The sequence below is a fragment of the Sinohyriopsis cumingii genome, chromosome 1 (genome assembly GCF_028554795.1).
Source record: "Sinohyriopsis cumingii isolate HCF-2022 chromosome 1, ASM2855479v2, whole genome shotgun sequence".
NCBI lineage: Eukaryota > Metazoa > Mollusca > Bivalvia > Unionida > Unionidae > Sinohyriopsis > Sinohyriopsis cumingii.
In genome coordinates, this window is record NC_142961.1 from 157,323,077 (window position 1) to 157,395,165 (window position 72,089).

At 37.9% G+C, this 72,089-nt stretch overlaps 1 protein-coding gene across 1 annotated transcript; it reads left to right on the forward strand.

Moving 5' to 3' along the window:
* Positions 1–7,591: 7,591 nt before the first annotated feature.
* Positions 7,592–52,754, forward strand: LOC149808213 (uncharacterized). The gene is made up of 10 exons (XM_089950165.1): positions 7,592–7,786; positions 30,284–30,481; positions 34,643–34,831; positions 35,288–35,384; positions 35,663–35,757; positions 48,117–48,135; positions 48,497–48,597; positions 49,022–49,067; positions 50,724–50,803; positions 52,596–52,754. The coding sequence occupies exons 2-10, from the start codon at positions 30,376–30,378 to the stop codon at positions 52,631–52,633; spliced, it is 771 nt and encodes a 256-aa protein (XP_089806291.1). The 5' UTR covers positions 7,592–7,786; positions 30,284–30,375; the 3' UTR covers positions 52,634–52,754.
* The last annotated feature ends 19,335 nt before the right edge of the window (positions 52,755–72,089 follow it).

A 72,089-nucleotide genomic window follows, 5' to 3' on the forward strand; every position in this document is an offset into this window, starting at 1 on the left:
ATGTTTGTGCTTTCATAAACAGTAACAAGACAAAAGTGAAGACAACATTCCTTATAAAAAATTTAACAGATAATTTATTTCCCTAGAAAAAAAGGTAAAAATGAAAGAAAAAAAATTACGGTTTTAAGAATCAAATCCAAAAATAATCCAAGAATTTAAAATTAGAAGTCCTAGTAATAAAACGGTCTAACGAATTTGACTTGAAAGGCGATGACGTATACTGTAGTTGGTATAGTAATAATAATAATGGTAGTCTCTCGAGTCGAGGAAGGCAAGTTGTGCAATTTTATTCAACGGTGGATGCGCATGTGGCTCCTGAGTCCAAATTCCGATGCACACAGGCGATTGCAGGTGGGGCATGGGACACCGGTGGTTGGTGGTATTTGTGATACAGTTCTGTGACGTCTCTCCTGAGTCGCAGCAAGACGCTGACGGCGGTCATCCTCAAAGGTGGAGCAGGCTTTTCTGGTCAGCGCTCGCCAATTTCTTCTGTCTAAGGCAGCGAGCTCGAGCTGGCGGGGTTGGAGGTCTGTCCATTTGATGTTCATCTTGAGGTTGTCTTTGTACCTCTTATGAGGGCGGCCTTGGTTTCGGTTTCCCTGGGCTAGCTCGCCATAGAACAACTGCTTTGGGATTCTGCTTTGATCCATGCGGATGACATGGCCAGTCCAACGAAGCTGGGCCAGGATTAATTTGGCTTCGTTGCTTGTTGTGTTCACTCTGTCAAGGACTTCCTGGTTGGTGATTCGGTCCTGCCACTTGATCCGCATAATGGATCTCAGGGAGCGCTGGTGGAATTGTTACAGCTGACTGATATGTCTTCGGTAGAGTGTCCACGTTTCACAGCCATACAAGAGAGACGTGAGGACAACTGCATTGTACACTTTCCTCTTTGTTGACAGGCGTATGTCCTTGTGCTGCAAAACCTTGGTTCGAAGTCGTCCGAGTGCTTGACTGGCTTTTTGGATCCTCACAGTGATTTCTTTGTCCAGGGAGCCGTCACTAGATATTGTGCTGCCAAGGTATTTGAAACTGTCCACATTCATCAGCTGCGTGGAGCCAATGGTGATACAGGGTTGTGAGGGGACAGTGGTTGGGGCGGGCTGGAAGAGGACTTCTGTCTTTCCTAGGCTGATTGTGAGTCCAAATAAGTTGTAGGCGTCAGAGAATCAGTCCATGATTGCCTGTACGTGAGTCTCTTCATGGGCCATGAGGGCACAGTCATCTGCAAAGAGTGCTTCAGTGATGAGTCTTTCTAGCGTCTTTGTTTTAGAAGCTAGGCGACGCAGATCAAACACTGATCCATCCAGGCGATACCTAATGTAGATTCCAATGTCAAGGGCACGGATAGCATGGAACAGTACCTGTGCGAAGAAGAGGCTGAAGAGTATCGGAGCAAGTACGCAGCCCTGTTTGACACCATTAGATATTGGGAATTTCTCAGAGGGTTCACCGTCTGAGAGAATCTCTTCAGTAATGTCAACGTGGAGGAGCCGAATGAGGTTGATAAACTTCTGAGGACAACCAAGTTTCTTGAGTACTACCTACAGTGCGTCTCTGTTGACTGTATCAAAAGCCTTTGTCAGGTCCACGAAGACAGCATACAGATTCATGTTCTGCTCAAGGCACTTCTCTTGGATTTGTCTCACTGCAAAGATCATGTGAACGGTGCTGCAGTCTGGGCGAAAACCACACTGAGACTCGGGGAGGTTATCTTCTGACACTGCCGCAATAAGCCTGTTGAGGATGATGGGAGCAAGTATTTTGCCAGCTATGCACAGCAGGGAGATGCCTCTGTAGTTACTGCAGTCCACACGTGTGCCTTTATTTTTATAGACGGTCATGATTGATGCGTCCCTGAGGTCGTTTGTCATCTCTTCTTCCTTCCAGATGCTGATTAGCACATCGTGGAATGCCTCCAGAGTCTGTTCACTGAGAGCCTTGTACACCTCCGCTGGGATACCATCCTTTCCAGGTGCCCTGCCACAGTTAATTTGTTTAATGGCCCTCCTCAACTCCTCCATCATTGGTGGAATATCCAGTTTGTCGTGCGTTGGCTGCTGGGGTATTTGGTCAAGAACAGATTGGCTGACCGATGAGGGCATGTTTAGGAGCTGACTAAAGTGTTCTTTCCATCTTTCCTTAATGCCATTCTTGTCCTTTATTAGTGTAATGCCATCTGCAGCGAGCAAGGGCGCAAAGCTGGACTTTGCGTGGCTGAAGATTGACCTGATAGCGTTATAGAACTCTTTGGGGTTGTTAGTGTCAGCATAGCTTTGCACTTCATCAGCTTTCTTTTCCCACCAATGGTCATGCATCTTGCGGATTTCCCTCTGAGCCTCAGCTTGATAAAATTTGAAGCGGTCTTTTTTGTTGATGGAGTTTGTGTCATTCTGCCAGTCCATGAATGCTTTGTTCTTTCTGGCAAGCAGATCTTCAGTGGCATCGTTGTTCTCGTCGAACCAGTCTTGATGGATTCGCTTCTTTGGGCCCAGGGTCGCCATAGCTGTTTCTCTTATCGTGTCCCTGAGCTTGTTCCATTTTTCGGAGGCATTTCCACATATCGGTCCGTTTGTTTACAGCTTGTCATCTAGTCTCTTCTGGAAATTGAGCTTGGTGGAAGGCTGCTGGAGTTTGACAATGTTGAAGGCTGTGCGCACAAGTTTAGGACGTCTTAGGTGATGAGGGGCAATGTGCAGCTGTATGGTAGTTCGGACAAGTCTGTGGTCTGTCTAGCATTCTGCTCCTGGCATGGCCTTGGTGATGAGGACATCCTTGGCATCATGCTGGCGGACTATTACATAGTCATTTAAGAGCCATTGGTGAGATCTGGGGTGCATCCAGGTGTTCTTGTGTTTGTTCGCCATTCTGAACATTGAGTTTGTGATTAGGAGGTTAAATTCTGCGCATTTGCTGAGTAGGAACGGTCCGTTGTTGTTCATTCATTGAGTGTTTTGAACGGTAACATCTGTCACTATTAACAGTGGAAAGCCAAAAGCACACTTATGCACTTGGACTTATGGCACTTATTTTATTAAACTCTTGAATAAAATTTGGTTATAACTGTTGATGTGATGTACCTGTATATGTGGCACAAACTATTATTTTCTGAAAGATCTTTTAAAAGACAAAAGCACAATTCACTTGTTTTAAACTTTAATGATAACAGAAAACTTTGCATTAGTTATAACTCCTGTTTAAAATGACCATGAGGCAAAGATATTTATCTAACTCATGGAAATTTAAGATATTGCATACAGTTCAATGTTATCTGACTCTCCAGATATGAATGAAAGGCAGAATTGTGTTTCCAGAGTTGTTTATGTCTGCCTGAGTGGCTTATATTTAGTTACATTGCCATTTAAAAAATAAAGATAATTGTGACAATGAAAATTGTTTTATTTATTTATTGTTTATTTGTTTTTTTTATTTATTTATTGTTCTATAACAGTATATATTTGCATGCAACTTTTTTGGTTAAAAAACACCAGAAGGAACTATTGGCCCCCGGGCATCTTCACTTTATCAAATCTGGCCCTCTTTGCAAAATGTTTGGACACCCCTGACGTAAAATATATGCCCGGATAAGGATGAAACCTCCGGTAAAACCAGAATTTTGAAATAATTGATACACGTTTAAAGTAACGTACTCATAGTACAGCCTCGATTTCATTCTATAAATACCACACTAAGAATGAATAAAAAAGACGTTGTTTACTTCAACTCTTACTGACTCTGACTCAAGGTCAGGAACTAGATCAGCATTTGATCCAAAGTTCTAATATTTTGTTTTCCAAAACTGAACTGAATTTATGGATAACATCAAATTCAGTAAATAAAATTACATTACAATATCATTAATGGAATAAACAAACAATTAAATTGAATCAAATATAAATTAAATCAAATATACATAACAATGATATAACATACCTACTGTCAATCTTTCTAAATTTACATGCTTGTCATTGTGCTTAAATGAACTATTTCTCGAATGTAATACATTTTCTTCTACTCATACCCTGATTTGGGAGGTAGGACCCAAATTTTACAGTAAGGGCAGTTATTTATTTTTCATTTGTAAAACGACTTGGCATGATCGTGTGTGATTGGCATTGAATTACTGCTTGCATAATACAGTATTTAATACGCACTACCATATTTAGTATTATCACAGTCATCATAATTAGATACAGCGTAAGAAGAATTAGAGTAAGGTGAACTAGTGGGTTTAGGTTTATTGCCATGATTACCGCTATTACGAAATTTCACGACTTGTCTTAATTTATCTGTCTTTATTCAATACTTGACTACTTTTCTTTACATAGGAAAGTACGGAAGTACTTCTAAATAGCATAGAAAACCGATATACCTATTGATCAGTATGTTTGTATATCTACTCATATTGATTTAGTTTCTCGCGATTTTAGTGAGATAGTAGTTGTAACTAAATTGTATCGACTAGACTGATCTAGATTGTTAATTTGTATCCTTCTTTCTATACTTGTACTTTTTTAAAAGCACAAAAAGCACCGAAGCTAAATAACGTTACATGATTGTATGTCTAATTAAGGTTTTGTTTGAAATTTTTTGATATAACACTCTTTGTCATCGGAATCCAAACCAATGAGTGTGACATCTAAAATTTTCAAACACTTCAATTACACATACAACTATGAAAAGTGTGATATGTTGCCTTTTCTTTTGTGTTGATTGCTTCTCTTCTTTGTCTGTGTTTCGTAAGTGCAAAAGTTCTAAGAAATCGTCGGAACAACGAAATAATATATCAAGAGAACGGTTTTAATTGGACAGTGGTCCACAACCCCATGGATCCAAGCAAGGGTTTTAACGGGTTCATATACACTACAAACTATCAGCCACGATTTAAACCATTACTCAGTCTCCCCTATCTACCCCGTCTGTAAAGGTTTGCAGAGCAATGACAGTGAACTCATGATTGTTTTCGACTGCAATGCTCTCAGCATCAAGGATTCGTTTGACTTGAGCACCGACAAATTCCAGAAAACTGACTGTTTCATTAGAATCCTCAAGAGAACAACTCCCCATAATTTAGATACATATATTCTCAGTATGATGCTCCTGCTCCACACTCGCCAAAAATAAATTTTAGATATGTGTACATTGATTTTCTCTAGGAACGACCCCAGCCTCTTTCTCCTCTCTACACAGTCCTCATAATGGTTGGTAATGGGTTAGTAGTTTTTATGCATCTTATATTAGATCAATATTACCCGACTTTGTGAATACATTCGGGCGGTATTCTGGTGGAAACTAGAAGAAACGTGTGTAGCACCATAGTACTCCACAAACAAGTTCTATCATACATACAAATCTATTACAAATACTAAAATATGGGATGCACCAATAAAATATCAGGGGTGACTACAAGTAAAGCAACCATATCGCAAATCTTTCAATACTGATCTACCTCTTCATATCATGAATTAGATTAGTTCGTTCCATTTATATCGTTTCTGTAAATATATACAGTCAGACATCTTGTACATTCTGTAAAGTATTACGTTTTTTGTGTGTCTTGTGTTCTTGTTTCGTTTTTGTGATCGCCTTTGCCGCTACGATCTCTTGAGCAATAAATCGACAGAAACGGCACATTCTTGGGCTGGATTAACTCGTTTGTCAGTTTTTGCATCAGCACATATAACCTTATTGCACATGAACTTTATATTTTATATTCAGATCATCGGTCTAGGCAACTCGTCCTGCAAAAGAAGTCTGCGCTAGTTACCTGTCATCACTAAGGCTTTGTAACGTCTATATGACCGCATGTTAAATATTTGTGCTTCTCTGAAAGGAATTATCTCTTCGACGTTAAATTCTCTATATCAATTACTATTTCACAATTTCAGAAATTCTTTCAACGTATTGAGAATGGACATTTTTTCATTCTTATACGTACGTGAAATTTGTTTTGCAATGTGGTGAAGACATGAGGGGTGGGTCTTTTTTACATTCAGTTGTATGCATGATTGTGATTTTCAATGCCGAACAACTATGGCAAATAACCTGTACCATATCACTGTTGTCTTTTATTTTTTCTAATGCAATCATCCCGATTAACCCCGTCCGGTAAATGATTTAGAGCGCGTGAGGTGGCGTACCATTCATAAACCAGAAGCAAACTTTAGTTAGCGATCAATGCTATTGGCTTGCGAAAATTCGTAAGGGAACAACGAAGTTCTCCTTAGGCACACATATTAGTTTATACTGCATATTGATAACATACGCAATTAGCTTTGTGGTTTAGACTACAATATTTGCAATACGCCATCATTACTTTCGCCGTAACGTTTCTCTCTAGAATGTTCAAATAAATAATTGTACGTTATCCAACTGTGTTAAGTTTTAAAATCCCACATCAGGTGTCAGCAGTTTGTGTCACAATTATACCCTTGATACTGATTAACCTTCAATCAAGTGATGTTTACCACAATATTCTCTTTGCCCTCAAATTAGATCAATGCGTATACACACTGAGAAAATGTCCATGGCTTTAGTCATTATTCGAACACTCGGTCGGGAAGATAAAGAGATAATCATTAACTGCAGCACATTATATCCCGAAATATGTAGTGGATGCTGATGGTCTCTCGCAATCTGGACAATTTGATCTGATCGCTCTGCTTCTATGAACAAATTATATAGACTAGTTTCAAGTGAAAAGTGACATTGTTCTCCTTTTTATGTTTCATTTATAAAATATGATCAATAAAAGCATTTTTCCTCAAAAAGTGGTGGATATATTTTTTTGTGATGATCATGTCGTAAACGTTTACGATACTGACACAGACAGGTTTTAATACATTCAAGTCAATCCAAACACATTGACATTGTCTACCTGTTTTTCTTAACTCTTTTGTGTTCCAAACTATTGTATCGTTAACTTATAGGAACATAGCAAATTGACATTTATACATGGAGCAGTAAACTCTATTTGCAGTGATCCAGTGTTCTAACTATTCTATTGGAAAAGGGAGCATTACAGTTGTACAATATGGGGATTCAAACCAAACCTTTACGTACGGAACAAAACTCAACGTCACATGTCATGAAGGATACAGGATGTCAGATGACGGAGTGGTTACTAATGAGACTGAAAGTGATTTAGAGTGCAATGCCACCGGAAATTGGTCAAGAAACCTTACATGTTCAAGTAATCTTTATACTTATTTAAAATTCAAAGATTCAAGTAAACATTCTAAACGTTTATTGCACTATTCACTAATACTCAGCAAGTGAAAATAAAATATAGTAATTTTCTATTTTTCATGCCAAAAATCGGTATTGATGATGATGATAAAAATGATGTTGATGGTAATGATGATGATCTCAAATATGTTGATGAATTTTTAAACTTTTGATATATAATATCAGACGTCGAATCATGCCTCGAAGTATTCCATATTTGTTTATGAAAAATAAGAATTATATCTGATGTATACATATTTCTAAAACCGTTGTTGTGTGTAGAGGACATATCTAAGTCATTTAGACTAATTATCCCTACAGAGAAAATGGTGACTTAATTAACCTTCTTTGCCAATAACAGTTGTAGTTTGCGGGTGGCCTCCAAATATCCCGAACAACAGTAAACAGACTCTAACACCCGGAATCGCTGGTGACACCACATACAACGCCACACTGACTGTGGAATGTAATGAAGGTTACAGCTACAGCTTACAGGAAACAGAATCTATTCGGTGTTCTGACGATGGAGTTTGGGCTGGACAACTTGGAAACTGTAATGGTAATTATGCATTTGCAAGTGGATATATTTGACTGGTATATGTTTTATGTATGACTGATTTTTGCATAATACGCAATGATGTAAATTAAACTAGTGAGTAAAATAAGACCCAAAAAAGGCACAACAGATGGGACGTTTTCTTGATGTTCATTGTATAGGCGGTTGCTCACGCAATGGTAAATTAGGGAATCATTTACAAGAGGGTCAACGATAGGTCAGATCAAGGTTACACTGACTTTTTCAAATCGTGTTTAGAGTCTTATCTTTAGCCACTTCTTAAACAAGTATCGCTGTTTATTTCTATACAATGCACTAGTAAACGCATTATTATTTGCTTTAAATATGTCCTACCATGCAAACTGATAGTATTGGCGGGATTGTACATCAAAATAACGGTAATATGAAAGAATCATTATACAAGACGAAATGCATTAGGTTTGTACTCTACACCGCTACAGAAATTAATTGTGCTATTTGACGACCCAGAATTTAACATTTGGCAATGAGGAGTGGTTAAATATGAAACAGAACATTGAAGCAAAAATTGGCGTCAATTTGCCGGCACTAACTATCCCGTGTCAATTATCGGATCTAAACCTAAGATATAACTTGATCAGTTTTTATTATAGTAACAACAAGTTAACCATAACGCTGGAGAAACTCGCTATCATGATGATGGATGAAGGGTGGTTTGGGTGGATGAGGTAGGAGGATCCTTCAAAGTAATGGGATCGGTTTGTACAAAGAACTATACCGCAGCCTTAAAATTTTCAATAGGGATTTTCCTTGTTTGTTGCGGTATCCAGTTGAAGCTGTTATATATCAGATCAACAGCTGGCAATGTGTTTCTCATCTTGTTTCGACTCTCTGATCTTACACTAAGTAACAAAAAGAAGCAAGTTTTCTTAAAATTCTCTAAAGTATAAAATAAAACTTTAAGAGGAGCTTACAGTATGATGAATTAAATCCAAGAGTCCTTAAACATTCTAAGTAAGTCCAAAAGAATCGAGTTTTCCTAAAGAATTGCAGGTCCTGTAAGGTGTTGAACTCCTTTGAATAAATTTAGCCCAAGAATAATATTTTAGTCCATATTCAAAGAGCACTTTTAATTCCAAAGAATAATCCGAACAAATGATTTCCTCTCAAATTATATCTAAACACGACATTAAACATTTCTGCAAACTGATTTTAAAAGTTGAAGAGAGGAAATAAGAATGAACTGATTGGTCAACTCTCTCCCCTTATATGCACACTGTGGCAGCATTACGACTCATAAATCGCAATACTTTCTACGTGACAATGGTCAAAATACCCAAAGTCGCTACAGAGCCCACCTGACTGTACCAGCTAATCGGAACTTAACCCAAACTTGTCAACAGGTTTATTATTACAATCAGTGTTAAACTCTATTAGTATATATTAATAGCTTATATGCAATTTACAGAGACGCGCCAAAAGTGAAAACACAATATATACATAACAATTTTAAAGAACCAAGCCATCACTAATTTGAAGACAAATTCAACGAACCGATAGCCTATAGCCCAAAAATATGCCATTTCTGTCGATTTATTGCTCAGGAGATCGTAGCGGCAAAGGCGATCACACAAACGAAACAAAAACACAAGACACATAAAAAACGTAATACTTTACAGAATGTACAAGATGTCTGACTATATATTTACAGAAACGATATAAATGGAACGAACTAATCTAATTCATGATATGAAGAGGTAGATCAGTATTGAAAGATTTGCGATATGGTTGTTTTACTTGTAGGCACCCCTGATATTTTATTGGTGCATCCCATATTTTAGTCTTCTTAATTGATTTGTATAGTATGATAGGACTTGTTGGTGGAGTACTATGGTGCGACACATGTTAGTAATATAAGGGTGAGATTAGCGACAATGGGAATTAGCATTAAAAACACCCCCTGGGTAAGATTAGCGACAATGGAAATTTAACATTAACCACCCTGGGTAAGATTAGCGACAATGGAAATTTAACATGGGCAAAAAACCCTGGGTAAGATTAGCGACAATGGAATTTAACATTGGAGAAAGGAAAAAAAAGGAAATATTGATTTTAGCGACAAAGGCATTCGAACAATGGAAAACACATATCGATTCTAGGGACAAAGGCAATTGAACATGGGGAATAGAGTTTGGGTCTGTCTAGGGACAAGGGGAATTGAACATGGGAATAGAGTTTGGGTTTGTCTAGGGACAAAGGGGAATTGAACATGTTAGAAAAAAAAACTACTTTAGGGACAAGGGGAATTGAACATGGGATTTTTTTTAAAACAAAAGTTTTATAAAGGGTTAGGCAATGGAAAGTCATTCTCTTTTTTCGAGAAATATGGGTGGCCCTGAAAAGGGCCTTTGGGTTTTTTCTTCTTCTTCTTCTAACTCCTTAACTTCTTCCACCATCCTCTTATTTCTTCCATCATTCCTTTCTTCTTCTTCTTTTCTGTTTCCGGCATCCAGTCCGGGTGACCCATGGCTCGGAACTTCTCTTGGATTTTCATCCAGTTTGAGTTTAGTTTCTCTAGTTCTTCCTTTTTCTTTCTATTTTCTTCTTCTTTTCTTTCCTTTGACCACTTTTCTTTGATCTTCTTGACCTCTTCGGTCAGCACATTTCTCATTACTTCTTCGGCTTTCTTAAGCTTGTCTAAGCCCCACTTCACAAAAGACCAACCTGTCCATTCTAGAATGTCTTCTAAATAACACCTTACACTCGTCACATAAACTATGGCTTCTTTCAACTTACCCACTTTAACATACGGTGGGTTAATTAAACCTCTGATTCTCTTCTCCTCATCCTCTATCATTTCTTTTACAATATTGATGGCTAAGTGGAGGCTGGTTACTTGTCTTGAGACGAAGTCTTTTGTCACTGCATGCCTCCATACCCAAACCCATAATCTACTATTCACACCCACGTACTTGAGTGCTTACAAACACAAACACACAAACACATACCCTCACACTAAAAAAAGAGTGAGTGTTTATATTCACACTACTCTACCTACACACATTGGCAAATTGATGGTTATTTCTTTTCTAGAGTATTGGGTAGCCCTTAAAAGGGCTGTTTGTTTTTGAACTCCAGATGCACCTATCTAATGATGGCACCTTCCTGGCCTGGCGCCACACACGCATCTTCTTCCCCAGTCTCCTTTCACCTTTCTTCTTGGGAGCGCAGAGGGAGGATGATTCGCTTCAGCACCCCAATCCTCTGTCTCTGGAATATTGTACGACATCCTCTCTCCTATTTTCTTTTCCTCCTCTTCCCTCTGTCTTCTCTCCTCCTCTTCCTTCTTTATTCTTTCCTCTTCTACTATAGCCTCCGCGGCCAGTTCATTTAACAGGCGCCTGACATATTCCAGATGTATCTGGAGTTCAAGAAGTTTGCTTATTCTGCTATTCATTCTGGTGTTGATCAATCAACAAGGGTAGCTAGACTGCCCAGCGAGTTTCAATTTATAGTGAAAGCGCGGACGTGAAGGAAAACATCCCCCTAAAAAACATAAAATTGATCTTACCAAGATCATGACCAAAACAACGCGCGGACCTAAAAGAAACACTCACTTTTTTATACTACCCATTCCTATTCTAAAAAAATTTTTTCATTAATCACTTCAATAGACTATCCACATACGCAAAGCAATCCAATCAAACCCCCCAAATCTACTCTCCCCACACCTCAAACACCAAAAAAACATCATCTTAATCTACTATCCACACCAACCTACTTCATCCGTTACAAACACAAACACACAAACATAAACACACAAACACATACACTCTTACTGTTAAAAAAGAGTTAGTGTTTATATTCACACTACTCTACCTACACACACTGGCAAATTGATGGTTATTTCTTTTCTAGAGTATTGGGTAGCCCTGAAAAGGGCTGTTTTTTTTGTCTTTTTTTGTTTGCTAGGGCAATCTTTTAGTTTCTAAGAATGCGATGTCCTCTGAGGATAGACTTTCTGGCAATAGGTCTGCTTCTTCGGAAAGAGAAGAAGAACTCTTTGGTGTCGATACGACAATCGACAAAGCCTCTGTCAGGTTCAGGTTGCTGTTGCTGCTGCTGTTGCTGTTGTTGTTGCTGTTGCTGCTGCTGTCTCTGAAGTCTGTACTTCTCTGTCCATTCTTCTTTCTCCCTGTTCACTTCTTCTCTGAAGAGCTCTTCTATCAGGTCTTCAGTAACTTTTAACATTCTCACATTCTCTATCTCTTCTGGCTTCGGTATCAGACTGTGTCTGACCCTATGCAAATTCACGTAGGCTTCGTTTAGCTTAGCTAGTTTGGAGCACATCTTCGTAGGAGGATGAGTCGACAATGGATGGTTAGACTGGAAACAACCTGGTTCTTAAAGTCAAAGCGCGGACGTGAAGGAAAACATCCCTCTACGGTTTTCGAGCCGCAACGTTCAATGAGTGTAATGAGAGGGATAGTAAGAAGTCAAAGAGCATAAATCAACATTGTTATAGCCAAACAAACCACAAATGCATTTTTTTCAAAACACAACATTTTTTATTCAAAATCACTTAACATTAACCAACAACTCTAACATTTTTTAACAATAATCCAACAATATAACATCAAACATTTTTTTCAATTTACACTCTACTTTAAACAGGGTTGGCAAAGTTGTGAATGCAATTGTGATTTCCACTGTTGCAAGTCATTGAGTCATGGATGGACACTACGTTTCCTAGCTGAAGACAACAAAATAAGCATACTTGTCACAAAATCAATGATTTACTTTCTCATCGTTTCTAGAAAAATCACGATCAAAATAAGTCACTAAATGTTCTTTTGCTGATAATATGTGATCAATTTCGATCTCGACTTTCTCTCTAAATTTGTCAAAGAGGGCTTTGATGTAATGGATGTCTCGAGTCGTTAATGGAGGACAGAAATGTTCACGCAAGTCTTTATACCACCAACGTAACACGTCTTTTTTAAACAGACTCCAAGCTTCGTCCAGATATTCGTTGAATTTTTCTTCTTGACTGATGTTTTGACATTCATAGTAATCATGCTTCATCCATATCGTAATTGTGTCTGCCAGGTATGTAGCACAGTAGGAGACCAATTGCTGTTCTTGTTCTGGACATCTCGACTTGATCACGATGTCCTTTTCGTCTTTGTGTTGGGATTCTCCTTCCACGGTCTCCTCACATTCCATCTGCAAAGCTTCTCCACTAGGTAAAGAGGGAGAACAGTCTTTCATGGCTTCTAATAATCTAGAATGACTTCTCTCAAACTGTTGATTTCTATCGTATTATCGAATTCTGCATACAGGATGACGTTCACTGTCTTGTCCAGTGGTTCTGCAAACTGAAGTTCCACACGAATCTGGCCGGATTTTATAGGGTGAAAATGTCCCTCGTCGCTGCCTTGGTCTGGAGTGAAATCGAAAGCCCACAAAGCATAGCCTCCTGCGTAATCTTCGTACGTAATGCCGTGACTGGTGTTGGTTCCTAACTGGCCGGTGGCTTCGTACAAGGACAAGTACGATCTCAAGTAATTCATCTTCGTGTCACTAAAGTCAGGTTCGAAAGGTCGGGTACACAAGGTCTTGCCATCGCGACTGACTTCGATTTTCTTCACCTTAAAGTGTTGAAAGTTGAAAGGATTTTTTTTGAAGGCTCCGTTGAAGGCTTCATTCTCGACCATACCAAGGATTAAACGCTTGGGTAACTGTCCTTGGAACAGATGATCTTCGATCATGGAATGATGGCTAGCGGGAATGGTGAACGTTTTCACTTCCACCCTTCGTATGGGATACATGGCGGTCGTTCTGCTCAACGTTTGACTGATGTCGTTTCCCACTTTGGGTAACGCTTCCACGCGTCGTACGTAGAGTTTGGCCTCCTCGATTTTGCTTTTAGGATTGCCAGCATCAGTATCAGCCAACAAATGGTAAGCGGCACTGCTACGATTCAGTCTCAAGCGAACATTGACCCCGTTCAGCAAATATTTCTCTTGCAACCACATGTCCAAATGCAAACGATCCATCAGTTCTATACTCTTTCCATCTAGGATTTTGCTTCGTCTTTCCACAAAGTCGTCATTGTCTTTTTTTAATGTGTCAAACTCCTTCGCTTCGTCAGGTTCCCATAGCACACAAGCATTGAGATGAGTATTCTTGGCGTCTATTCCGTACGTCAAGAGATTTTCCAGGTAGGCACGGTAAGGGTAAGTATCCATGCTGCTGCTGACCAGTTTGTTGTTCAAGTACAAGTCCACTGAGCTGAACAAGGTATGCATGAAATTGTTGACGGGAGCTATATTCTCAGTGTCTTCTACTGCACCATTATCCTTATCTAGAACTTTGACTTTCAAGTACAAGTAACTGCTATTCAGATCGATGTAATCTTCGGATTGTCCCTTGATTTCAAACTCGATGGGAGCGGAATCTGCCAATGAGGAGACGGGATGAAATTCCACCCATTGGGATTCTTGCATGGTCATCATCGTGGGGGGGCATTACAAACAGGTCCAGTTCCGTTTTGGAACAGGCGCAAGATTCTCGGTGCATCATTTTTTCTCTGTGTCTCAATAATCGAAAACGTCTAAGTCTCGAACGGTTCTTCTTTTCTTGGCCTTTCTCGCTCTAGACGTGTGAAGTCTGGTGAAAGGGTGTTTTCTTCGTCGTCTCTTTCTGCCTTGTCCTTGCTGAATGCCTGACTCGGTAGCGTGCAGGGCATTTATAGGTGTGTCTCGTTGGCCCAAAAGGTCTTTACCCGTTTGCAGCAAGACATTTTTGCCTGCCCTCATGAAAGGTTATTTAGGGTTTTGTTTGTCGATGATGACATTTTGGAGAAATTCTTTGCCTTGCGTCAGTGCCGCATCTTTCAAGGCGTGCAATCCGCGTGTCACCATCGGTTTCAACACCGAGGCCACTGAACGAAAGGCGGATTTTAACATATCTCCTAAACCGTGTCCTCGCTGTCGAGCAACCCCTCGGTACACTGGATACATGACTGACGAATCGTGAGAGAACCGTTTTCGAAAATGGAGTTTCACCGTGACTTTTCCTTTGGTGAATGGAATATTTTGTCCCAGATCTCCTTTTATAGCAATGTTGACCGTGTCCAAATACGACTTGCTGACAGGCAAATAATGAGGATGGACAAATTCGCGGTGGACGTCGTAAGTGTTTCCACCTTCCTCGTCAGTGGCCGTGGCAGAATTATCTTTGAAAGGAATGACACGCAGTAACGGCACGGAGGTGTGTCCCACCACGTTGTACTCTACCACATCGGAGTACACGAACATCAAATTCAGTCCTTGGTTCAGTTCTACCGGGTAACGAAAATACCTTGCAAAATGCCCGTTGTTGTCAATGTCTGCGATGTGAATCTTTTTGGTCTGCTTATCCGTGACCATATTGAGGTCTTCACCCAAAATGTCATACAATCCAGGTCAAAATTTAATACGTATACTTCTATCCTCACTTTCAAATTTGATGAGTAGACGGTGAGACTGTTTGTGGTACTCCATGGTGACACGTTTATTTAGTTTGGTCAGAACTTTGTCAAAGGCTGCATAGAATTTGTCAGCGATGGCCTCCACCAGATGTTGTCCACTAAAATAATAGCGTGAGTTAATTTTAAAGTAATAAACTTAAAAAGGAGGAGAAGTGTCACTGTTGAGTATTGGGGTCTTGGGAAGTGATTTATGTTGAGAAGTGGTCGTCATGGTTTGCTGCACTGTTGGGTCCAGAATTTCGACGTCAAAAGTTTTTTGAGTTTCAGTGATGTTTTTGATTTGTGTTGGGTGAATCATTTCTACCAAAGCCACTTCCCAATGGGCTTCGTGATCTAACTGGATGGCCTGAGGTAATTTGGCGGTGTAACAGCACAACGTGTTGTGAGGAAACACCTCCATGGAACTGTCACTGGGTAAGGTTAAGTAAAATTGGTTTTGGTGACTCATAATTCCAGAGTTCTGTGGCTGTCCAAGGGGTTACTGGACGTCAGAGGCGTGTTTCCGCTCAAAATGGGGTTCTGGTTGTGGTTGGAGTGGTGACTGGCACTGGTACTGGACACAAGGTTACTGTGGTTCCCGTTCGAAGAGAATTTCAGGGAGGGATTGGGAAGCAGGTAACCGATGCAACTGCTCATTAAAATGGTCCACAATTGTTTGTCTCCTTCTTGCAAACTCAAATTGGCAATGGCTGCCCCGATGACACAATACACCACGAAGATTTGGCAGAAAAAGACGATTTGCGTTTTAGGCACACGTTCTCCACACCACACCCACAAGGGTTGTTTTTGTAAATCTTGCACAGAAGAACTAGGGGAAGGAGTGGTCGACGTAGCTGCGTCTGTGTGAAAGGGCATGATGGTCACTTCTTTTTATAGTCGATGACTTGAGAAGCGTCGATCCAAGAATCAAAACTGGGTGGATATCCTTTCCAATGTACTTTGACTTCTTTGACACGTCGTTTGCCCACTTTACGGGTTCTGCGTTCGAGAATGCTTTCGATGTCGTACACGTCTTCTTTTTTGGTGACACGTTGTAACTTGGGGAAATAAAACGTTCCTTTGAGCACTTCTCCGTTCATGTCTTCCAATTTATAGACGGCAGGATGACGGCCATGCACTCGTCCAGTGACACGAAACAATTTGGTGGTCCAGTTAGGTAAGTAACCTTTGTCGAAAGTGCGTTTGGTTTTGCCAATGCGCACCCAATATCCTACGGCCAACTCTCCACTTTTCTTGGGGACAGCCCTCGTCGGGGACGTACCAAACAGGCGCTCAAACACCAACACTTCGTTCTCGGGAGTCACGTCTTGCGGGGCACGTCCTATGCTTCGATGGTAAGATTGGTTGTACGCTTGCACCAGGTGCGGTAAGATGTCGATGTACTTCAGAGTGTGGTGATGCGTAAAATATTTCCACATGCGTTCTTTCAAAGTGCGTTGAAAACGTTCCACGATGCTGGCTTTGGTTTCTGGATTCTCGGTGGTAAAAAAATGAATGTCACGTTTCTTTAATTCTTTTTGGAAAGCTTGGTTCAGAAATTCGGTGCCTTTGTCCGTTTGCCATCGAAGAGGGTGACGGCCACTTTGTTTGAACACTCGTTGCAGGGCTCGCACTAACTCGCTGCTCGATTTGGAAGTCAAGGGCACGACCCAGGCAAATTTGGAAAAGACGTCGATGACACAAAACAAATATTTGTAGCCACGATTGTAGCTGGCCAAATGAGAGACATCGGCTAAATCGGCTTGCCATTGATGATCGATGCCTTCCACTCGGGTGCGACTTCTGGCAAACTTGCGTCGAATGGGTTTGTGTAAAGTGTAGGTAGCTTGTTCTTGTAACCATCGTTGCACTTGAAGTAAACGGAGACTTTTCAGTCGCGTTTTGGCAGCACGATACAATTTTTGAACTCCTGCGTAACCTGCAGGATGTAAGGGATCGTAGTAAATGCTGGCTAAGACTTTTTCCATTTTTTGTGTTGGTTGGTGTGTTAATAAGACACCCACTCTTGGAGGATGCTGCTCTTTTTCTCTTGGGGTATGTTCTTGGATTGCAATGCTTTGCGTGTGCGACCGGCAATAGGTGTTGAAGAGGAGGATGTCTGAGCGGGGGATATCGGTTCTTGTTTCACTTCTGTCTTCACTTTCTTTTTCTCTTGTGATGAAGAAGGGGTGGCCATCATCTTTTTAATCCATCCAATTCTAGAGGTAGGTGGTGTTGTTAACTTGCGTACTTTTTCTAGTGGAGTTTGAAACCCTTCTTCTTCTTCTTCTCCTTTTTCTGTCTTGGTCACTGGTAGTGGTGGTACTGGTACTGGTGATGGTGCTGGACTTTTCATCAAGGTCTTAAAATCTTTCAGAGTGGGTAGAGCTGTTTCGTCTAAAGCTTTCTGGTGAAAGAGTTGCAGTCGTTGCAAGAGTTGACCGTACTTTTGCGATTTTTCTGTTTCGGACAAATCTTGGCGATCCATCAAGGACTGCAATTCGTGTTGTAACTGGGACATCTCGCTCAAATGGGGATTGGGAGGTAAATGCGGGGTGCGTTGTTCTTGCCACTGATGGTATTCCATCCATCGTTTGTAAGGCACTAAAGCTAGTTTTCGTCCTTCCATGGGGTTGTCAGGGGTCGATTCTGAAATCTTGGGACTTCCGAGGGCCTTTTTATCTTGCTCCCACCAGTCCTCCCAACATGGTTCCCAAGACTCCTTTCAGTAAGGGGCCTAACAAGAGAGGTAAAATGCCTCCACGTTGGACCAACATCTTCTTTTTTTGACGAATGGGAAATTTCTTTTGAACCATTTGGCGAAGAACGTGACGATGTTTGCTTAAGCATTGTTTCTGGTGTTTGGACAAAGGGATCGTGCCTTTCAAGACGTTCAAACAACATTCGCACACGGTATCGATGACCTCTTTGGGGGCTGATTGAATGAGTTTTTCTCGTAGAGGTGGAGAAGCTTTGGACAGGACAGATAGCATGTCCCCATGTTTGACTAAACGTGGTGGTAGTCCTTTTCTTTTCTTTCCTTGGGGTTTTCTGGAGGGTGACATCTTTGAGTCTTCAGGAGCACCAAAAAACACTGATACCCTACTTGGTCACACCTTTTTTATACTGGAACGCGTCGCCACTGATTGTCTTTACGTCGTATCAATTTGAGGACAGGCATGACACGTCGTGCAGGGGTACGTAACGAACTAAATCGAGCCAGTTCTTGCTTGGACAAATCCAGTAAACTTTGTAACATGCCCGATCTTTCTTGAACTTTGATTTTGGGAGAAGGTACTTTGTGAGCAGCAGCCACTGCCACTAAATTGGAGGGTCCTGCCACTGGGGAAGTAATTTTTGGGTTCATCAACGGAGAAGTTCTTGGTGTGATCAACGTCTCCAAGTAGTCTTCAGTTCTTGGTGTCATCAACGGAAAAGTGGATGAACGTGAGGCTGCCGGAGATGCGGTCACCGCCGTGGGAGGTCGTAATTTGCGAGTGTAAAGTTGCGTCCTGGCCGAAGTGCCTCTCTTGCGACTAGTTTTCTTCTGTGGACTTTTCTTTTTCTGGGGACTTTTTCTCTGTTTCTTTTTCTTGGGGCTTGTTTTCTTTTTCTGGGGTGGTGTCTGGTCAGAGGAGGGTCCTGCCACTGGAGAAGTTCTTCTTGGGGACCTGGTCTTTTTCTTCTTCTTGGGGCTTCATTGGACTTTTTTCTTGGGGAGAAGTTTGGGGGCATTAGGATCCCATCTTAAGAGAGAGCGAATGATGACCCCTCCTAGAGTACCGCTCCCTCCAGGTTTCAAAATGATTTGTTTTTTGGTTTGAGTGTCGATGCGGGGATCGGCCAGTTGGACCAAAGCGACTTTGTTTCGATCGAAAAAGCGTTTGGTTTGATGAGGAATCTGAATGATTCCTTTGAGTAATTGACGTGCCGTCACCGTGAACCATCGTAAGACTTCTTTGAGACTAGCTTCTAAGACACGAGCTCGTATTTGTGGATTTTTTTCTCGACTGATGCCATACAAGGCACGAATCAATTTGACGGGAAGATGCGAATGAAAGGACGTCATGTTGACGCTGTGTGAGACAGACGAAAAGGGTCTGAGGTTTTTATAGATTTTTTTTGTGGAGTGAAATTAAGTCGAGGACGGAGACGTGTACAGGACAGGCCCTCCGTCTTGGCACCAGTGGTGAAACAAGTGGGTACGAAATCGCAAATCCTCGGGGGTCGTAGGTTTCAAATCGATGAGTAAATAGGCGTGTGGAGTTTGAGTGTCATCGTCGTACGCCTGAGTCAGCCAAGGCGTTCCTAACTGTTTGGCTAAGATTTGCACTTGCGATTTATCTCGAGGGCTTTTAAACAAGACCACGTAATGCGCATTGAGACTGATGGTGCGATGGGCTTTACTTTGTTGAAACAAATTTTGGGTGATGTAAACGACACTGGCATTACGGTGATGCCCTTTGCGCGTGAACCACAGTTTAATTTCTTCTTCGTCTTCTCCTAACATGTCGTCAAAAATGACCAAATGGTTTGACGGGAGTCAGAGACGATGCCGTCGTCTTCTTTAGGAATGCCTTCCACAAACACGATGGAATCGCCTTGACTTTCTCGCAAGAGGCTGTACGCCGATTGCCACTCTTTGTAACACCACACGATCCGTTGAGGTGGCCGATCGATCAAATGATGTTTATGTTCGATCAAACGTTTGACGAATTCGGTTTTGCCTGAACCGCCAGGTCCAGCAATGAACATGTTAAAGGGATGGCGAAGATACAAAGCCTCCCAACTGGCACGATCTAAGTGTTCGTCGATGACTTTGAAAGTGGAGGAAGAGGGAGCAGAGACAGCAGAGGTAGCCATAGTGTGAGAAATGTCACTTGTGACACGAAAACAAACAAGACAAGAGTTTATATACTTTTCTTCAGAACACGTTTATTGAATGTTTCAAACATGAATACGAAAGACAAAAATACATGAAAGCCAAAGCCTTAAGTATAAGGAGAAAAATCACATGATAACCATTAACGTGGAATAAATACAAGAGTCTGTACAACATGTTTTGGGTAATGTTCTAACCAGTTCTATAGTAGGGGGTAAGGTCACACAAGTGTCCTCCCGAAAGGGTCTTTCAGGCCTGTCCAGGACAGTCCCGTCCTGGGTGACGGGTTCTTCTGTCACCGTCACTAACACAGGTTGAAAAGTCACAAGGCTCACAATCGCATACCACTTCATAAGTCCCACACTTGAATTGTGCCTGTCTAAACTTGTTTTGTGTTTCTCTGAAAGTATTCATCTTGTTCGCTTGGTCTTGGTAGTCACAATGAACTATCGATCTTGCCTAGGGTTCCTTTTTATATACAGACCAATACCGACGTGTCCATACGGTAAGGTGAAATGATTGGGAAGTCGCACTCGCTTCTGGTACACGATTTGATAGACTTTTTCCAAGGGTCGACTGACGATGTGGTGAGTGGGTAAACGTACAATTTTGTTCGGATGATAGGTGGTCACTTTAAAGTTTGCATCCTCTCCCGATTGCAAGGCTTCTTTCAATACCCCAAAGTTCACCACAGGACTGGTACGATAATTCAGAGTCAATCCTTTCACTTTACACGTCGTGTGCAATTCTCCTTGTGGGTCCCGGTATTCGTAGCCGTAATTTTTAGGACCACCACTGACGAAACTTAGAATCTTGTCGTCGGGATGTTCATCTGTCCAGGCTCCTAAACGGTCTCCTTCGATGTCAGGGTGCTGTTGACTCGGGTGATGGATGTAAATGCAACTGTCCGTGTCAAAGTACAGGACACGTTCCCCTAACAGTTCTAAAGCTTCGTACAATTTTAAGCGAGCATGAGCTGTCACGTAAGCCGCAATGATGACATTTCCAAAGGGGTCGTCTTGTACAAAGTCCAGATCTTCTTCGTAATTGACCAAGATCAAATCCTCGCGAACGACGTCCACGTGTTTAATGTATTTGGTTTTGTCGTGAATCATCTGAAAGTTGCGGGAAGCTTCTGTCAAATATTCCGTCTTGGGTAAACACGGTCGTTGTGCCATTTTACCCCACAAGCAATTTAACATCACTTTGGCAAACGACCGCCTGCCTTCGTTTTTCTCGATGTGGTCTAAAGAGATGCCTTCTTGTTCATAGTATTTCTCTTTGAATGTCTTTTCGTCTTCGGAAGTGAGACACCAGGAAGGATAGCCGCTGGCTTCTTGCTTCAGTTTCAAAAAGGCATCCACGTAGTCGGCGAAAATGCCTTTCTGCGTGGGGTCACCCTTGTGGTATTGTTGTGTCTTGGGAAAGTGGCAAATTTCGTACACTTCTAACAGTTGGTATCCCATGTCCAGAGCTTTGAACAATTCTACGCTGATCCAGGTTCTCGTCAAGGCACGTTCTTTCTGAGTGTGCTGACAAGGTTGGTCTTGGTTGCACGTTTTGGCACAAGTACGGCACAATGGAAACATCAGTTTGCCTTGAAAATGGTGAGGTAAGACGGGATGGTATAGGTTCGTGGGAGGCAAAACTTTACACTTGATCAAGCCTTCGTATTGTCGAATGTTTTTCAGGTCGATGTGTTCCGTGAACAATTGTGGGTGCCCTGCAGGAAAGGGACACTATTTGCACACGTAAGGATACAGCGAACACACGTCCAAGTATTTGATTTCTTCTCCTTTCTCTTCGTCGGCTTGGTACAGCAAACAGGTGGCATTGGTCCTTCCTCCGTACAAACTATCCCTCGGGTTTAGGGGGTCCATCAGCTTGTAACTTTCCACGGCACGTTTAAACTCGGGATCGGTTTTCATACGGTGATCGTACTCGTGTTCCCACATTTCCACCACTTGGTATCCTTGCTGTTCTAACTTTAGGCGTCGCTGACAAGTGTCCTGGTACAAGTCTTCCATGGTTCGTTGTAAAAACTGATTTTTAGTGCTACGATCAGGGTAACAGACGGGACATCCGTGAAATAAGCAACCGTTACACTCGTACACGATCTTGGGGTTTTCTAAGTCCCAGCCATCGACCGGATACGTTCCGATGGTCTTTTCGTCTCCTCCGTTGCGGGCATGCTGAATCCATTTGTCTTCCTTGTCGCACAAGTAATGTAACCAACGTAGGGCTTTGACCGAGTATTGACGTTTGACATAGTGAGTCGTTTCAGGACTGATGACAGCCACGGTGTTTTCAGGCATGAATCGTTGTCGATACACTAAGGAACACGCTTTGGCAATGGTGCAAGCTTCTTTCAAAGGATCGACCCCTCCGTGTTCCATGAACAGTTCTCGAAATTTTCCACAGCAACGCCGTAAAATGTCCACGTCAGAACGACAATACTTTAGCATTTCTTCCTGAAAGTCGAAAGGGTCCGAGGCGTGAGTCTGGTACTAAGCGTAGAAAGCTTCTCGTTGTTCGGTACGCATGTTGTCGGGGTCGTAATAGTGAGCCTCAGGCAAATGGGGTAGAACGGCGTGTTGATTGGCTTCCGTATTGAAAAAGTGAGGAAAATAACCTTTAGCCATTTCTGTCATTCCAAACGTTTTAGGCATTCGACTCAAAGGCATGGCCAAGTAACTCATCGAATCTTTAAACTGCACTTGTCCCACTTGCATGAAAATGATTTTGACTCCGTTCAAAGTGACTTTAGGACGTTCGGTGCCATGTTCCGTATAGTACCTCAAAAGAAACTGTCCATCGTATCCGGAGAAATTGTGAGCCATCACCGTGGCATGACGATGACAATCTCCGTAACGTTCGATGCCCTCTTTGCTCCACGTCTTGTCGATGGGATCTAAGACCCATTGGGGAAAATCGGCTAACGTGTTCGGTCCTCGAAAGATTTTTTCACGCCGTCCGGGAATCTTGCTTCAGTGAGGGCAATGACTGAAGATAGGTTCTTGAATGCACTTCTCGCACGCTCGATGAGCCACGCAGAAATTAGGAATGTGAATGCCAGTCTCTTGCATGCATTCGAAATCGAAAAAGATGAAATTGCCTTTCTTCTTGTGACCGTCCTCTTTCTCTGGTGGGGGTTGGTATTTTTGCACGTAGCGTTGGTGTTCGAAGTCCACGATGTGGTGACAAATGTGACATTTTTTCTTTCCTGAACATACGTGTGCCTTGGTATTATTGGTACGTGGGCCTTTTCGACACGTAGGGCACAATTTCAGCAGTTGACAAGCACATTTCTGCTGTGAACCTTGCGTCTTGAGATGTTGTTGGTAACAGGCAGGGCTGACAAACGTGCGCAGACAAGCAGGACATTGTACTCTTTCTTGCCCTTCGCACAGACAGGGTGGAGAGGCCAAACATCCTGGGCATTTCCATCCGCAATGTTTGTGTTGCTCTCGATTGTTATAGCCATAGTCACATTTCTCACAGTAATAACTGTATCCCAGGAATCCAGTGATAGTGGTAATGGTATCGAAATGGTCATCGTGATAATAGACATGAATGTATTTTCCGTCCTTAAAGTCTTTCCCTCGAAACAACAGAGGTCCGCGCATTTCTTGAGGGTACACTTTCAAGGTGTAGAGTGGAGCTAGGACATCTTGCAATTTCTGCATCTCAGGAATGCCACAGGGTGTGTCTTTGGACAGTCCGGCTTGTTGTAACAGGAGTTCTGCTTCGTTTCGTTGTTTGGCTCGGTCGGATCGTCGAATAGTTTTCCAGGCTCTTTTCCATTCTAACGTGTCGTTCTTGTTGGCATAGGTTCGTCCCACCACGATGGCTCGGGCTAAACACATCTGGTCTTGAGAATTGTGAATTTGGACGAGACTCTTTTTGGTGTTGCGAAGGTCGTTCACCAATAACACCTTATTGCGTTGTCCGGTCCCTTGAGGAGGAGAGACGTGGGCCATTTTCAGTGTGGCTTTACCATCGGTGATGTCAAACTGGTCATTAGATTGTTGTACGTGTTGAATCTTGTCCATGATTTTGGAAGGGGTTAGTTCTGCGGGTCTGCTAAACTCGATCCAAACAGGGGATTTCAAGCTGTCGTGTTCTATGGATAGTGTCAAGCGATCGTCTTCTTTGGGTTGACATTGTCGCTTGAGTGCGGTGAGCAAAGAATCCCACATCTCGATGATAAACCCTTCTGCTTTCTCCAATGGTACGTCGGACTTGAAATCTTTAAACTTCACTGTGTAGGTGTACGCCGTGGTTCTAAATTTTCTAGAGGATCGCTTTTCCGTCTCTCGAATGGAATAGTACTTTTCAGGGTTGACTAAGAGTGGTGAACTTTGTTGAGAGGGTTCGGATTCTGGTTCACTCATGTCCTCTTCAAAATCACTGGCATGAATTTCTGCCAGGACTTCAGCTCTGGTACGAGGCGATAGATCACGTTTCTGCCTCTTACTTTCTTCTTCTTCGTTCTTCTCGAATGAATAGGATCGTTTCATCTTGAGTGCAAAACGTCAAATGACTCAAGTAACACCATAGACTAATTTATAGTCATGACAAACCAGCGTATATAAAAAGGGTGTGTGTCTTGTCCTTTCACTATTCATTTCTCTCTCAAACCGAGCACAACGATGGAAGAGACTACCCAGATGGAACGTTTCATCAGAGCTTTGCGAGGGGTCATTAGAAAATTCTCTTCAGACCAGCCGACGGACTACTCTCCTTCCTTTCGAGATAAAAGTCAAGATACTTGCTATATCTGTCAGAAGAAAGGGCATTAGTCTTCAGAGTGTCCAGACCGTCAAAAAAGAACAAAAACAGGGGCTAGAAAAGACAAAAGTCAAGATACCTGTTATTATTGTCAAGAAAAAGGACATTGGTCTCCAGATGGCCCAAAAAAGAAACAAGAGGAGTCGGAAGAAAAGAGGGATTCTTCAGAAGAAGAGAGAGATTCTTCAGAGGAAGAAAGCAGCCAGGTGAAGAAAAGAAGAAGGGAAGAAATTGAGGAGGAAGAGGAGGAAAAGACTGTGACGGTGAAGAAATTAAAAAAAAGAGAGAGTAAAAAAAGAAACAGAAGAAGTGAATGTAATTTATAAAGTGTTCTGTTGTGAATTGTGAATTGGATTGTAACTATGGAGAAAAGAATACATTAATTATATAAGGTAAGTGTCTTTGAGCTTTGATTTTAAAATAAGAAGCTACACTCACGCACTCATACACAGACATGTACTATAAGGGTAAAAAAAAATTTTGTGTTGATTTTTGAGTTATTGGCAAATTGAAAGGCTATCTCTTTTCGAGAGAAGTGGGTGGCCCTGAAAAGGGCCTTTTTTGGTGTAGGGGTGAGTTTTAGCAATCAACTTTAACTGTCTTAAGCCTTTGCCACAGCCGAGGCCTACTTCTGATGATGATGATTGGGTTGAAATCACTAAGGGTGGTACGATAGGCTTAGTCACAGGGTTGGCGTGTTTAGCTCGGGAAGGTCGTATTCTCTTCGGTCGTGATAAAGAAGTCTGATACATTTGTTTCAGACTTCTTAACTCCGCTAAAATGTCCAACAGTACCGTAGCCGTTTGATTTTCACCCTCTTGTTTCTTTGCTGCTACTTCTTCTTCTTCTTGTTTTTTTCTTACCTCTTCTTGTTGCTGTTGCTGTTGCTGTAGGAGAAAAGCTTGTTCCGCTTCCTTTTGCCGTTGCATAAATTTCTCCAATTCTTCTTTCTGTCTCTGTCTAAAATTCTCCACTTGCGGTAATGAAGAATGAGACGAAGGTTCCGGAACAAATTCTTGCGAGGTAAGAAAATCCACAAAATCCCAATGTACCTCTTCTGAAAGTAAGTCCGGGTTCCCTTGGGCTGCCTCCACTGCTGGTGCACCCCAATGGATCGTTTTCTGAGTTTCCGTCATGTTGAATCACTGTCGCATAGATTGACATCACACAGGCGCTAGCGAATCTATATAGACCACATGACGTCACAGACTGCTCTCTTCGGATTGGATGCGGTCTGACTGAATTTTGTAACGCGTGTTCGGATTGGTGAATGAACTCAATCCGTTTCAATCCTTCCTCTACCTATAAATAAGCGCAGTTCACTGCATTGATTCACCTGTTCTCGTCGTCTCACGATGTGGACCACAGTTGAATCATCCAGCCTTGTGTCTTCAATGATGTTTAGGACGGACATGCGCATATATGTCCGGTCCAAGTGGACTGTTGTTGATAGGACAGATACTAGTCTATGGATGAGAAGAGTTTACATAGAAAGACAAGGATGCCTCAAGAGGGTACTTGTGTATGGACCTGCAGTTAGAAGGAGTTTAAGAAGAAGAAGATGTGACAGATGCCGTCTATGTTAATATTAATATTAATATAAATCCAAAGGCCCTTTTCAGGGCCACCCACATTTCTCGAAAAGAGATAGCCTTTCGATTGCCTACCCCTTTATAAAAAATTTAAAAAAAAAAAAAATCCCATGTTCAATTCCCCTTGTCCCTAAAGTAGTTTTTTTTCTAACATGTTCAATTCCCCTTTGTCCCTAGACAAACCCAAACTCTATTCCCATGTTCAGTTCCCCTTGTCCCTAGACAGACCCAAACTCTATTCCCCATGTTCAATTGCCTTTGTCCCTAGAATCGATATTATTTTTCCATTGTTCGAATGCCTTTGTCGCTAAAATCAATATTTCCTTTTTTTTCCTTTCTCCAATGTTAAATTCCATTGTCGCTAATCTTACCCAGGGTTTTTTGCCCATGTTAAATTTCCATTGTCGCTAATCTTACCCAGGGTGGTTAATGTTAAATTTCCATTGTCGCTAATCTTACCCAGGGGGTGTTTTCAATGCTAAATCCCATTGTCGCTAATCTCACCCCTTATACTACTCATGTTCCTTCCTCATCATTTCCTGCTCTGAGAAAATGGTGCTTGCCACGATATTGATACCCCTACATACGTATGCAGATAATGTTGTGTTATTAATTGTATTTGTATGGCATGAACAGATATAGGTCAGTTTTGCTAACAAGCATTATTCAAAGAGTTCTAAGTTCAAATGTTTGGATTTTTGTAAAGTGACAACATCAACATTTGTTTAATCTAATAAAAATGCTTAAATATAAAAGCGAATACATCTACTAAATTTCATTTCTCTACATAAGGTGTCGGGGGAGGGGTTTTGTTTGCCTTGGGGGTTGGGTTAGTTTGCTGTCATGCCTTTATCATTTCATTGTTTCAGCAAGTAATGTTTGTCAAAAAAGAATAATTCGAATAGATTTAAGCATCTTTTTTTTGACATATGTTACTACACTACTCAAAAGACCTTAAAATATGAACAGATCATTTAAACAATAACATATTGCTCCGGTGGCCTAGTGGTTAGAGCGTCTACCTCGGATGCGGCAAGTCGTGGGTTCGATCCCTAGCCGAGTCATACCAAAGACTTACAAAAATGGTGCTAACAGCTGCCTCGCTTGGCGCTCAGCATTAAGAGGTTAGTCTTAGGACTGGTCGGCCTGGTGTCAGAATAATGTGACTGGGTGGGACATCATGATACATGTCTGCGACATGATGCCCTAGTGCTAGGGATCACAATAAACTGCCACACTGCAGACATCGTAGCGATATGACTGACAAAATTGTTAAAGCTACGTTAAAAATCAAAATCACACACTCACACATAAACAATCATACAGATATATCTATTAAAAGTCTTATGTATCCATCTCAAGTTGTTGCTCATCAATTTTGCTAACATGGGCTTTCATACAGTATATATATATATATATATATATATATATATATATATATATATATATATATATAGAGAGAGAGAGAGAGAGAGAGAGAGAGAGAAAGAGACAGAGAGAGACAGACAGACAGACATAGAGAGAGACAGAGAGAGAGAGAGGGAGACATCTGGCGGAGGAGTTCAAAATTTGTATTTTGAAAAAGTGAAAACTTATGTAATGTCCTAAAATCTAACCATGTAATATATTCAGACTATAATAAAGTGTACAAGCCATTATTTCTTTTTCACTGTAGTGGATTTCGGAAAGACAAATGAAATGATATTAGCAAGACATTATATCCACTCCGGCTATCACCATTGGCACGTAAAAAGAACAATATCATGTTTGAAATATTTTCGCTAGCTTATTACATTTTGTAACTGAACATTCGATACCCTTACAAATGTTATATTATATTAACTGCTATTAGTTTTTGAACTGGTATTCATCTAGTGAATATAATCTGAGATCTACACAAAATGGGATATGTAATCCATCCAATGTTTGACATTCATTGTTTAAATACACTTGAAGACACTTTTCATCTAAGAACAGAGCATTCAGTGGCAGGAGAGGAGTACTTATTATGCTATACATTTTGCAAACCATACTGCTACCCTATTTAATTATGGACACTATCAATAGTAACACCATTTGATTAACAAAACATATTAGAAATAATTGATGAAACTTTACCTTGTTCAATGCATTTTTTAAAATGTTAGATAATAAACGTTTTGATTATGGTCAACACCGTGGCATTTAATTAAGTATTTTCGTGTTTACTGCAAGACCAAAATCAATGATACAGTTCAGGTAGAAGCTGAACTTGATTATGGACCAGGTAAAGTCTAACATACAATGTCATGTTATCAATTGCATACAATGTAATAAAAAAGTAACAAATAAAAATTGCAGATTAAGCATACATAACATGTGCAGATTCAGTTTCACACTTAGTCATCACTGCTAGTGTTGCTTCATGAGTTACCAAACGTAAGTAATCTTGGTCACTATATCTGGTTTGGTATTGTTTGAACCAACAATGTATCATAATACATAGTTGTATGGTTGCATTCTAAAATTCCATCGTTCGATTGGTGCACAAGATCTTATCCTAGTGAACATATACATTGAAGAGGTTTATGCACAGTAACGAATTCAAACTCAATAACATTTAAGTAAGTATGGAGCCCCAAACTAAAATGAAGCTGCTTTTCCAGTTTACGAATAGTATTTCCATGTATCGTTCTAACTACGACTTGCATAGCTAATGATTCTGTGATCATTTCCCCGTTGCTGAACAAGCACCGCACAGCAGACGTCATTTGTTTTGTTTGGGGTGGGGTGGTTTTTTCTGTTTTTAGTTTCTTTGCTGTTGTTGTTGTCTTTGTTTTGTTTTGGGGGTTTCGGGGGGGGGGGCAGCTTTTTTCTTTGTTCTTTTTGTGGGGCGGGTCTGTTGTAAGAAATTGTTTTATCTTGAATTATATATATCTATTGATGCTATTAGTTAGCTTGTATCAATCTTCTTTGCTTATATAATTGTTTTTGTATTTATTCAGTACATGTGAATACCTGTAAAATCTGCACTTACCTGAGTCACATTATACAAGATCATCCAAGCATAGTATATTCTTCTGGAATAACACCAAATAAGTAACTTTTCGTGCTGCTTCGTGTTTTATGGATAGATGAGTCTACAGACCACAACAGATCAATGTATTTTACAAGCTGAAAATCAATAAATACCGTATAAATCAGCCTCCTCTATCTCAGTCTTAGTTCCCAAGTAATTGTGAGTAGATTGGAATATTAGGGCAATTTAGACAACGAGAAAACACTTCTACGACGATCTACATTTTATTTGTGTAGCTCCTTCTATATCTCTGCTGGGTGCATGGTGTAGTAAAGAGCTTTTATACAGCTGTATGCTCCCTTCGTGCAAACATCGATATTTACTTCGATGTTCAGCGTTTCCATTAAGATCGTATAACTTTCTACAAGCTCGTTCATATCTATGAAAATATTTGCATCACCTACACCTTTACTTTTCCCCGTTCACCAGTAAAACGTTTTAAAAAGCAATGTAGTTAACAAGGCGGTCGAGCCGATTTACAAACAGTTTCTTGTGGGTATGTTGCATATGTATGTGAAGTATATCATTTTCAGTGTATTAAGGGCGATCATTACCTTCCATTCAGTCATGATTTACTTGCGTCCATTGTGAATCTGAAAGAGAGATATTCCCAGGCATGACAACATGATATTTTCCCACCTGAAACAATTTCCGTTCATGTTATAAATCTTTGATGTCTTATCAGCAATACAATGTGGGTTGCGCCCTACTTCTCCATCAAACGGTGTGCTAATTACATCACCCGGTATAGATGGTGATACAAGCTACAACGCAACAATGACTGTTGTGTGTAATGAGGGTTATAACTATACCTATCCTGGATCGGAGACGGCCCGCTGTAAAGACGATGGGGTTTGGGAAACAATTGTTGGAAACTGCAAAGGTAAGATGTAGTTGTGCCTTTCGTCCCTTCTAATTAATCAGTCTAAAAATTGTATATTGCTTGCTGCATATAAATTTGAGTTAATAACTAATCTGCTCAATTCAAGTAATACAAAACATCCGCTCTTGGAAGGTTAAGAAGAGTGGAATATATGCATATTTGTCTAACGTCGATTGGAAGTAGCAGATGAAATTTGTGCAACAGACAATATTTATCCCTCGGTTTTTTCAGCTATATGTTTGTGTATGTAAAGTACCAGGAATACGTAGTTCAAGTAAACGTCACATGTGCACATTAATAAGGGTATTTTTTTACATTTCGGACTTTTTAATACCAGTTCTATACGCATATTCAAATAGTATTACTGACACAATTGTAAATGTATCAATGAAAAGGACATTCCAAAGAGTATTAACATAAATTTCAAACCGGTGATTTCGTGTGACCAAATATACAAGGCTACTACAGTTGTGTGAGAGCGTGGCGGGACTACATTTAGTTTTGAACAACTTCTATGTTGAAACTCAAGACTGTTTAGACAGAGGGTAAACAATTTAAAATTCACTTTTCACATCGGTTATAGTTTTAATTTACTGATCTTACAAATATTTTTACCATTTCTTGATCTTTAATAGAAAAATGAAAAGCAGGTCTGAGTTTATAAAATTAGTTTAAAGTCTTAGTCCTCATATTTAAAGCTGATATCACTATTCAAATGTACACATTCAAATGTTTTTTTGCCCACAAGTTTATTATGCCACTGACAATCAGTAAATATAAAACATCGTAAAACTAGTAGTACCTGCATATTGCGGAAATGGTGATATCTTGAAAATGGGACAATTCACTCTCTGGCTGTCATGGTTTGAGGCGGCATATAGTTAAACGGAAATTTGATATTGAATACCCAGATCCAATCTTACTGATAAACACTCATACGTACTGAACAACATACAGTCACACATACAAACATCCATACAATCATGACATTACACATATACTATCACAAAGACCCCAAGGACAGAATGTCACATAGTGTCTACACGCATATATGTTAGATTTTACACATAAAGCATTCACTGTACCTCCAGTTGTGTTAGCTGTTTATACAAAGTTTCATATATATTACTAATATTACAAATAGCTGTAATCAAGGAAACCCAGTCATAATGACATAAAATATCTTAAATTGGATTTACCCGATACAAATTATTCCCGGAATATGACAATAGATCAGACCTAAAGTAAAAATAAATTCTAAAACTAACACAGAATTTACCTGAGACTAAAATAGAATATTTTATAGAAATGACTCAGATTAAAAACAAAAATTAAATTCCGAAACTAAGATGGAATTTAGTGGAGACTATGAAAAGTAGGAATATGTTATTACAAAACTAAACTAGAAATAATACTAGATTCAGTACAGATTTATACATGTGAAACAAATTTTAAAACTTATAAATGTTTCAAACATTAACAAACATTTTCAAATTTAATAGAAAAATATAATACAAATTTGCATAAACAACTATTAAAAGATTAAACATTGGAAAAAAACCAACTAAATTGAATTTTTAATCCGTTACAAAACATGACGAACAAAATTTAAACGAAAACATTTTAAGATAAAAAATTACATCAAGTTTTAAACAAAAATTTACAAATGTTTTATAATAAGCAAATAACAGAACAATCGAATTTTTGAAAGATACAATTTTCAAATAAAAAATTAATTTAAAAACTAAGAACAGAAAAGTTACATAATTATTCTCGGGGATAGCAAAATTTAGCAACATTTCTAATTTTCGAAACTTGGACGGCCCTTGCAAGGATCATTGATGGTTAAAAACGACAATTGTTGCAAACACATGCGGCACTTTGACACAACCTTTCATGTTATCAGGACTAACGCCTTATTACAATCCTTAACCGATTTTGATTATCCAATACACACCCTTGTAAACACAAGAAACGAAGAAAAGTTAAAGTGAGAGGGTCATGATTAACACACATCTGGACTATCAGATAGACCATCTCGCAACCATACCATCACACGTCCATCAGAGGAGCGAGTAGCTGATATTTATACGTACTATATAATTCACCACTAACAATCCTTAAACTTAAAATCTAACACGAATCATTAGGAACGGAACATGTGAGGGAATATAGGAATACGAGATGGCTACTAGCACACATATTGACTATTTAACATACCATCCCTCAAATATACCATCAGACATACGGAAGGGGTTAAGGGAGAATGCAATCAATCCCTCCATCCCAAACGACCACCTCTATATTAAAGTTAATTCGTTTGTTACAGACTTTGGACATATTTTAAATTCCACGTTTGTTTTCTATGTAATTATCTGAAAGATTGCGTAATTTCTTCAGATCATAACGTCAGTTTCATGCCGTATAATAGTAGAGCATATCCCTATATTATCACTTATGACGGGATCGACAATATCTTACCTTTTCTTTAGTAGATATAAGGACAAATATTGTCTTGGGTTGTTGGAAAGTGCATAGCGGCAGATAACTATTTCACACCAGCATACATCAGATGAGTACGAGATAAATCTATACTATATATGCTTTATAATTATGTCGAAAGTAAGCTTTGTTCAGTTCAGTACAATAGAACAATTCGAGATATTCTACAACGCAGCAATTAAAATATATGGAATATTTAGATTGAAACAATAGCAATTCTTCTAGAGTTTTTTTGGCGCTCAATATGGTCTCATGGCCACTTTTATTTCCTACCTCCTAATTCAGAAACGTGTATAAAATACTAAAGTTCATTAGTAACAGTACTTTGCAGTCAAGAATTTTGAAGTCAATTTTAACTTAGTTGCAAATTCAAGCCATAACGTCCGAAATTTATTGGTTGAACAATCAATCGATACATTTGAATTGTCCATTTTGTTCACAATATAATCATATATACTTCAAAAATATTTGTAGGACCGAAACTTATATACTTACATATGTAAAATGTCCGAATTGTCTTTACATACTTACTTCCATTTGCCCAACATGTGGCCAACATAATTTCTTTTCTTTTAGAAAGAATAGTTTAAAATCAAACCATGTAATTGGCATATGTTTTATTCTTCGTCCAACATAAACATCTTACCTTACCGAGCGAGTATGCTTTGCACAGGTATGACAGCAGTTCCGGATGGTATTAGCTTAACTTGAATTATACCGGATATTTTTATTTTTTGACATACTTGAGCCGATTTGTCAATATTATAAAATAAGCATGAATTTGAATAAATGAGTTACGGATAAACAATATGCCTCTATCATTCTAGGTATCGCTATTTCCAAATGAACATAAAATTATTCTAGATTAAATTAATGAGACGGTTATTACAGCACTACTCCGAAAGAAGATACTTTCTTACCATGTCGAAGACATCACGCAATCGTAGAGCTTAGAACTAACACCTGTCAATATGAGTATGGCTACATTTGTTTCCAAATGTAGTACAATTAATGAAAATCAAAGAATATTTTAAAGTAGTGTCAACTTTCTATTCTCACTTTTTGATCTGTAAAGTGAGACGCTGACTAACATACATCGCTAGGTCAGTACACTAGAATGTTTAGTCGTCTCGCAAATTTTGAATTTGGTTATGTTGGAGTTTCTTGCTGTCCAAGAAATGCAAACAATGTTGAACTTAGCTGGATTCTATATCCTTCCACATTCCCCTTGTCACATACTTTGTTATAGTTAACAAATTTCCATCGGAGAACTTTGCACCGTAGCTGTTACTGTCTGTATCAAATTTCTGGAGTAAAACAAATTCAAGAACTAATAAATTTTGATCCCATTGGGTATAAATGAATATTTGTGATGCAATTAATTATCCTAACAATTACGAACGGTAGTTATGTTCATATCGGTTAGCAGACAAATGTTCCGATTTTACTCTATGTAGTTTGTTTGCTTTTCTAATATTAATAATAGATCCTTTCGTTTTAAATATTGATGTCTAAGGTTTATATAATACAGTTTGATTCAATTGAAGATTATTTTAAAGTTTCTATGATATTTCCCTACTAATGCATAATATGCATTTAAATTGTTAGTAAAGGTGGTATATATTCAAATTTTTGGACATTCTTTCTTTTTTATTTCAGCGATTGAGTGTTTTATTATATTCAATATCAACAATGGAGAAATAAAAGTCAAAACAACAGGAGTAGACGGCAAAAATAATACATATGGCGTCAAACTGTCCGTCGAATGCGATAGTGGTTTTACATCAAATGTTCTAGAAATCACGTGTCTTGATAGTGGCCTATCTTCCCAACCAGTGTGCAGCGCAGGTGGAAACATCTTTCTCTCTCTCTCTCTCTCTCTCAAAAGAAAACAATTACTTATGTTGCTAATGAAGCAGTCATTTTTTATTACATAGCTTACAATTGTATAAAAGAAAGGAATGATTGCATCATTTTCGTGTAGATGTGACATTTGTTATAACTCGTCAGCTCCTGTAATTTTCTAATGATTTCATATCTATGCTATTTTCTTAAGCTCCTTAGCAAAATGTTCTATTCATACCATTGTGACATGAAAGCATTCCGTTCAAGAGTAAAACAAAAATGAAACATTTATTGTCTAGAATTGTGTCTGACATACTCAAAAAATCTATGACAAAAAAGACAGGATCAATTTTAAATATAATAGGCGTAAGGAAGGGGAAATAATGCATCCAAGGTGTTTTCGGGTAATTTTCTCATCGGATATCTTTACAACAATATGCAATGTTTATTATTTTTCAGACCCTAAACCGACCTATTTGACAGCGGCCATCGTGGGATCTGTTGCCACCTTTATCACAGTAGTAACGTTGGTGGTCGGTATTGTTATATTCATGAGGTATGTGTTTCATTATTGCAGGTTTTCTTTCAAACCTTTTAACTAGTGAAATATACAATCACGCGCTTTGAAATGTAGCACTCGCATAGTTGTCTGTGTTGAATAATAACATACATTCGAAATGTATACTAATATTCAGAATACTAGAGTTTCATGTGATTAATAAAATCTACACCATCATGTACACGAATTAAATACATAATTTAACAAAGCCTGTTGCATACTGTCTGTCTTATAATACTCAAAATATCAATTCTATGTTTCTGTTCTTGTTGCAGGAGACGAAAGAAACACAAGGATGATGAAACAAGAAATTTTGACCAAAACAAAGAAGGAGGAAAGAGCATTCCTGCTGAAATGGACTTCCAAAAAGGTGTGATAATAATTTTATGTACCTTCTTCGAATGAAGAAGGTTGTTAAAATCATTGAAGACTTATAAAACTAAAATCACGTAAGTTATTAGCTGCAAGTCGATTATTTAACTTATCCCAATTAGCAATTTTAGACCCTAATAGGCAAATTATCATATTTTACACTCCTTACTGTTGATCATGTCAAATGTGCATTAGCCTTATCCAAATACACTACGATATGAATTTATTTGAAGGCTTTGATCTATAAAAAAAACCTGATAGTAGCCATCTCTCTCACTTCTTTGTATAACCTGGGGGAGGGAAGGGAACCGCTTTGCGCGTTGGCTGAGTTCACTTCCCATTTTTATTAACGAAATTTTGTTTTGAGGAAGGGAGGTGCTATTCATAAATTTTGTTCTAGAAATTTTAATAAAAAGAACTCTACAGTAACATTTTAATGTTCATCATTGATTCACTCTGGCATTTATTGGTCAACGTGATTTGTGCAGAATGCACCGTGCCACATGTGAACTCACCCATTGCCAGGTCAAACATCAACACTTTCAAAACCTGTCCATTTTCAAACTTATTGGAGCAAATTACTGGCACCATAGACCTGGTCTAAGTATATTTCAAACACACACACACGCACTACATGAAAATCCACAAATTTTAAGGTTTCAGACCCCATAATGAATCCATGCTATAAGAACATGTAAGCACATTATTTAGTGCATAAATTTACTAGTAAGTATTATATCTTATTACTTGATAATGATATTCATTAACGGTGGATAGTAAACCGCACAAAGCCACTTGCTAATGAATAAGCTTGCCACAGTGGGTGACATAGACAAGTGATATTAATACACAGTAATAATTCAGGTATCATACTATGCATTTCACGTCAAATATCATAGCAATACTATGTGCAGCTGCCTTAAAAATCTAGGAAGGTATCAAAGTACGGTGACGATATATTAGATTAATATTCTGTCTGTTATCTCCTTGATTGTTAAATGGCGTGTTTTGACTTGAAAGCAGGCGTATATCTCTTCTTTAATATTATCTCATTTTGTCAGTTACATCGAGGATATTGTATCATGGAAGTAGTTTCCCTGAACACTGTTATGAATAGAGCATTGTATCTCCACTTTCATTAAATACACTTTGAACAGATTGTAAACGGTATAAATTCTCAAAATTATACAAATTATCAGTCGCGAACAAAAATTATATACAAAAACACAAGTTTTGTTCAAATATAATATGTTTCATACCTAGCTTGAAAACCACCGCTTTGCCACGAAATTATGAAGAAGTCGATGTTTGGTTATGAACTTATTTTCTACTATTCTTTATCATAGCTTAAATAAACAATGCAATGGGCACGTTGAAACAAACACTACATTCATACTGTCTTAGGTCATGTCCATTTCAAATGATACTCATTTGGACAATGTATGACCTGTAGTTTCCTTAAAACATGATCAATTAATACAACCTTTCACTGTCAGACCCAGGGATTCGTTTTCGTTGTTACTTGGTATAGATATATAACACAGGATAATATCTCCGGCATAGTTGGAGTGTACAGTTGATTTATTAGGTAAATAGGACATATTTACAGTATATGCATATTGAGGTGAACATTCAACGCTAAAATAACAACTGACAAAGACACACACACACATGTATATATATATGTATGTATGTATGCATGTATGTATGTATGTATGTATGTATGCAGGTATGTATGTGTGTATACGATCATCCAGTGTCGTTTTTCTTGCTTCCATACAGTGTATACAAATCTTGGCAATGTATCAATTAATCAACTCGACATTATTGTGAATAATTTATTATTTAAAAGTTCTGGCTTGGAATTAATATGGTAGTCTTATGGAAACGAATTTCTACAATGGCCCAGAGCAGAATATGCAAGCAATAAGAGATATTCATTCAATCATATTCAATTTGAATTTGATTTACAAAGCTTGCAAATTCTTTAGTTTGTATCTATGTTTTAAAGTCTTTGGAATTTAATTTCAAGTTGTCGAGATACATATCTAAATCTGAATTTCTCTAGCAGACGTCAATATAAACATTTTTCAAACTAGAATTCGGTTCTGAATACTAGATATGCATCAGGTGTTTATGAAACTTCTGGGTTAAAAATAAAGTTGGAATGTGTTGATCTTCCACCCTTCTAGTCTTTGCTTCCAATAGTAAATTTCTCCATCATTTGTCATCATTTGTCTGTCTCTTTCAATTTTCTTGATTCAGTTTGTTTGTGAATGAACTAAAGCAGCTATATCGTGCAACTGAAAGTTTATATGAAACCGTTAACGATAGAGACGAAGTAATTGTAAATACCGTTCTGATCATTGAAACATTTATTTAGGAGAATATTCATATGTTTTCGCCAATAGAAGTTACCCCGTGTAACTAAGTTGATACAACGTTAGCCGAGCGATAGAAGATACACTCTATGATAAAAGTAATAACTCAGGTCCCTCCAACAGCGAGATGCAAGTGACGGGGTAAGCGTATTTTCTTTAGCTGATTGTAAGAATGGTAATAAATATATGTAAACGTATGCATCTTAAATTTCCTCAAAATGTACTTTCTTAGTTCTTCAATCCGTATGACATGTCTTGCACAACGTGATTCACACCGAAACCGGAATTTCGAATTGCGTTGATTTCCAGGTGAAATCCATTGTATTTTTTGGATTGAATTGGCCCTATAGTCCAGTCCTTCATAATCAAAGAAGTAGAACTGAGTTGGATCAACATAGAAACAAGATCCATGCGCATTCACTCACATTATGACTAAATTTCAAACGACAATTCTTTTTTAAACTTATGTAGATCGCGCGACTAAGTCAAAAGGCCGCGTGAGAATCTATGTGCAAATGATTATTGTTCTTGTGTATTGATAAATATATGGTTGTGAATTCATTTTGAATAAAACATAAATTCATTCACATTGTTGTTGGTAACATCTTTTGTTATTTAACCTTGGGTAGTTAAACAAACTGAGCATATTATATAAATGTTACTGCATTTTTATCGGAAAATATGAACTCGTTTTTCTCTGACAAGTACTGCGCGACCGTGCGGAGTGAAGTATTTTTGTTAGAAAAACACGTTCTTATTTCCTATACATATATAGTAATCGATATTTATAACCTTCTTTGCCTTCAGCACTTTCAAATTTTGTCTGTTCATCATCTTCCGTTGTTTTAAGAGGCTCCTCTTCGTACTCAAAATATTACACAAACATTATTGTGATCATTGTCATTAGAGATCTTGCTTACTAATCAAAGTTGTCTCCTTTTATATCTGATGGCATTTTCTCCACTGCAAACCTACATCTGTTCGCGTCATATTCCCGTGAGTGGTACAACATGTATCCGCTATTTACATCACAGGGGACTCTTCTTTCCAGCCTAATGCTGTTATCGACCGTGGTTTCTACTGTAGTGATGTTATTGACTTGGAATACCAGGACGAACTTTACTAAGCATATAATGCTTATCCACCGGCCTCGATAGCGAAGTTGGTTCTGCGTGAGAGTTTGCCCCCGTACCAGTGTGGGATCATGAGCGATTTAAGTGGAAAGTTGACTGAATGCACAAACATGGTTTCGAATCTGCGCCCGAAAATCAGCTATAATGTCCAGAAACAAAATCTGCAGTTGTACATTTGGTTGGGACTGCCCTGTCCATCACAGTGTGCCGGTTACGCCAGCATTCTTTGATGCCTCAGTACATTCATATGAATACTTAGCACAAAATCACCTGATCCAATCAATTGAAAAAGGACACCTTCAAGCTGATGAATTATGCCATATTGGGGAACACCATGTAAAGCACGCTAAGTGAGCTCGGCTCGATGTTGACCTCAACGGAGCTTAAAGCAAATAGCATGGGCTTATTGACGTTTACGTAGAGATCGGTGAGTTCGCGGTCGAGTTTGACACCAGCAAGAACCCAAAGGACTATATGTCATTAAAAATAGCGGAGAAGACATTGTTGGAAAATTTCAAATATGAATACGCTGGCAAGCCTACTGAAGTCTTCCTGATACTGCGACCAAAGTTGATTTGACTTGTTGGATCTGGTAGGAATATTACGAAGGGCAAAGATTCCCAAACATGGTTTTGCAATGAGATATCGAGTTTAATAAGTACATCGAGTGTATTCTAAAACAAAGTAAATTCTCACACGTGGCTAATATTATTTTGTCGTGTAAACATTGTTTCGGTGTGTGACGTTATACCAAAGTACTTTTGTTCCTGCTGGACACCAAGCTGCGAATTTTCCTTGATCCGTACAGGCACTACACGATCATTGATGGTGGCCATTGTACATTAGCGAAAATGACTAGCAAATATCCACACAAATACTTTATTCGGTGGATGCGTCGCTCTTTCGTCCGCTGTCAACACTTTTGCTCTCTCTCTCAGGATACCAATCTGTTCTAAATCGTAAATGCATCGACGATTCACATAAAGAGAGACGCACGACATTGTTCACCTTCTAAAGCAGTAAGCTACTGCGGTAAACCCGCTTCGTCGTTTCGCACCCGCAGATAATCTGAGGTGCTCTACCCAATCTTGGTGCATTCTTATTCTTCAATGTTGCTATAACTACTGTACGAAGTCGCGTTACCCATTCGCGGGATTAATCATTCGTCCAACAGGCCTAAGTTTGAACAGTTCCTCAGTGGAATAATAACGATAATTTTTTATATATTCACTACAAAGCTGCAACATCTGCGAGAGGTTCTTTACCTGCATCCATTTCCAGAAGCCGTGGACATGTCGGTGTTCCATGTTAGAGTCAGCGACACTGGTTGAAATTTGGGACCTCAACGACTCGGCTTAAATTTATATGCCGCCATGATCGGTGACAGTCATTACATATTTAGAGACCTCTGCACAAGAGGCCTGATCAAGATACCTACTTCGCTGGACGTCTTTACATCACACCAAAGCACCCAGAGGAGTTTAGTTTGCGTGACAGTATCATCACCATCAAGTACATTTTTGTTTGTTTTGTTTGTGATTTTTTTCTTAAAGGTATCGAATCTGAGATTATTACGAACGTAAATGTCCTTGCTTCACACTGGGTAACAAGTTCTATCGATTGGGGCTCTGCCATAACGTATTAGAAAACGAGCTGATTTTGTGGCAGCGGATTTCGATAAGAAAGCATTATAATTCTTTCAGAACAATCCTCAACTCTTCAAACACGGTCCTGAAAGAACCAGTTCCGTATTTCTGAATTCGGTTTACACGTTCCGGAAAAAAACACAACTGTTGCTGAATCTAATCATGCACCTCTTAACGTAGGACCTTCTGCACGTGATTGTACCATCCGAGGACGATCAGCCGAAGTACTCAGAGATTTCGCGGACATTTTTGCGTCTCAGGCATTTGATGATTCGCCAGCTATTCAGCTTCATTCCACGATTGATGAAGTTCCGATCATTTACAACTTTGACACGGGCGCGAAAATTCTAATCGTGTAGGAATATGTGATTCTTGCCGGGCAAGACGACCCCACTAGAAAATTAGTCGGAGCTGGCACAATAACGCAGATGCGATTTCTCTAACTCAATGACACGAGCATGTGTCTAAGGTGATCAGGGACAATTATAATTATACATGTTGATAATATGTATCGTAAACACTCATTGGACCGTAAACATTCATTGGTCACGGTGTGCTCTCAAAACTTCCATGAATGAATTTCGAAATATATTCGCGTAGGTAACCCGAGACGTTTATGCTTTCCGCTGCGATCGACAAAGTAATGTCGGAAAAAAGTAATGAATTGGTTTGGATGCGAACATGTACTCGAATGTGTGAAATAATTTAACGACCATGTGATTTTAATTGAAGTCGAAACTTACCAGAGATGTCATAGGAGAGACTGCTGACACATGACTAAAAGCTACTTGCGAACACTGTAACGTCTCCATTTTTACATATCTTTTCGAGAAAGGGTCAAAGATGCGTTGGAGTAGCAGCTTTCTTCACCGGAAGACATTTGAAGACCCTTGAACACCCAAGGATGTTTTGCGCATTAATACATGAACTTATCAAATAAATACTTATCAGTTCTGAACGAATCCTCCGTGAAATATATGCCCTATTCGAATCGCTGATCGAACCAACAAAAGAGTTTGTCGCTCAAAGACGGTAGCTGTGATGGAAACAATAAAGGAACCCGGTATGATGATTAAGATGACGCGGGCCATCAACTGTTTCCCGGAACAGATTGTTGATATCAAACAATGACTGTATCCAACTAAAGCAGACATCAAATACATGCAAGAACGAATTACATACTTTTACCAATCACCATCATAGTAGAGACAAACCCATAATTAATGAGGCAGATGGAAAGAGATTGGAAAGGGTACCATACAATTTGGCGCTGATTCCCCATCAACAGAAACAATTATGTAAAGTAACAAGTTAAGAAGATTGACAGTGCAGTTAGGCATCTAAATAATGGATCAGCAGCAGGCCAGTAAACTCTTCGATTGGAAATGTTCGTGAGGTCCAACCGTTGAAGCAAGAAATCATTGAATACATCGATAATGAGTTCTAAACGAATCATCCGCGAAATCAATGCCACAATGCAGCCTGTGTATGCAAATGCAACAGCAGTAGGAGCCTCAATGGTTACATTAGAGTCCACGAAAACGAAATTCCATGTAGTTTCCGGAAGGCGGGTGTGGGGGGTGGGGTGGGGTGACACACACTCGATATCGCATTTTCGTCGTTTAGCGTTTATTTCATTTGGCCAAGTATCCGACTTCGATAGTTCGTACGCATCGAAGCGAATAACCTATTGGTATTCTCTTTAGATGGTGGCTCGTCTTTGAGAAACATAGAACTTCCCAAAGGGTGCACGACATTAATTCGATGAATGCCTAGATTTGAAGGAGATTTTCGATGTTGAGCGGCAAAACTTCCAAAATCAGCATATGTGAAGACTAACCCACACTTAACTGAGTCATCTTCATTGAATCCCCGCAATACATGGTTAACTTAAAAAGGTCGTCCTTGAGAAGAGTTCGCGTTGGCGCAACGATTCCTCAGAACACAAACAAATTCTGCGTGCCGAGCTTGGCAAGGTTCACATTCGACGATTGACATTACTTTAACCTATGATGCCGTCAGCTATTAAGCAATCCGTTGGATTACCAGCAAAATGGGAGACTTAGATGATAGAACTGTACATTAGAGACAGACCTGATATTTAATAAAATAAGTGACACAAATGCATGCAATCAACGTGAACAGAAAACCTTTCACACGAAATATTATAGAAATGGCTTTAGTGATGTCGACCAGGGATTGTTCACATGGCCCCCAAATGTTCTTTCCACCATGACCTCGTGTATGGCACTGATTATTAATCAAGTTGAAATGTGAATCGTTAGCATCAAAAGCACCACCGCGGACCGGATTCATCGGAATTCCTATAAAGCGATTGCGCCTCCGTCCACAGCACCGCACCGTTGGGGCAAGCCAACACCGATTGAATGGTTACACATGCTGCAAAGTGACGCGCATTACGGTTGTGGATTCGAATCCGAAAAGTGCAAAATGCTTCACCGTGGCAAAATGTAAAGAAGTATAGATTACCGCTATTGTCATGGATGTGCAAGTGATGGTAGATCGAAGCCTTCTAGATGTTTAGAATTATTCCGGTGAGTATAAAAATGTGAGACACAGGAGCCTGATAGTCTCCTCACGTGCAAAATTCTTGATCTAAACAAAACAGTTCAAAAGCACCGATGTGTCCTTTTAACTACTCAAGCTATGGCTGTAGAACTCAATAAAAACAGAGAGAATAAACATCCTGAAGAGTGGGACGAAACAGTGCAAAATAAACGAGATTGCAATACAGATCTGCAATTAGTACACAGTCGTAAACTAATGATATGCAACAATCTACAGAGGATACTTCGCAGCCACTTTAACCCTATTCAGAAGAGTATCGAGAAATTTTTAAAGCAGGATACAAACCTGCAGGTGCTTCTGGAGACCAATATTGTGCTAGGGTCTCAATGCCAACGCATTAGAGCAGAAGCGTCAGAAACTGTAACAATCTTCGGCTTTTGCAATTAGTGCTGAACATAACAACAAAGATAAGATCAAATGTGGAAAGAACAAACATGCGCAAGGAACATTTTACACTGAAGGGGTATTTGTGAAGCTAGCACCAAAATGTGCCTGAAATCAACAAGGAATATAAACTAAAGATGTGGCAGTATATACCATTTCGTGGGGTTGGCACGATTCGGTTTTTATTTAATGGAACGATGGCAGATTTACGTTCGAAAATAGGTAATGTGACGCATCACGGTAATCGGGCATATAAGCAAACAATTGGTGAACCTGTCTACAAAGCGTGTGTTATTTGTGACTATTAGTGCGCGTATTTGCGGGCGTGTTGAGTATCTTTTACTTCCATATTTAACATTATTAAGCAACGCTTCTTTGACTTCAAAGCCGTCTTATTAGTAAACTACGGCGATAAGTTATATATGCGTATCCTCATGGAAGGTAAACGACCCAAGCCTCCAAAGCAAATGAACATTCATCACACGATGCTTTTAGATGAACTAAAATGTTTCTGTACACAATATTTTCGCCATAGAGAGACCCGTGAGACTGAAACCCGCATAGGATCAGACGTTAAAGTGCGAAGCACTCCGTATGAATGTTCAATCGCGCAGCAAACGTGGTGGATAGTGTTGACACTACACTAGTGGCGGTGTCACTGACAACATTTGTTGAAACAACTACCTTCCTTGTTGCATTAGTTCCAAAACCAACTGTAACCAGTGGTGCTACGAAATATGTTTGCCATAGATGAATACAAACGGATTGCCGAGCGGCTGTGTATACAAATGCGCAATGACCAGCTTGCTATATGGACATAGAACACAATTAATGTTACTATATGTTCTCTAAATTTGTTTATCAGTACTGACCTTTCCACTGTGTGACAATCAATGCAAATCATATGTTAATCTAACACATCTTCAACGATGACTTCACTGTGAAGTTCTTGTCAAAGGATGGCCTGCTCTTTTTTTAGATACTCGACCGTCAACAGAGCAGCATGTAAAAAGAACACAGATTTCACTTCCGGATCATCACCAAGGGCTTGTTACTCACTGTGCACTGTCGCCGAGATACACAGAGACAGCAACGACCTGAGCTCATATTTTCAAGAATAAACAATTACCTTTAAATCCCTACAAAAATGCATAATAAAGCTCTTCAATCACCATCAAAATGAGAGAGGAAAAAATGGTTTAAAAATAGGTTAGAACTACATTCGTGGGTACTGAACTGGAAGCACTGATTATGACCCGATTCCATATAACGTTTTCCATACCGTACACGTTGAGCAAATTGAACATATACACTGCACTCCTGCATAATATATAAACAATGGACTCAAGCCAGGAAGACGTAGCAAATTTGTATCAAACATGTTGCTTGCTGGTGGTTGGATACTGACGAGCATGTATTGCAGGCCAATGGTTATGTGCCATTAAGTACATGCGAGAACGTCGTGCAACGACGTAACACTGGCCCTATGCATTAGTCTCAGAAATTGGAGTGGTAGTCTAGCGAGGACGAAGGATACAAATTAAAAGCTGTCCCACAGGACGCAATTGTCAGTAAAGTTTTTGTTATTGCGTCGACAGATTAGGCATCGTGTTACCTTGGTTCTAACACAATTCACAGTGAACTATTTACGCGTGCAGTTGTACTTACCTTATGTGAATACTTCTTGTTGTATTCGGTCGTAGATACAAACAGTTTAAACATGTTTTCATGCTGACTGCATTCGTGGTTTTAGCTCTGACGGAATTGTGTTTTTCTACTCCAGGCGCTAAGGGTTTAATTTACTATATCAGGGATGTGTCGTTGATGGCCACATCCTATTTGCAGCTAAATATTTGTAATTCATTTTAAATTTCTTTATATCATGTACGTTTGGTTGTTATGGTCTATTCAAATTATCGGTTGATTCGTCATTTCCTAGATTGTTTTATGTCAGCCCAATTTAAGATGTTATCATACAGTATTGATTAGAATGCATTTACTATTCTAGTGACAATCGCATCCATTCGTTTCTTGTCATCTTCGTAAACAAAACATTTTAATTTCAATCTTGAACCACCTCTTCAACCTAGAGTGTCCTACAAACATTTTACGAATGTATGTCTGTTCCTCTGCTCTAGACACTACAACAGTTGAAACAATCAACAATGTTTGTATTGTTACAATTTCCAAACAGGGACTAAATATTATGAATCTACGGAGCTACCGAAAAAAACTTTATGAGAAATTCGCAAAGTTCCTTCCCCATAGATTCTATTTTTCTTTCTTTCCTTATAAGTATATGGTGATTTAGTCTGCTCGCTTATTCCCTGCTAATACACACATCTAATGAAAGATTGGTTTATTTCGGAGTTACCTTATCAGAACAAATACTGTTACACAAACCTGAGAAAAAGTCCAAAGATAATGCAGAAACTAATAAGACTCCCAATATTTACAGCAGTTAAGAAAGCAAACCTTTAGTATTAGTTCAGCCTCTTTCCTGATGATTCTTCCCTACAGTTAACGTTGGAATTAATAAAATGCCCCCATCTTAAGATTAATATGTCAGTGTTCAAAACCTTAAGCTAAATATGTACAGATTTTTGTATTGGTTGCTTGGTATGTATGGCAAAAGATGATTAGAAAGACTCCCTGCAATCAGATTGGCTATACGCAAAAAGCGGGTTCAATCCCTCTTAGGCAATCATGTCAGTATACCATATTTGTTTGTGGAAATGAACTAAATGCGATATATATCTGACCATAATCAGCATTTTGCTTTATCTCGAAAATCGATGGTTTTTTTCCTGGCTTTTTGATAGAAATTTTATAAGATTAATTATGCATCTAATTCAACATGCTATGTAATTGTTTGGGGTGATCTGATTTCTGCTGCATCGTGGTTTGTTATCTTTTATTTCCTTTTCATACACACCGCGGACATTTTTTGGAATTGTTCGAATGCAAAATGTTATCAAATTAAAACTTGTTTACAAGTTTTCCATAAATGTAATTCTTATTAAATGATTCGCTACCACGCTTCCGAACAGCCAATGGTTCTTTCCTGAGGAGAATGCTTGATACTGCTAGGCAGAATTAATATTTAATAAAAATAATACTATCATACAGTTTAGAGAATTTTTAATTCGTAATCGACGGAGATTAAAATTTATCTAACCTGATAGTAATTTTCGTGGTAAATATTAATTCTGCTTAGTATTATCAAGCAGTCCATGGATTGCACGTTGCGTTCTGTTTGGTATATATTTGTAATTCTCCATAGTTAACCATACTTACGTTCCTTTCACTTATAGGAATGACTGTGTCGATAGATGAGTATAAACTACTAGGTCGCCTTGCGAGTGTGTCTGCTACGCACCCGTACATACAACACCGACTCAGTTGCATCATTTTTAGTGATGTGCGTTTAGTCGTGATGACATATGGACTGGTGCGTGCAGGCAAGGCGATGGGTGTCGTTTACCCGCGGACCAATGTTGGAATCTTCGTAAAGCACAAGTTAAAATTTCCGTATGACTCATTAATACTTGAAGGGTTCAAATAGTTTTCATGCACATTATGCAATTTAAATTCTACAAATGAAATGTATTTTTAACAAATATAGTAATTACTGAAATTACTTTCATCAGACCGATACATGATAAATAACAAGTGCTTGGAACAAAGGTTACGTATCCTGAATGTTTTAATAGATTCTTGGCATAGCTTGCATCCAATTTGACATGCCGTTTATTTTTGAAAGTGTCATACTTCACATTATCAATCTCATCAAGTGGAAGATAAATGCATCTTTGAAGGTGATATTCTTTTCCGCTTTACTCATATGTTTCATTTGTTTGTGTTAAATGTGATAATTCAGAGAAGTTTAAAATAAACCGTGTTTCAGATTGATGGCCAAACTGTATTTCAATTTGCTTTCTTGTCTCCATCTATTGATTAAAGCACATAAACTGTATTAATGTATTTTGCATGTCGTGAGAAGAATTATTTTCAAAACTTTATGCGTTTACTTTCTGTAGTCTTTATCGTTTATCTTCCAAAGCCATAAATATATCGTTTTGTTTCTCCCAAAACATTCTCTTATTGATTCAAAGTATAGTTCATTCAATTTAACACGTGACTGTAGGGGAGATTTTGCATCCATTCAGTGGTGGTGAAAGAAGGCTTTATCGAATCCTACAGTTTAACTGTATTTCTTTGCAGGGTTCAAGAACAAGAAAAGGTAAAAATATTGACATAAATTATCTCTTTAAAACTACAATCTAATAAACATTGCTAGGTAGTTTAAGCTACGGACCATGCTATTTGTAATGGAATAATTAAATTGGAGTTTATATGTTGGTTGACCTCCATATTTTATATATTAGGCAAAATGTATTTAGTAAATATTTTTAACTCTTGATTTAAAAGTGTCACCGTAAATGAGACAATGCTAGTTGCTATGATAGCGGAAGGGACAATTGCCGTGATAAATATCGCAGAAAAGACATTATTATAAAGAAATCATGGCTGTATTCATCGATCTTCACTTCCTGTTAATGCAATTCACTCAGCGCCATTTTTCATGTGTTTTCTATTCAAAGAAGTAACATCCCAGATGATTCAACAATTGCACATCAGTTCGTTGCTAGTGGTCATAGACTTCAAGTGAAAGAAGAAAACTCTGCATATGAAATTGTGGAAGGTAAAACTCAAAGTTTGAATCAATATGCAAAATAAAACGGTCATTTTGTTGTCTACATAATAAGAATATTCTTTGTATTTTCCTCACAGTGAAAGAAAATTAATATCACGCCATGGGAAAACAACCACTCACGTTTATTTAATTGTGTGAGCAAACATGATCATCGGAAATTGACACAAGAATGTGAACACGTCGAAACATTATTTTACACTGATACTATTCATTGAGTCATCTAAATATATTATGACACAGCCCTACATGAATGAATCAATAGGAAATAAATATGATTTTTTTAATATATATATATATATATATATATATATATATATATATATATATATATATATATATATATATATATATATATATATACTCAACATACACCGGCAATAGAACAATGGATGCTTTGATGTGTGTATTTCAGATTTTGACATGGAGAATATTAAGAGCAAGTCAATTGGATTAGATACGTAAGTACTGCAAGTTTTGCGGTGGATAGTTTCATATCTGTATATATATATATATATATATATATATATATATATATATATATATATATATATATATATATATATATATATATATATATATATATAATGTGTATTATTCTCATAATAATTGCTGTAAAGGTCATTTATTTAGTAATATTTTAAATACTAATTCTCCTTGATAGTATATTTACACTTTAAAAAAGATATTATTCATGTATAAAGTGTGGAAATTCGTGCAGAAAGTTTCAAGGCTGAGTAACCAATCCAAGTATGCATCACGTGATCTAATTTCTGATTAGTCAGTGATAACATAGCTGATATTGTTTTCGAGTTCACATTCTAGGATAAAATGCGTCGCAGTTTGAATTATATATTTGTTTTGTATATATGATTTCATTATGGAGACTTAGACATCAGTCACGGTCATTTATTTGTGTTTGCTTGTGGGGCTACATTCATTTAATTCATTCCTTCATTGGAATTATAACGTGTTCGATTTGCTTGAAACTTAAATGTATTGGTATTAATTTGAATTAATTTAAGGAAATTTGGCTTTGTAACTTTATTGAAATTACCGTGAATTGATTTAAAGATGTTTTGGAAACATAGCTAGTTGGAATTACTGTTACATAAAGAAATATTTTATAGTATATCAATATGATTCACTCAGTGCTATTGGTACATAATTACATTAATGACATCATTCGGAAAACATTGGAACTCATTCGGATTACTCGACACCTTTGGAATTTATAGAACATTTGGGACTTTAGGATTTAAATCACCAAAACGTAAGCTATATTTAATTCTTGCACTTAGTATTTTATGGAAATTAGTTATATTTTCAATTTTGCAAACCTTGCTGGTTTCGCAGTGTCTTGTAACTTATTTTAAGACAGTTGGTACGCAGCAACAAATACACTAATAGAGAACATACGGTTCAAAATAATTTTTATTTACACCAATGAATCTAATTGTTTAGCAAATAACTGAAACAATTGTCCATTATACCCTTTAAGTATGTTTTCTAGTGACAAATCATGTCCATTACGCAACCAATGATAGTGTCATTAATTCAGTTTTGCCGAAGCATTTTTATGTCACTAACGTTTCCAGCCAGCTTTAGGAACTCCAGTATGGATTTATCTTTATCGTGAGATATTACACTTGACTTTATTCTCCTATTTAAAAATGACAAGACAAGTAGTTTACTATCAACATTCTGAAATTGTTTACACCGCTATCAAGTGATCTAAAAGAACAATAAAAGTATAAGTATGGCTTCACTATATTTCATCTTCAAATTACAGTTGCCATCTGAATTAAAGGGATTTGAAGGGAAACCTTTAGGCAGAAATATTTAAATGTCCTGATGTCTAAAATAAGCATATGTTAGTTTTCCAGCGAATATATTGGCGTTTATTATTACCCATTCAATAGGTCATAGTATCATCGACTCCTACGCAATTTTAACTTTTTGAAGTCATTCATTATGTACATTATAATGTAACTTATTACACTGTAACCTATTCGTTTTCCTTATTAGATCCTTTATGGTTTATAGAAGAGAAAAATATTTTAGAATAACCATGAATTCTTTGTGGTTTCACCAGACATTATCATTAATAATTTTAGCAATGCGATGGAAACTTACGATACTTTACAAACGGACAACGGAGCAAAACCAGAGTATGATGAACTTAAGTTTGAAAGAGGTAAAACTTTTCTGCAAATCTTTATTACAGAATTAACGAGTTCTCTTGTTTATTGACATTGATATATATTTTAATAAATATAGCATATGTTTTATTTTATTTACGTCACAGTTCATAGCTTGGTAGATTTTAGTGAGTACTTGTTTGATTATGGAAAATCAGTGATGGGAAGGTATTTTTCAAGCATGTAATCAGCCAAAAATACAGGAGTCATTTGCGGGCCTCAAGGATTATTTTCGTAAAATGGACCCTCTCTCAATTTGTAACATAACTAAATGTTTGGACATTTCTACGTATAAGTGTTCGTTAGTTTGAGATAGGAGTACCTATGTCCATTAGACGTATGGGTCGTGTTTCAGAATAAGTGCATATAAAATACCAATTTAGGGCTTAGAAAAGTATAATTCATCATTATAAAAGTCTCGTGCCCGTGTGGTCGTACGTTTGATTACAGGAATATTATGTGCGATATTAGTGCGTCCCCCTCCACTCCCACCTCAGTACCAATATCCATTCGACAACAGATGTCTTGTGGTCATTGGAAATATAGTAGGTGTTCGAAATTATATGATTTGGTTGGTTATTCGATTCTGTTAGATCCATGGTTTGTTGCATTTTGCAAACTTAAATTTAAGTGTGTATACTAACATTCGTACTCATTTTAAACATAAATACTTTTTCTACAAACACATACGTCCCAAGTTTGCTTTGCACAATTTCAATGGTCAGTCTGGTTCTATCCAGATTAATTTGTAATATTCTCACGATTAAATTAGAAAGATGCAGTCATCCGTCGCATAAGGTTTTTCATAAAATCGACATCACGCTTGCTTCTTCACTTTCACATCAATAATCATATGCTTGCAGTGCGATCAATAGCTTGTAACAGACCTAATACTTAAAATACTGTTGAATATATTGGTAAAGAAACAAATTGATCACTTTCATTATAGATCAATGTAATGTATTTTCTCCCTTGTTTGTATATTACAGTCATGTAATTAATATCCATTTACCGGGCTGGCTATATGAAATGATTTTGAAAAATTATGAATAACAGTTAGCGAAATATGGTATTATGCAACAACATGACTCAAAGACCACTGATCACGAAATATACGAATTTTATGAGTGTCGCAACTTAGATTTTACTTTCCTACACATATAAACATGTATAAGTAGACGGATACGTAAGCACGAACATACATACATACATACATACATACATACATACACAGACACACACACATACATACATACATACATACATACATACATACATACATACATACATACATACACAGACACACACACATACATACATACATACATACATACATACACGCATGCATACATACATACATACATACATACACAGACACACACACATACATACATAGAACATACATGCATACATACATACATACATACATACATACATACATACATACATACATACATACATACATACATACACAGACACACACACATACATACATAGAACATACATGCATACATACATACATACATACATACATACATACATACATACATACATACATACATACATACACAGACACACATACATACATAGAACATACATGCATACATAGTCTCGAAAACAGGAAAGTTATACATCTTGAAATAAAGGCATTGGTAAAAATGATCTGATTAAAACGAAATAAATATCATTATCAGTGACGGAATTCAAGTGATTAATAAAGGTGTATTAGGTATCAATAAAACAATTTTTAAATTCAAGATCGTATATTCATCTGTTTTCTCTCCACAGAATCATCATTGGAAACAACAATGAAGAATGAAACATAAAAATATGCGACCAGGGGATTAGCCCAGAAAGAAAATTATGGTGGAATAAACTTCTCAAATAGGCTTGTAATATTACATGTACTTTTCAGTATCATATTTTTAATAAATAGTTCATATATTGCGATGCTGTTTCTACTTTTTTATATATGCCAAACGTTTTATAATTCGTCGATTAAGAAATATATGATGTTCGTAATCTTTATATCTTATTTAAATTACTAAAATGTTTATATCTGACCCATAGATCGCCTACTTCTACATCTGACCCATAGATCGTCTACTTCTACATCTGACCCATAGATCGTCTACTTCTACATCTGACCTACTTCTACAGTCATATATATATATATATATATATATATATATATATATATATATATATATATATATATATATATATTATGTTCGTAATCTTTATATCTTATTTAAATTAATACAATGTTTATATCTAACCCATAGATCGTTTACTTCTACAAACGTGGATAGGGGATGGCATGTTTACATTTTCACAATTATAAATATGTGTAAAACGATTGCGATTCACTATCATATCCAAACACAACTAATATGCAGCTGAAACCGACTGTTTATATAAAATTTTACACTAACAAAACATCATCATTTAACCGTTTGTATTTCGTGCAAATATCATATGGCATAGTTTCCTTTATTTATATTGTTCGAAAATATAAGACTGTACACAGTAGTAAATGCTTTATTTTCATAATTTTTCCTGGGCGTTTTATCCGAATAAGGGTACTGATAATCTCGGAGGTTGAATTCCCTTGGACAAATGCTATTAGCCAATGAAGCAACTTTTTCTAAACTAGTATGATTCCATTAAAGACCCGACATGATGGATAGTCTACTACAAATTACCTTTCAGTAACAGTGAAAAATGGAGACATCAAGCAGAAAAAAATAGTATGTTTCTGCTAATTTTGTATGGAGCAGGATATCGTACATTTTCAATAGTATCACAGATAGTCAGGGAAAGATCACATATTAAAATTTCATAAATGTCACTAGCATTACACACAAAACCTATGAAATATATCACAAAGGACCAAGAACAAATGTAGATCCATCTTGCTGAAGGCTGCACATCTTTGTCCATTCCTTGGAACAAAAAGATCAATACAAGTATCGTATTACATCTTATAGACTTTCCGCTACATATACCAGTTTAACTGTTTTAGACAACTATATTAATAAACTTACATATAAATGTGATTACTACGCTTTGCTCCATTCTTCTCCTAAAACTTAAGAAAGCCCTTTACTCCACCCACTTAAAAGTTGAATTCTTTCAAATAAATGATGTGTCTGTACTTCACAGATTTATTTTAATAGTTAAAGATTAAAGTACTGCAATTCAAAATATTTGGTATCCATGATATTATACAAATTAGAGTAGTGAATAGGCGCTTATTCCCAAACATCTTTTTGGGTTGGGCTTCAGGGTTGTGCTTACCTAGAATTATTATTGGGAGTTTAAAGAAAATGTCGATGAAGTAGCTTATTTACTACGAATAGCAGTGAATCAAAAATTTGAAGTTACTGAAATAAATCCTCAGTGTGTTGAATAGTTGTACATATGGGGATAATCGCTTCGTCTGATAACTTGTTAAGTTCTTGATGATCTCTTTTGGTACCCATAATTTAAAGAAAACTAATCACGTGTCTCCAGATTTGCTTGCTCCATCGATTTCTTGACTGCTTAATATGTGAATAAACCGGTTGATGGTCAATCAGGAGGTTTTCGTGTTCTGAACAATAATATCACGCAGTTTGATCCACTAGTGCAAAGAAAAATTATCAGCCTTAATAAAGATAAGTTACCTTACGAGAATGAAAAATAATATCAAGCAGTTTTATCCAGGAGTGCATAGAAAAATTATCAGCCTTAATAATGATACGTTACCTTACGAGAATGAAAAATAATGTCAAACAGTTTCATTCAGGGGTGCATATAAAAATTAACAGCCTTAATAAAGATACGTTACCTTACGAGAATGAAAAATAATATCAAGCAGTTTTATCCAGGAGTGCATAGAAAAATTATCAGCCTTAATAATGATACGTTACCTTACGAGAATGAAAAATAATATCAAACAGTTTCATTTAGGAGTGCATAGAAAAATTATCAGCCTTAATAAAGATACGTTACCTTACGAGAATGAAAAATAATATCAAACAGTTTGATACATGAGTGCAAAGAAAATTTATTAGCCGTAATAAAGATACATAACCTTACGAGAATGAATCGAAGATTATACCCTTTTTATCATAGATTTGTAGTCTTTATTACGTTCATGTATATTCCTTGAGCAATGATTAATTTTCCAAATGTAAGTAGTTTTAACAAGTGCAGAAATGAACGACATTTGTACGATACAGCTGTATTGATGGTACTCGAAAAGTTATATTTTGTTATTTATGTCTTCCTTTTCTCTTTCTCTTTTATTCCTTCTCCTGCACTTTGGTATTCCTCTATTTCATTATCATGCCCGAACGTTTGCTTGGAAGTGTCATCTAGTCATTCATAAGAGACTACATTTTCGATTGCCGTTCTTTTATTCAGGATGAGAAGTTTGGGCCTGGATAGCAATATTTTATTACTACACGAAGTGTAATATATCATTAGTTAACAAGCGCTCTTCTGCCAAAGTTAAGTACTTTCGTTCGTAATCTTAAGTGTAGGACTGTACTGATCAGGAGGAGTTGCGGTGTCAACAATAAAACTTAGAATGTATGGTCAATAGGTGGCAATAATATTAATATTGATTCCTATGGTATGTAGCCGACCTGAAACCATGAAAAACTAGCTTCAAAATAAGAGTGCAAAAAGGAGGATTAAAGTCTGTATTGACGTCAAACGATATAGTTTTCAGTATATGTGTCGGAAGTATTCCATATATATATATATATATATATATATATATATATATATATATATATATATATATATATATATATGCCTCTGTGTGTGTGTGTGTGTATATGTGTGTGTATACATATCGAAGGATGATGAATGTCCATTCATTAATCAAGAGCGACGTAACGCCCAGTGTTTTTTTTTGGTTAACATTATTCCGTTAACATAGAGAGCAAGGCATAGGTCCTCTTCTCTTCCTTAAACTTCCTCTGACTTCTGGTCCGTAGATAAGGACTCTCTTTAAACAGCCTTGTCTCTCCACATCAATCCATCTTTTCCAAACGCTCGTTACCATGATCCTGATAATTGTCCATGAAGATTTCACATACAGGGTAAGCACGTACGGAACAGCAGTGACGACACGAGAGTAGATGATTTTACATTTGGCCATATTTTGTGACGAGAACAGGTGATGGGAATGCAGTGAACTGTGGTTATTTATAAGGGAAGTGTGGATGTAAACGACTTTAATTTACTCACCAATCCAAACACGAGTTACAAAATTCAGCCACAATACAAGGTCAGTATTCCAATCCGATAAGAGCGGACTGTGACGTAACATTCCCTATATAGACGCGCTAGCGTCGGTGCGCAGTCAATCCATGCGACACAGTTTTCAAACATGACGCAAACAAAGAAGACGATGAATTGTGGTGCACCGGCCGTGGAGACGAAGAGCGACGGTATAGTAGCGGCTACCAAAGTCAGCACAGGCCTACTTCCAGAAGAGGTCGATTTTAATTGGGATTTAGTTGATTTTCTATTCTTCTCAAGAATTTGTTCCGGTACCAGTACCTTCGCCACTTCCTCCTTCTGTACAACACGTGGATGATTTTAAACAGAGACATAAAGACAGAAAGAAGAATCCGGAACGTTTTATAGCAGCAGAAGGAAGCAAATCAGAAGAAACAGGGTCTAAGAGAGAGGGAGGGCAGAGAAAGTCAAACGGCGACGGTACTGTTAGACATTTTAGCTGAGTTAAGGAGTCTGAAACAAATGTATCCGACTTCTTTATCACGACCCTAGAGAAAAAGACCTTCCCGAGCCAAACAACCCAGCCCTGTTACTTCGTCTGCGATAACGCCCCTTGTGATTTCTACCAAATCATCATCGACAGAAGCCAGTCCAGAAGTAGTACTTGGCCGTGGCAAAGGCTTAAGGAAGTTAAAGATGATTACGTCCCGTTCCTGAGTTCGTTTGTTAAACAATCAAATATCCAAAGGTCCTTTTCAGGGCCAGCCACTACTCTTGAAAAGAGATAGTATTTCAATTGCCAAAATCAGTTAAAACTCAAAAGCCCTATTTTTACCAATGATGTACGTATGTGAGTGAGTGAGTGTGCGAGTGCAGGTTCTCAATCTAACAAAAATCAAAACCATGAGACACTTACATTTTCTGTCTGGTTTATTCTGGTACAAATTTTACAATCTAATTCACAGCACAACACAACATTTTAAAATGTTCATAGACTTTTGCTGTGTCTTTGTTCACTCTCTCTGTTTTTTTTAAACATTCCTTCACTTTCCTCCAGTTTCTCCTCGTCGTCTTTTCTTCTCATTTAATCTTTCTGGACGTGTCTGGGTTCTTCCTTTGTAGAAGGTAGCTCTTCTTCTTCCTGTTTGGACTCTCTCTCTTCTTCTTGATCATTTTGTTTATTAGGGCATTCTGAAGAAGAATGTCCTTTTTCTTGACAATGATGACAGGTATCTTGACTCTTGTTTCTTTTAACATCTATCGTGCTTTTTTGACGGTCCGGACACTCTGTTGTTCAATACCCTTTCTTCTTACAGATATAGCAAGTATCTTGACTTTTATCTCGAAAGGACGGTGAGTAGTTCGTCGCAAACCTCTGATAAGAAGTTCTATATGTGTCGGCTATTCCGTCGTTCTGCTCGGTTTGGGAGTGAACTGAATATTGGAAGGGAAGACATATTCTCTTTAGATATAAGCTAGTCTGATATGGATATAAAGTGACCCGTGGCTTTTAAAATGTATTTATTTGACCTTTCGCAGTCAAGATGAAACGATCGCATCATTTGTTGGAGAAGAAAGTAAGAGGCTGAAACGTGATTTTTCGCCTCGTACAGTTGCTGAAGTCTTGGAACATATTCATGCCAGTGATTTTGGAAGATGACATGAGTGAGATAGAATCCAGACCAAGAGAGTCCTCCTCTAAACATTTAGAACGACAGCTTACAGATACACAGTGAAGTGTAAAGATTTCAAGTTCAACGTACCGCCAGAGAAAGCATACGGCTTCATCACGGAGACGTGGGATTTGTTTGTTAACTACACTGAAACGACAATGTCAAGCCAAAGAAGACGATCGGTTGAGATTTTCCATTCATCACGACAGTCTGAAGTCCTCTGTTTGGATCGAGTTTGGCAGCCCTGCAAAAATGACAACTTCCAAAGTCATCGACATGATTCAACACGTACAACAATCCAATGACAAGTTTCACATCACCGATGGAAACACCACACTGTTCATGACCCACATCTCTCTCCCCAAAGGGACCGGACAACGCACAAAAGTGTTAATGGTGGACGAGCGCAGCCTCGTCAAAATTAACAATCCTCAAGACCAGATGTGTTTAGCCATCTTGGTGAGATGAAATTAGGCCAACAAGAACGACCAGTAGAATGGAAAAGATACTGGAAAAGTATTCAAAAATCGAACCGAACCATACAACAAAGGGAAGCAGAACTCCTTTTACAACAAGCGGGCTATCCAAGTATGCACCCTGTCATTCCTGAAATGCAAAAAACAGGATGTCCTAGCTCCACGCTACACATTGAAAGTGCACCCTCAAGAAGTGTGCGGACCTTTGGTGTTTCGAGGCAAAGATTTCAAAGACGGAATATACATTCACGTCTGTCATCACGATGTACATTTCGATGCCACCACCAGTATCGCCGCATTCTTGGAATACACTTCTTAGTGTAAGAAATGTGACTGTAACTGTAATAATCGAGAGCAACACAAGCATTGTTGATCGAAATGCTCAGGATGTTTGGCCTCTCAACCCCGTTTGGACGAAGAACAAGAACGAGTGCATTGCCTAGCTTGTCAAGCACTTTTGTCAGACCTACCTGTTACCAACAACATTTGAAGACGCCAGGTTCACATCAGAATCGTACTTGTCAACTCCTGAGATTTTGCCCTACTTGTGGACAAGTCATACGTACCAATAAGATCAAGGCACACATATTTTCAGGAAAGAAACGATGTCACATTTGTCACCAAATCGTGGACTTGAAACATCAATGCTACATTCAAAAATACCATTCCAAACATCAAGAGGAAGACTATAACCAGACGAAAGGCAATTTCATCGTTTAATACATGCAAGAGACTGGCATTCCCATTCCTAATTTCTGCGTGGCTCATCGAGCGTGTGAGAAGTGCATCCAAAAACCTATGTTTAGTCATTGCTCTCACTGCCAGAAGATTCCCGGAGGACATGAAAAAATCATTCGGGCACCGAACACGCTAGCCGATTTTGCCCAGTCGATCTTAGACGCCATTGATGTGACATGGAGCCATGAGGACATCGAACGTTATGGAGATTGTCATCGCCATGGCTCACAATTTATCGGGATACGATGGACAGTGTCTTCTGAGATACTATACGGAACGAGGCACCGAACGTAATAAACTGCCAAGATAAGCAAGTGCTGCCGAAACACAATGACCTGGACGACATTCGACAATACGAAGGCTTGATCAAGTGCAAAGTCTTGCCTCCCACGGACTTGTACCATCCCGTGTTACCTCACCATTGCAAAGGAAAACTGATGTTTCCCTCGTGCCGTACTTGTGCTGAAACGTGTAACCAAGACCAGCCTTGTCAGCACACCCAGGAAGAATGTGCCTTGACGAGAACGTTGGTCAGCGAGGCATTCTTCAAAGTTCTGGACATGAGATAACAGCTGCTAGAAGTGTACGAAATTTACCACTTTCCCAAGATAAAAAATACCACAAGGGCACAAGACTCGGAGTGGCATTTTCGCATACCACATGGATCCATTTTTGAAACTGAAACAAGAGGTCAGTGGATATCCTTCCAGGTGCCACACTCCCGAGGATCAAAAGAAATTCAAAGAGAAATACTAGGATCAGGAAAACATCATTTCAGACCACATCAAGAAAAATGAAGGCAGGCGATCATTTGCAAATTGGCACAAAGAACGTGGTTCCCCAAGACAGGGTATTTGACAGAACCTTCTCGGTACTTCCAGATGACTCACGACAAAACCGGATACATGAAACACGTGGACGTCGTTCATGAATGCTAGATGTTAGTCAATTACGAAGAAGATTCGGACTTTGTACAAGCCGACGAATTTGGAAATGTCATCATTGCGGCTGACGTAACAGTCCATGCTCCTTTAAAATTGTACGAAGCTTTAGAACTGTTAGGTGATCGTGTCCTGTACTTTGACACGGACAGTTGCAGCTATATCAATCGCCCGGGTCAACGTCACCCTGACATCGATGGAGACCGTTTAGGAGCCTGGACAGACGAACACCAAGATGAGAAGATTCTACGTTTTGCTAGTGACGGTCCTAAGACGGTCCTAAAAATTACGTCTTCGAATACCGGGTCCCATAAAGAGAAATGCACACCGAGTGTAAAACGAAAGGATTGACTCTCAATTAATGCACCAATCGAGTGGTGAACCTTTGGATATTGAAAGAAGTCTTGCAGTCTGGAGAGGATGGAAACTTTAAAGTCACCACTTACCAACCGCACAAGATTGTATGTTTACCCACTCACCAAATCGTCAGTCCACCCTCGGAAAAGCTTTAGCATCAAATCGTGTACCAGAAGCGAGTGCGGCTTCCCAACCACTTCACGTCCATATTGGTCATCATGTAAAAAGACACAACGTACAAGATCGATACTTCATTGTCACTACCAACACCAAGTGAGAAAGATGAATCCTTTTAAACAGACGTCATTCAAGTTCGGTGATTATGATGATGAGTGTGATGCTGTGCCTTGCGATGAGAGAAATGCCGTTCTCTGTGAAAACAGCGATGCAGTAAAGCATCATGGGAAATTTAGTATAACTACTGCTATTACCATGCCTAGCATAGAAAGGGATGATGTGCGTGTCAAACCTGACGGATACGAAAGTGATGCCACTCGTGGACTCTTTATTGGTTTTCATTGTGGATGTCAACTATCACGTGATACCATGCGGCTACCACCTACGTAGGGATGTCATCCAAAGCTTAGCAAAGTCTTGCGGATTTCAACCTACCCTCATCGAAACGAACCTGTGAAAGACGCATATTCGTTCCCTGTGCGTTTGCCTGGATTCTGCTACTTCGAACGTCGATTCCAAACCTTCCAAGGAAGAAGGCCTAAATATCTAGGAGGACCTACCCCCGAATAGTTAGTCAGAGCCGGATTTTTCTACTTGGCGAAGGGGATAAAGTCAAGTGCTTCAGTTGCGATGTGTCACTTCACCAATGGGAACAAAAAGATTCGGTATAACCGGAACATCCTTGGGATCGAGTAATTGAAGTTACATACCATGTCGTTTAAGAAACCAGATTGGCTAGGAGTCAAACGTTGGACACCACCGAGACTAGTATTTAAACCCCATTTAAAAAAAATATTCAAGGATTACCAAACGAACTACAAGAAAAGCTCTACAAGGACGTTTTGGCAGGAACTTGCCTGAGTAAAATCTCAACGGGTGATTGTAGAACGTTTGTGTCGAGAAATTCACAAGAGGAAAGTCAAAAAAGTCAACAAAGCGTGTCAGATTTCTCCGGATTAACTGTGCGTTCATCCTATTATTCCGCTTCAGACCGTTTAAATCAGAAGATTTTATTAACATTCTTGACCGTTATCCTGAATGCCAGTGGTCAGAAAATGACTCATTATGTTCATTACTTTCGCTCGAGGAGAAGATTTTAAATAAAATAATACTGACTGACATGATCATGGATACTTTGCAAGAGAACATTCGTGGTTTGCCTGTGGAGATAAGAGAATGCATTTACCGAGAGCTGGTCAAAATATAAGTGAAAGGCAAAGAACAATTGCATCCGTTACGTCACCGGTGTTTAAACCACTGGTGCCTGAATGCTATAAAAAGACTGAATCGAGATGAAAGTGATTGAGACCTGATAGAAGAGCTCTTCAGAAAGGAAATCAAGACGGATAAATTAGAATGGAAGGAGAAGTACAGACTTTAGAAACAGCAGAGAGAGAGAGAGAGAGAGAGAGAGAGAGAGAGAGCAGCAGCAGGAACCTGACAGAGGTTTTGTCGACTGCCGTGTAGACACCAAAGAGTTCTCCTTCTCTTTCCTAAGAAACAGACGTATCCTGTGGGAAAGCCTGTTGCCAGACGGGGACGCAATCTTAGATGATCCAAGATTGCCATAGCTCCTCGTCCACAAAAACAGCCCTTTTCAGGGCTACCAAATACTCGAAAAAATAGATACTAATTCAATTGCCAATGGTATGTTAGTAAGTTAAAAAAAATAGAAGTTTCCTTATAAGCACTTCATTTCTTTATCTTTGTAAGAATTGTGTCAATAAGCACATCATTTCCGTACCTTGTCAAATAGTCAGTGAGTTTTAATAGTAGTTAGAGTTTATAAGTAAAAGATGAGTAAGTGTTTCTTTAAGTCCACGTGATCTATGTACTGATATATTTTAAACATGTGCGAAGATAGGAAGAAAAAATACGTAAAATATTTCACCAATAACGTTCTACATTGAAGCATTACAATGAGATATCACCTTACCAGAAAGATCCATTTCGATTTATGGTAAAACATTATTTGGTTCCTGACCTGAACATGAATTTGGTGAGTGCTCTACCTTCCAATTGAATATTATACCGATTATAATACCCGATAAACACGAAACGGATGACGAAAGAGACAACGCATTAATTTCCGTTTTGCGAACAGACACAAACAGGCAGTACACCCATACTTTTACCTATCTACACGTATACACCTCATCGATAGATAAAAATATTCATGTGATGCTAACATTAGCCGGTGGTTTCCTGCCTACTGTCAGGGACGTATCTCATAGGCTTAAATTCCTGATTTAATACCTTTTGACTCGAATATTACGTTTTTCTTTGCTTTGAAATTGTAAATAGCTAACTCATTAAAACGTAATCCCAGTATGACAATACAACGAATAAGAACGATACGGTTCGATGCTAATACCATACAAGCTAAGTTGTAGTTTGCTTTGATGTAAGTGACCTTACACCATACCTGTCCACTTTCACACAGGGAGGTAAAAGAAACCTCCCGATTTTTGGGGTCGCTCCACGCCTACCTCCCGATTTCATAATATCTTCCTATTTTTGCAGAGAACTCCCGATTATTACATTATGTCTTCGATTTGCATTTCTTCTAAACAAGAAAAGACCTACATGGTCTGTTTTATCACCTGTGAATTATTGTTGTGACGAACTTACTTTACTATAAAGAATTCGCTTCTTCACTAAATAGAATGTTACGTTTAAACATTATTCACGTAAATCATGGATTTTTTCTCACCTCTACAATAATACAAAAATAAAAAAAATAAACCACAAGGAAAAAGTAAACCACAATAAAATCGTCCACAATTAATTTCAATCCCAAGAATGATCACTATGAATGATGTAACTCCATTTCCTATAAAGCCATTTCCACGAAAGAAACTTACACGAATGAACACCTGACATTTTTATACCGTATATACCAATGATAATTGCCATCGTTAAATTAAAAGAAGTAATGAAAATAAATACCACGCAGCAAATGGGTCCTTAAAAAACTAATTCAGAACACATTTTTTCATAATAAACAATACTAAATGCTTTACGAGTTGACAATAAGGGAATAAGGTTGAATATACAAAGAGGGGAAATAGTTGCCACATGTACGGTACCATGAGGCTGGCTATTTTGGTATCTTGAGCTCAACAAAATTTTGAATCCTTTATTTGCCAATCAAATGCTGGAGCTTGCGTAACACGCAATGTTGTAGAACGTGGTTTCTTTGAATTATGACGGAGGGCTAGTCATTTTCACAAAAATGTTGCATTGATAAGGATTAACTTTTAATTAGTCGCGCTGGTTTTCTTGCTTGTTTATTTAAGACTTATCTTTTGCTATTGTGCAGTTGGACCACAGCTGACCAGAATATGAAAATAGGGAAAATGTTAAATTATTTTATTTACGTGCCTTGTACAATTAAACATACTTGCCTTTTTAAAAATATTACCTCAGTTTGTAGGATCGTTTATATCATTGAAAATGAGTAACTCGTGAGCGTGTGATTCAAAGTAATTGCAACACCTATTAAGGACTAGCTGAAATGTTATCGGGAAGAATGCAATTTAGTCAAAACAATGAATAAAGCAAAATCTGCATCTATTATGTTTGGGAATAGGTAAGGATTTAAGTGATGCTATGCATGTTTTGCACTATGTAAATACTGTCCATTATAGTTCAGCATGGTCTCCCTAGTAAACTCAACTAACCCGCGAATTATGAAGTCTGTTTGTACCTTTAGTTAACTTCGTGTTGGAGAAATCAGAAAATATGCACATGCAAAATAATAACAAAATCAGTCATAGTAATGTGTAGCAGTTTAATAATGGTTGGGTTACCGAAAGATACTCTTTTCTTACATGCCTATGTCTTAGGACACAGAATAAAAAATATTGTTTCGTGTCCCAAGATTTACAGCCATTACAGTATTCAGCAAAAGGACCTAAAAACTGTAAAGTTTACACATTGGCCCACTGATAAGCCGATCTCCCTTTCTTCCAGGACATTATTTAACCTAACTCATTCGGCTTATACTCAAGTATACACGGAATATATATCTATATCTATCTATCTATCTATCTATATATATATATATATATATATATATATAGAGAGAGAGAGAGAGAGAGAGAGAGAGAGAGAGAGAGAGAGAGACAGACAGACAGACAGAGAGACAGACAGACAGAGAGAGAGAGAGAAATGATTTTAAAACTGGAATTATTTAAGGTTTCGTTGCAAAATTAAAAGTATATTAGCGACATAAATCACTACGAGTTCGAGTAAACAGTTGATTTTGCTTCATTGCTTTCCAAGATGAAGCATATCCGATATTGAAGCAGAAAGGGTATTTGTTTCATTATATACCCATCTCCTTACTAATTTGAACCTCATATAATTATAATCCCTAGTCATTTCGTCACCAACCCCATCTCGTAAGGTTACTCAACTTTCAATCATATATTTACACTGATAATAAAATTTCTCTAGTTTAATAGAAAAGCCGGTTAAGGATGACATAATCTATTGCAATAAATTACGATATTGTAAATTATGTTACCTTATCAGACCCTGATGCAAGTCTGGCTGAGCGACTCAACACACCGAAGCTTTAACATTGTTAACCAGACTGTACATTAGACGTAACTTAGTAGGGTGGTGACGGGTGGTGAGTCACAACTTCGGCACAACAATATTTTCCATTCCTGAAAGGTAATGCAATTTCTTTGAATGTTCTGTTTCACAATGTAGTAGTTGTTCTTGTGAAAATGTATTGATATATTTTTAATATGTGCAAAGGTAAGAATAAAATATATGAAAAATATTTCACAAATAATGTTCTACATTTAAGCATTGCAATATGATACCACCTTGACAGAAAGATCCAATTCGATTTATGTTAAAACGTTATTTGGTTCTTGACCTGAAACTGGATGTGGTGAGTGCCATACCTTCCAATTAAATAGCATACTGATTATAATACCTGATAACATTGAAAACTGGTGATTGTACACAAATAGGAAGTTAATGCATACATTTTACCTATATACACGTATACTCTTCATAGATATGGGAAGATAAAATGCTTACTCTCAGGGACGTATGTCATAGTCTTAAATTAACGGCTGTGATAAAACGAAAAAGCTCGCGCATATGTGTTTCTTGATTAGTTTTCTAGCTAAAATGTTTCCATCGCAAACATTTGAACTTTTTGATGCAATTGTCACTTTGTATGCACCTATTCAAAACGAAATCACTACAGCATTGAAAAGGATAAGTACACTAAGAACTCTGAAATTCGGAACTTTTTATCGTTATTAGTTTTCATTTGGAAAACGGTCGTATTATTTGCGACATTGGTACTGGAAATACAATGACTACATTCATAATATAAAAACACTGAAACAGATATAAATATCAAGAGGAAAATATTTTCTATACTGTGCAAACATGCATGGATCAAAATTTTAAAATGTACGCAAATTCTGCTCCCGGTTAACAACTGTCCCGTATCCAGTGTTGTCGAGCAAGCAAGAAACTGACGTCTTCCCGATAGACCTTATCCGCACACGCTTTCCATAAAAGAATCCTGCATCAAAGTTCTTTTCCAGAACAAAATGTCATCCAGTAGTTTGGGAACACTCCCTTCAAGTATAGTTTTCAGTAATACATTAGACAATGAAAAAATCCACACCAGCCTTTAACTTTGTTATACTAATTAAGATATAACGGATTACAAATGCAAGATTGCGACCTTCTTGCACACTACTGAAAGCGAACCTTTTGAATAAACTATTGCCTTAAATTTTAAGTATGCGACATTTATATATACCTCTCCATGTTAAGGATTTATTAGATTTTAGCGATTACTTGTTTGATTATGGGAAGTTGGTGTTGGGGATATGGTCTTCAGCCCGAATAATTAACCAAATGCTTGGGACAAACGTCACAGAGTGCAGGTTATTTGGCTGATTACACTATTTTCACGTAATTACAATTGTTTATGTTTAGCGCCGGAAACTGCCATGAATCATATATATATATATATATATATATATATATATATATATATATATATATATATATATATATATATATATATATATATATATATATATATATATATATATAAACATATGGGTAACGTCTTGCTACCACGTTGAGCAGAAGATAGACATTTGGTGCCGTCCAATGGCTTCCATTAGCCAACACATTTGACATTTCTAGTATGATTCTGGTCATCATATTCAAATACATTTCTTACTATAACATCTAATTTTGGAATTTAGTCATTAAGCGTTTACCTCCACTCTACCCATCAAAATCCTATTTTTTCAAACTCATATATAATTATATCTAAATTATATTAATAACTTTCTCACAATTTGATTTATTTGTATTATTAAATTTAAAGCTCAGTCTAAAATAGTTGATAATATAGGTACATTTTTAAAGCACTGAATGCCAAATAGAACAAGGGAAATTTATTGTTTTCCTTATAAGAGGGATTACAGTATATGATTGTGTATGGTTCTTATTCCAATACAGATATATGTAAACGAAACACATTGATATATTATAGTTGAGATTGATCACTAAAAATATTGGTTAACGAACTTCTTCTACGTTACAAAAATCTACATTTTCTTATGAAATGTTCTCTGTTTCTCAACTACGTTTCTGATATGCTTAAGTGAAGATCTACGGGTAGTTTTCTCCCTCATAGAAACATGTTAAATTAGTTTGAATATAACACTTGCACTTTTGTATGTCACAGAAACTCATTGATCTCGAAGAAATCTTGATCAATTTATTTATCTTTTTTTCCTCGTTCTCCAGTGATAGACTGCGATCGGTCACTGAATATCCCTGGTAATAGTACAAAATTGTATTCAACGGGATTAGCCCTAAACACGGATTACAAATGTACCATTCAAATTATATGCACTAATAGGCTTATCTACACACATAACGGCGATAACATAGGCGATGGACAGATATTTTCAGACGAAATAAACGTGATTTCAAACTATTTTCTTGTATTTTTGTTGTTATTAAAATCATAGATGGTGTTTTATATCAGACCTAAATACGAAAAGCATCCATTTTGTCGGTGTGAAATAAAACATATCCAAGATTCAACCTCTAACTTCTACTAGTAAATGTTCTAGCAAATTGGTAATATAACAGCTTTAAAAGGCATCTCGGAATAATAATGACTTTAACGTGCGAATTAAAAGGGAAATTCTAAACATATACTTAAGAAGAAACAGATTTTATCTGGTAACCGGCTAAAGATGTCGCCATGAGGTGTTACTATGGTAGCTCCAACATTGTCTCCATCATTTGAGTCGTCTGTGTATATGAACGTATGGCCATGATTTTATGATCTAATTACACCAAAAGTACCCTGAGAAAAGACAGGAGTTATTGGGGACTTCTTGAAGAGTCAAAAGAGCCAATATTGAATTTAGGGGCGTTTCATAACAATGGGCTTGATTTTGAAAATGTAGAATTGTGCAGTTTTTCCAACATTGAATGTTTCTGTTTCTATGTGAGTACAAATTTCTTCTGGCGAACGGTTGAATGAAAGTCTGGTTTCTGAACACAGAAGGGTATTTAATACGGTGATAAAGGCTATATCGCATGCAGGATTAGGTAGATTAGAAGATGGTTTGATAGTTTACTGAAGAGTCATTTTTATCTGAGATAAAGTGATGGTTCCTTTTTAATGTGACATTCTTAGGACCAGGTTGTAAATGCTCCTAGATAAACTCAAGTCAATATTGGATAAAAAAAAAAAAAACATCTACAGGTAAGATTGACACCCTGATCAGTACAGAATCAAGCCATACGAATGTTTACATCTTACTAAAAAATATAACCAAAATAAGGTTTACCGGTATGCTAATCATTCTGTGTTAGTCATGCATGACTATTTTACACATATCCATGAGGTATCTAATGTTTAGAGGGAAAGTTAGTTTGTGGTACAGAACAAGTCCAAAAGGTTTGCCTCCTCCAGAACAAGCATAAGAGGAAACTAAAAATAGTATTTTGAGTCATCATAAACTCAGTGTAATTGACATAAAGTGCATCCAAACAATTTTAGATTTATAGCCTCGTTTTTCTTCTGACCATATCTAAATTAAATTCTATCATATCTGTGGTTGACGTTAATTAGTATGCATACTCGTTGATTTATAGCAGATCAAACGGTCGTCGACATGTAAAGAACTTTCTGTTTCTACTTAAAAAGATTTCACACTGTTATAAATTTTATGTTGAATGCAATGGATGACTATGTGCTGTCCTAATGTTCATCAATATCCTTGGGAGAGTTTTCTGAAAAGGTTGTCCCTGGCGAATCTCTTAAATTTCTATATTTCTACACATTGAATAAAACGTTAGGTATGCGACTTCCAGACCTATACTGAATAGTTAACTCATTACGCCATCTTTCTATGTGGTGCCATAAGCAACCACCAAATCGAAAGGATGGTATCTATATTTTGTTCTTTATGGCAGGTTCTCTTCGTAATTCTTAAAATCTGAGCAGTTGGTATGTTGATCTTATTTGGCATCTTAATCTGCCAATATCTTGTTGGATAAAAGACATTAGAAACATCTGTCATTTATCGTTTATTCCATACTTTAACAAGAAAAACTTTTAATGAGTAGGCAGTTCGTTTTAAAATCTCGTTTGTGGCATCGCTCCGTGTTGTAGGTAGCACTCGAACCTACAGTACAGAAACTTTGAATTCGATACAGTAACCACCGCGGCTACAACGGCAGTATTTGCAACATTCCACTTCTGCGTATTCAATTGAAGGTATGTGCTTTAGAATTTAAGTCTACATACAAAGCAGTAAACACTTTCTTTTCAAACCATTTCCTGGGTATCTGCATCCGAATGAGAATACTGATAAACTCTGAGGTTGAATTAGCTTATTTGATTATATGTCTTCAACTGATAGAGTAAGACTTTTCGATAAAATATTACCACCAAATCAAAGGCCCAGCATGGATCCTCATATTCTTGAATAAATCACAATTTACTTTATTTGTCGAACTGAAACATAAATACATCAAGCAGGAAAGAAATATACTGTTATAACCTCCGTTTTATTCTGATCATATCTAAATTAAATTCTATCGTATCTGTGGTTGACGTTAATTAGCATAGATACTCGTTGATTTATAGCAGATGAAACGGTCGTCGACATGTAAAGAAGATTCTGTTTCTACTTAAAGAGATTTCACACTGTTATAATTTTTATGTTGAATGCAATGGATGACTATGTGCTGCCCTAAGGTTCATCAATATCTTTGGGAGAGTTTTTTGAAAAGGTTGTCCCTGGCGAATCTCTTAAATTTCTATATTTTCACATTTTGAATATAGCGCTAGGTATGTGACTTCCAGACCTAGACTGAATAGCTAATTCATTCCGCCATCTTTCTATGTGGTACCATAAGCAGTCACCAAGTCGAAAGGATGGCATCTACATTTTCTTTCTTTGTGGCAGCTACTCTTAGTAATTCTTAAAGTCTGAGTAGATGGTATGTTGAGCTTATCTTGCCTCTATATCTGCTAGTAGCTTGCTGGATATAATATATTAGAGATATCTGTCGTTAATTGTTTATTCCATGCTTTCCCAAGAACAACTTTTAATGAGTATGCAGTTCATTTTTAAGTCTCGTTTATGGCATTGTCCAGTGGTCTAGGTAGCACTCGAGTCGGCAGTACAGAAACTTTACGTTTGATACAGTAACCAACGCGGCTACAACGGCAGTATTTGTTACATTCCGCTTCTGCGCATTCATTTGAAGGTAGTTGCGTTATAATACCTACATATAAAGCAGTAAACACTTTCTTTTCAAAACATTTCTTGGGTGTATGCATCAGAATAAGAGTACCGATAAACTGTGAGGCTGAATTCGCTTTTTTGATCATACGTCCTCAACACCAAATCAAAGGCCCAGCATGGTTGCTCATATTCTTGAATAAATCACAAATTACAGTATTTGTCGAACTGAAAAATAAATACATCAAGCATAAAAGAAGCATACTGTTTACGTTAAATTTGTATAGAGAATGATATACAGCCGACATATGCGTTAGATAATATAATAGACATTCAGAATAAGATCACCTTAAGATTACATTTCACAGTTGTCACTCACATGAATACCATTATTTGTCAGTTCTACCTTTAGCTAGGTCAGAAACAAGCGAATATGAAGTTCATAAGTGTATATAATGTAGTGCCTATACGAGCATACGAACTAATTATTCAACATGCAGTATAAATAATGCACATGGAAATAATATAAAGGCACTTAGAAGGGCATTTGTACAAATCGTTTTCACTCTCAATGAATAATTTCAAGTCGATCAGCGTAAACTACAATGACACACCGTTGATTTCCATCATTCTACAGATCTCATGACCAATTCTAAGTGTTCTTTATGTTTATATTCTCGGTTTAACATTTGTCCATAATTGTGTATTGAAAGAGTCCTTCGTAAACAACATATCACATTGCTGATATTTTTGTCTATGATTGTAATATTCTATTTTAAGATAATGTAATAGGTTGACATTGAGTTTTGACCTTGGAAGGGTCTCGTAGGCATAGCTGCTTTTTGTCTTGCTTATAATTTATAAATAAATTTTTAATTGAATTTTATTTCATGCTCTAGCCTTAGAATGCTCTAGACGATAATTTATTTACGAATTTGACATAACAATTATCAACATCCTGGTAATTTTAGTGTTTCTTAGAATTTATGTAAGGTTCTGAAGTAAACCAAGTTCCTCATTCCTACTTTAAATGCAGTTGTGTTCAGATATAATTTGAGAAATCCTTTATCTTAAAATCATTTCTTGGAATTAAATTGGGCTCATGACATTTTGGGCATAATACAAATTTGGGATTATTTTGAATTCATTCAAGGACATTCTGGATTATATCATTGTGATATATCAAGAACCGTTGCAATATCAGCTTATTCAAGACAATTGGCACATCAGCACATACAATACTGCAATTCAATCAGAAAACTATAGTTTTGAACTTGTGGTAGTACTTTTATGACCGTTTGGGATTTAATTCACAATACTTAAAGATCCTTTCAAATTGTCACTTTGCATTCCGTGTACAACAATTGTCATTTAAATGATGTCGTCATGAACAGGAGAAAACAGATTTGCCTTGATTGACATCTCTGCGCTGTCAAAACCTCCGCAGCCCAAGAAAGGCGATGGAACTGGTTCCGTGTTGCCGAAAACACTTTACAAACTGATCATTAGACCGACCGGATGCTGCAAACTCACTGTTGCTAAATTTGACTACGCAATGGTTAACGTGAGATCGGTCGTAGGTGATTATGCTATCCGATGACGACCAGTCGTGTTGCCAGACACTAAACAATTTCGCTGACGCGCTTTAATCAAAGATGTAAGACGAACCAAATTTGTAAGATGAAATCACACGTGCAACAAAGTTATTAGGGGCAATTGAAACATGTTGGCATTTCGCATGAATGACGCAAACGGCATCGCAAACCTCCATTGGACATGGTGCGGCGCCGACCCCATGTGGGAGAACTTTGAAATATGTTTGTGCGGGACACCCAGGACTCATACGGTTTCGTCACGATCGACTGTACCGGTGAACCGCGAAGCTATCTCACCACCTGGAATTATT

Excerpts from the sequence above, each read along its gene's own strand:
- LOC149808213 (XM_089950165.1), top strand. The coding sequence starts at position 30,376 with ATGACTGTTGTGTGTAATGAGGGTTATAACTATACCTATCCTGGATCG. Across the intron at positions 30,482-34,642 it reads AATTGTTGGAAACTGCAAAG|CGATTGAGTGTTTTATTATA; the intron begins GTAAGATGTAGT and ends TTTTTATTTCAG. Across the intron at positions 34,832-35,287 it reads CCAACCAGTGTGCAGCGCAG|ACCCTAAACCGACCTATTTG; the intron begins GTGGAAACATCT and ends ATTATTTTTCAG.